This window comes from Ranitomeya imitator, chromosome 6, assembly GCF_032444005.1.
Source record: "Ranitomeya imitator isolate aRanImi1 chromosome 6, aRanImi1.pri, whole genome shotgun sequence".
NCBI lineage: Eukaryota > Metazoa > Chordata > Amphibia > Anura > Dendrobatidae > Ranitomeya > Ranitomeya imitator.
The window spans coordinates 56,319,842-56,391,930 of record NC_091287.1 but is presented as its reverse complement, the minus strand read 5'-3'; the positions used below and the strand labels follow the sequence as shown (position 1 = coordinate 56,391,930).

General features: G+C 43.5%; 1 long non-coding RNA gene across 3 annotated transcripts; it reads right to left on the bottom strand.

Annotated features, from left to right (window-relative positions):
* Nucleotides 1-45,642: 45,642 nt before the first annotated feature.
* Nucleotides 45,643-48,548, bottom strand: LOC138641894 (uncharacterized). 3 transcript variants are annotated; one of them, XR_011313958.1, is made up of 4 exons: nt 48,337-48,548; nt 48,052-48,170; nt 46,195-47,249; nt 45,643-45,987 (listed from the first exon to the last, which is right to left on the bottom strand). It is a non-coding gene; the product is annotated as an uncharacterized lncRNA (long non-coding RNA). The 3 variants fall into 3 exon arrangements; XR_011313957.1 differs by having other exon boundaries at nt 45,643-46,986; nt 47,126-47,249; XR_011313956.1 differs by having other exon boundaries at nt 45,643-47,249.
* Between the last annotated feature and the right edge of the window lie 23,541 nt (nt 48,549-72,089).

Sequence of the window (72,089 nt, the reverse complement as noted above, 5' to 3'; positions counted from 1 at the left end):
AAAATAGGCCAGCACTTAGACATTTCACATCGATGTGTGAATGTAGCCAAAAGTCTATGGCATAACTGTGAATTATGCTGGAAAGTTGCCGTATATTCATGGCCTATATGAATTATATAGGAACAATATGCTGTAAGTCACTTCAGAAAGCAGCATCTCTGCTCCTACATGTTCATTTGAAGTACGTAAACTAGCAGGGAATGTAAGGAGCTGGAGCCTTGAGCCAACAGATCTAAATCAATGTTACGTAACCACTGACATGCTTGACTGCTCATGATTTTCCTGCGAGGTTTCATTAACACTTTCTTAGAGGAATATGTTGTTCCAGAGCAAACTTCATATAATTCACAGCTGCCATTTTAGATTGAAGAAATATCATTTAGAAATGAGCTGTAATTATGTTCCGTTTTTGTTGTTGTTGTTTTTGTAAAAAAACAGATTGATGAAATATTTTTGTCTCATGTTCCCACAAATAAAAATGAATTTTAAGTGTTTGCATGTGGAGGTCTGTTCTCTTCCTACATCAATCACAGCGCACAATAACGGCCGATGCAGTGGCCCAGCGCTATGATGTAGCATGCAGTTAATATTTCAGAGTACTCTTCTCAACTTTCTCAATGTTGCAGGATGAAATATTTAAAAACTCTGATGTGATGATCATATGAAATTGAGGGATATAACTTTGCAACAGGAGACGGGTTGTGGTGGGCCTTAAGTTTTTAATCTATGGATTTTGCAGTGAATCTACAGCAAAAGATTCTGTTGCACATTTCTCTCTGCATTGTGAAGAACAGGGTTTGCAGGTCCACCAGGATTCCTCGGTATCCCGTGATGGACCACTATTTGCACACACAGAAGATTTTACCTTTGCCGAGCTTATTATATCCACAAATTGCTGATTTCATATCGGAGTGAATGTGACATGTTAATTTTAGTTATACAGTCATGGCCAAAAGTGTTGGCACCCTTGACATTATTCCAGAAAATGAAGTATTTCTCCCAGAAAATTATAGCAATTACACGGTTTATTTTACACGTGTGTATGTCACGCGTGTGTCATGCCAACCGGGGAGATCTGGGGAAACAAGATCACTGCGTATTGTGAATCGCAGATCTTCTATTTAGCCTGTGTATTTGGATCCCATATTAAGCCCTTAATGACTAAGCAAATTTTTTAAAATCTGACCATTGTCACTTTATGGACGAGGGGCATTCTTTAAAGATTTCCCCTTACCCACTTCTATTTAACACAGGAGGCTGAAACTGCACATATGTAATGATATAAGTCTCTACAGGTTACGTGCCAATTTGCAACTCAGAACCGATAATGGTCTTAACTTTGCAAGTGCTGAAGTGATGTGAGGTTTCATAATGCACCCAGTGGAATACAGAGCAGTCATCAAGTTCCTTTACTTGAAAGGAGACGTTGGATGAGATGCAAGAGGTTTATGGTGATGATTCCCCGTCATACAGTATAATGTAGTCAAGAACTGGCATTGTCTATTCAAATGTGGTTGGAGCTTTTTCCCTTTGACATCAACTCCTGAAATATTAGGATTCTGATGTATTTTATCCACCAATGGTTCGGTACACATGGCAAATATTTGAGAGGACATCCTTGCATTGTCCCATTTTATATCTAAAAGCTAGATGGGGTATGGTATGGAAATTTAATAGAGGCCAAAGGAGCTCTATAAAGAACTCTCTTAGCTGTAAGAAAGAGACCCGAGATTCCAAAAGCGCTGAGCGTCTCAAACATAAAGGACCAGTTAAGGAGGTCAAAGGTCTTCTCTGCATCTAGACTTAGGAGGAGAGCTTGCTTATTTTTTATATTAACTACGTCAATCAAATCGACTACCCTCCTGGTGTTCTCACCACCCTGACCGAACAAAACAAATCCTCCCTGATCTTTATTTATTAGCTGCAGGAGCCAAAGACTAAGTCTATTGGTCTGCGTTAAGGAGGGCAATTAGTCTGAAATTAGATCAAACCAAAGGATCTCTTCCTGGCTTAGGGATTAAAATCAAATAGGAATGAGACAAAGTGTCCGGTATAAGAGAGCTGTTTAAAAAGATGTTAAGCAGCTTAGTCATATGTAAAGATAGCTCACTGGAAAATGTTTTATTATACAGATATGTCAAACCGTGAGGCCCTGAGGACTTACCAAAAGGGAGGTCTTTGAAGATGTCTGTTATCTCCTTGTCAGTGATCGATTTATTAAGCAAGCTCAAGGCTTCTGGTGGAAGGACTGGTAGCCCAAGTCCAGAAAAGTATTTATTAAGTATTGACAATCGTGACAGATTTGACGGTGAAGAATCTTGAAGGTTATATAGTTTCCTATAGAAGTCTTCTTTGTCTCTAAGAGCCTGGGAAACTGAGGCAACAAATCCATTTTTAAGTTGGTGAGCAAGTATGGAATGAGCTTTATTGCCATTTTTGTAATATTTTTGCCTAGTGTAGAAAATAATTTTTTCGACTTTGCGCATGGCCAGGTATTTTAACTTGTCTCAGATTGCATTAACCTTCCCCAAGATGTTCAAAGATGGTGAAGAGGCCAATTTGGCCCCCAGTGCTTTAAGCAGATTAGCAAGTTTAGATTGCAATAAATTAGCATTTCCCTTTAAAGGTACCTTCACACTGAACAATTTAACAACGATATCGCTAGTGATCCGTGACGTTTCAGCATCCTGGATAGCGATATCGTTGTGTTTGACACGCAGCAGTGATCTGGATCCTGCTGTGACATCGTTGGTCAGAGAGCAGAAAGGCCAGAACTTTATTTCGTCGCTGGATCTCCCGCAGACATTGCTGAATCGGCGTGTGTGACGCCGATTCTGCGATGTCTTCACTGGTAACCAGGGTAAACATCGGGTTACTAAGCGCAGGGCCGCGCTTAGTAACCCGATGTTTACCCTGGTTACCAGTGTAAATGTAAAAAAACCAAACACTACATACTTACATTCCGGTGTCTGTCCCCCGCCGCTCTGCTTCCCTGCACTGTCAGCGCCGGCCGGCCGTAATGCACAGCGGTGACATCACCGCTTTGCTTTACGGCCGGCCGGTGCTCACAGTCAGTGCAGGAAAGCAGAGCGCCGGGGGACAGACACCGGAATGTAAGTATGTAGTGTTTCTTTTTTTTACATTTACACTGGTAACCAGGGTCAACATCGGGTTACTAAGCGCGGCCCTGCGCTTAGTAACCTAATGTTTACCCTGGTTACCAGGGGACTTTGCATAGTTGGTCGCTGGAGAGCTGTCTGTGTGACAGCTCTCCAGCAACCACACAGCAACGCTGCAGCGATCGGCATCGTTGTCTAGATTGCTGCAGAGTCGCTAAATGTGACGGGACCTTAAGCTAGTCTCCTCCACTATGCAAAACCACTTCATCTCCGCCTTGTGAGCCTCCCACAAAGCAGCTGGTGAAGAAACAGAGCCAGTACTGAACTCTTCTAGATGCTCAAGCAACAAGCTCCTAATTGTAGTGTCTTTAAGAAGGAATTCATGAAATTGCCAATGACAAGGCCGCGGTGAGGGGTATGTTGATTTTAAGTCTAATGTATGCATGGCCTAACAAGGTAATTGAACCCACCTCAGCCCCTTTATCATTCTGACAGCTACAATATTTGCAATAAATAAATAAATTCTAGTATGTGTATGATGGGGTATTAGGTGTCGAGTTCCTGCCGCTGCACAGGGGGAATCTCGAACCATGTCTGCTACAGTCTCCCATTCTCCTCCAGTCACAGTGGAACCTGCTCAGCTGAGACGTCGGTCCCAGCATCTGGCTCAGCCTGATACTGGGCGAATGGTTACTGCTGCCTTTCCAGGCTCTGCTCTTGTAGCCTGCACTGGTCAGCGGCGAGCAGGCTTTTCTGGGACTAAGTCCTGCTTTTCACGCACTGAGCATGCCCATGGGAGGACCTCTCATTGGAGGTCGGGGGTCACACGCTCAGGCCCTGTAACAGCTCCTACTGGTCCACCAGGAAGGTCCTGTAGAGCTGCAACTATAAAAGGTTTGCATGGCCGCTAGTATTAAATGTGTTTGGTTTATGCCAGTGGATACTATACCACTTTATACATATGTGGTGTGAGGCTGTAGCTTTGGGAATGTACACTCAGGCAGGCAGCTAGCGTCTGTGGGTTCAATAAGCCTTGGCTTAGCATCTGGTTCCTTCATGTGTGCAGTTAGCACAGAAGAGTTCCAGAGCAAGCACAACCCTTAGTTAGGTAATAGTTTTGTGTACAGTATGACTCTGTGAGGCAACAGAGATTGCTTCCAGTTCACACGGGGTGAAGCTTAACCCACATGTGAGCTCAGAGGTTATCCGCTGTTACTTAGCAACAGATATCTCTGCACGGTGGACCCCGGGCTGCAAACGCACCTTGTAGCTACCTATCTATACTCGGTGCATACCGCTAGCCCTAACATGGGGGGAATAAAAGGAGTTTGCCTTTTCCTTAGGGTGGTATATTCTCCACCTGTCGAAAAGAGAATTTGACCTAATTAATTTCCTAAACTCAGTTGACAATCTTTTTAAACCTATTGTTGGAGGGATCCCTTCCAGAAACAACCTATCAAAAGTTTCCAAACAAGGAACATTAAAGTCCCCTCCCACTAACAACTGCTATTGGAGGTAATCTCTGTAAAAGAGAGAATACTTTATCTATAAAGTGTATCTGACTTTTATTTGGCACATAAAGATTACATAGTTTAATAAGCTTGCCCCCAAGTAGGCTCTCCAATATAACATAACATAAACCTATCCTGGGATCTATATGAGATTAAATCAACTGTATTGGACAGTTTAAATAAATGAAAATGGCAACCCCACCTCTTTTTCTATTATCACTATATACATAGTATGTAACTTGAAAATGATTAGCAGCAAATTGAAAGGATCCCGCTTTATTAGAATGGGTCTCCTGTAGGAAGGCAACATCCGCCCTTTGGGTCCTCAATTCCCTTAAAACTAATCTTCTTTTTCCAGGGAAGTTCAGGTTCCTTACATTAAAAGACAGAACACACACCATAACAACAACCTAGTGATAGCATAATTCTCATGCTTATCATCATACTCACTGACCAGAGCTGGCAAATACCCGTAGTCTCGAGTCAAGACCACTTTTATAAGGTCACTGGTTAACTTTTTTCTTATCACACATCCCTTTTTCAATGGGGTCGATTGGTCTGTCAAAGTGGAAGGTAAGAGACATAAAAGAGCAAAAGGTAGACAAAGACAACAATAAGCATATAACGAAAACATAGAAAAGAAATAAATCATCTAAATTTAACAATATTCCCAGGTTATAACCTGGAAGGGGGTAGCTTCTGTGGCAATATGTGAACACACTGAGTAATATAAGAAAAATTTGGTAACTAATTAACTCTCAACCCAAGGACGGAGAGCGTTTCCAAAGAACCACCCCCCCAAAATTTTTTAGTTATGAGTGGAGCTCAGTAATGACAGGCTTCAAGTAGGATATTTAACCACGGTGCTATCCTAGCATTGCACCAAGCATTTATTAGTAACAAGAATAATAACAACTTATTAGAAAAAAGAATAAACTGCTGATTATTAACTGCACTCAATTACTCAATTGTTTTAACACTGGCAAGTACAAATTAAACAGCTTTTATGCAGGGAGAATTGAATTAGACACCAGGGAAACCCTTCCCTTGCTGCTACACAGTCAAGTTTTAAGCTTTCTGTCTTATGAGGTGCTTGGTCTTCAAGATGCTCCCCTCTCCTTTGGACAACTTTGTCTTCCCTTGCCAACTCGGCACCAATCTGGGGGTAGTGCATCCAGCAGCGACAAGAGATCCCAGTCCTGGAGTTTAGGCATAGGCAAGTTCAGTCTGTGTGGTGGTGTTAGAGCGAAAAGATATCCCTTACATGTAGAAAATCTTCTGGTCTTGCTTAGACTTTAGTAAAGGTCTAAGGTGTCTTCTCTTCTAAAGTGTTATCGGAGAGAGGTCTGGAAAAAACTGTACCTTGTTCTTTAGATATGTGAAGGACTTCAAAGATCTATCTCTCATCATTATTCTCTTCTTAGTTTCAAAGTCATGTGAACAACAAATTATCTTCCGAGGGTGACAGGTAGATCCTTTTAGTTTTAGAGCCTTGTGGGCCCTATAAAGCTTAATAGACAAAAAAGGAGGGTCCCCCAAAATGTAGTTAAATATCGTTTGTAGCAAGATCTTAGGGTCATCCTTTTTATCAGCTTCTAGGACCCCTGCTCCATTATATTGCACCTCTGTCCTCTATTTATGCAGATCTTCAATATGTGAGGGTAGGTCATTTACCACTTTCTTTTGAGATATTATTGATTGATGCAGATCTGACAAATGAGACCTAGTAACATCATGGCCCTCTTCAAGAGTGTCTAGTCTGCCTTATAGGTGCTGTAGGTACTGACGAGCACATGCAATTTTGGATCTACAGGTTTCCTTCATCTCTGCAATCAGGTGCTTATAGTCCTCTTTAGAAGGTAGATGCCTGCAATACTTTATCATTTCAGAGGAGGATAAGGGGAAGTCCTCCTGATCCTGCCATTCCCCATCATCAATACAGGATGTTCCCCAGGGACCCCAGCATCCGAGACTTTGCCTTCATGTTTAGTTTCCAGGGCCTCCAGGGTGTTCTGAGGGAAGGTCTCCCCCAATTTCAGACCCCCCTCCAGATGTTTCTGATGAGCTTCAGAGTCAGAGCCTGTAATTTCCTCCATGCCCTATCCATCTGAAGCCTGTGAGGCGTCAGCCTCTCCTATCCCTGCACCACCAGCTGCTGCTTCCCTTGCACCATGGGTGGAGAGCTTCTCTCTGCTGATGGCACCGAGTTTCCGCCAGCTCTATGATGAGAAAGGCATCCAGCGCCGTGGTGGGAACCGCCGCTGAGGGCCCCACAGCTGCAGAAGGTCTGGCTCTCCTGGGGAACATCTAGGAGGAGGTAACGGTCAGTGCATTGGCTTAGAATGCCATTGTTTTAGATAGGTCTGATGTCATGGGAGCTCTGCTTACATACGTCCTCTCAGGTCTGCATCCTGGTCACTCCCTCTACATTTGACCCCTTCTATTTTTGATAACAAGCCAATTTAAATCTGACAGCTGGGGGCTGTCAGCTTTAACTGTGATCGTTAGCAGAAATAAAGGGGTCTCCATGTCATTTTTTCTTTTATTTCTTTATTGCACCGAAGTTGGATGGTGAATACTCTCATCATTGTACTCCTGCTCTTGCTGCTCTCAGGGAGATCAGACGTATGTTGAAGGGAGTAGTACTATCTTCATCTGATGCCTATGACCAGCGGTAACCTTTTTACCACCTGTCAGAGCTGCTGGTTCACAAGCTGTCATATGTGTAACAGTGTGGGATCCGCAGTGCTCTGACTGGCAGTAATGAACTTACCACTGATTAGAGATGTTTTTTATCGCGCTGTCACACAGGTGGCAGAATAGGAAACAACTGATATTCAGGCACCCCCATTCATTTGAATGTGTTCTGGGTTTGAGTTCAAGTTCTAGTCCCGTTCTGTTACGGCCACCACTAATTAAAAAGTTTCCTTTGAAATATATATGCTAATAAAATAAAGGGCAATAAATGCAACTCTCCCATTAACTCAGAAATCCCAATTGGAGTAATGGAAAACGGATTTTCTAAATAATTTTGTAATGTTAAATGCTGGCTGCTAGAGATGAGCAATGCTGCTTGGTGGGGAATAGAGCTGGAGTGACAGAGGCTTCAGATCTTCAAATAGTTAATTTGCATACCAGTTCAAAAGCTGATTTCGCAATAATGGAGGACCATGCTGGTTATGTAAAGGTATTGCTGGACCTGTCTTTGAAAGAACTACATGCACATATGCATAGCTTGGGTGGCAAAGTGCTGTTGAATCCTTTTAAATAGAATCTGTCATTGACTTCATGCTGCCTGAACCATGTGCAGCATGAATCAGAGCATGAAACCACACATAAAAATGCACAGTAAAACCAAAAAATACTCTGTTGCAAAAAAATAACAGTAAACAGCAAGTGCTAACAAAAGGATGTAAAAACACAGGGTATTTGGTTAATACGTTTTTTGCAAAAAATGTATATTAAGCCGCTCTACCAAACCTCAAGGTATACCCGTATTAGAGCAGTCCTGACTAATGTATGTAATCCCTATCTGATAGTACTCAGAGTACTTTTTGGTTATACTGTGCCTTTTTTTGTGTGGTTTCAGTCTCCTGGTGGTGTGAACAATGTCCCTGCAGGCTTGTTCACTGTGTGCACGGCTCGTGTGTTTCTGTTTTAATGAATCAGAGCATGGCTGAAGTGTTTAGAAAAAATATACCGTGAAAAGTCAGCAAAGGTGGCCGGGGTAAGACATGACTAGCTTGACTCGTCCACAAGTAGTATTATTTGTGCCACTGCAGGTGATTGACATGTCTCCCATATTTTTTTTTATGAAACATCGCAACGTTCCACAGAAAGATATACTTGGCTGTAATCACTCAGACCAGCTCTGATTCTTGCCTCCTGTAGTTTGTTTAGCATAGCATGAATATAGTGGCAGGATCCCTATAGCATTTGTTTTTTATCTTGAAAAAGGCACCAGTCGGGTGCCAAAAAGTGTTGACGTAATGAAAGCCTTAATAATATACCATTGAGGATTCTTCATTTCTGCAAGCACAGCCTAGGTACTCTGATCCCTCCACTAAACTGAATTGCCATTTGGAGAAAAATTTCCTCCAGCCATGGGGCCACAGCCATAGATTCTAAGGTTCTTATTTCTCCTGCAGTATTGCCCTATGGTGCACTACTGTCCCAACCAGATCTCAGGAGGTTCCCTTTAAGGGAACATCAGCGTCAAAACTGCTTCTAAATAGAAGCTTTTCTTTACAATCTTCTCAGGGCAAAGCAACAAATTTTAAGAAAATGATCTGCTGGAAGTGTACAGATTGCAAGCTACAACATAATGAATGTTTAGCAGTGCAGAAAATTAAATGAAATCCATACAAGGGCATGAAAGACAATGAGTGGATATTTATTCTGTATACCGCGCTATAATTACTTAGGGATGTTGAAAGACATTTCATTATTTCAAACACATAATAAATCCTACGCAGACTTATAGCCTTTCATTTATGAATTACGCTGCGCTGGAATAATTAAAGATGATTGGTGTACAGTGACTTTTCCGATTTCATTTCAAGGCTTGCATTTATTGTTTTTTTTTTAAATCCATTTTTCCTTAAATTATATTTTGTTCTTTTTTTCATTAATAATGTTTACATAGGTTTTTGTAGGCAATTCACCAATTTATTTAGTCTAGTAAATATGTTTGTTTTCATTTTTTTTGCTTCTGTTTTAGATTCAGATTTTGCATTTATTTGTCTTTTGTTAATGCACGGGAGTAACCTGTAAAATGGTACACCAACTTCTGAGAGCATTTATAAGTCTTAATGACAAGTATCTACACGATCATGAGCTTCTTTCCCCAAGCGAAGGTGGACTCTTGAATAGGCGAGGCGTACATTACATATGATTGAACTTGTGGTTTTACAGGCTCATTGGAAACAAGATAGAACTACACAAGTTGTGCAAATGCCAAATAGACATTGGGTGTAACATGGGATCCAGTACAAACGATCAATTGCTACAAATTCTGTGCAACTATTTCTCTGTCCTTTATAGTAATTGTAAAGTTTCCTAGAAGTTCCCTTCTGCACAACCCAATAAGATTGGGTGTATGAAGTAGGCCAATCTATTACTACATGTCATTTGTAAAAAATATACTTCCAGATGGATTAAGTAATAACTGGTGATTATTAAGCCTGGAGAAGCAGCACTTTTCAAGAGTCAACACAACCAGCATCTCACCAATTCTGTACTGATTAGTTAAAAATGCTCCAAAACTATTTTATACTTAGGCTAGGTTCACATTGCGTTAGTGCAATCCGTTTAGCGGATACGCTAACGGATTACGCTAACGCAAAGTCCAAAAAGGGATTGCGTTTGGCAATCCCGCTAGCCCAGATGCCCGATCTGCACTAGCGAGGAACGGACCCTGAACGCTGCAAGCAGCGTTCGAGGTCCGTCCGAAACTAACGGCACATTGCAGACGCATGACAAAAATGGCATACGTTTGCGATGCGTTAGGGATCCGTTAGCACATTGCAGTCAACGGGTGTGCTAACGGATCCGCTACATAGCGTTAATTGCGACAATTGTGCCATGTAACGGAGTCCGTTAGCGGACACCCACTAACGCAATGTGAACCTAGCCTTAGAGGGATATTTTCACCCTAGTTTAAGACTCCAGGTGCATTTACTCTGGATAAATATAGTTAGCGAGCGTTCCTAGGAATGTTAGTTTTGGAAAAGCCGACCAGTGTAAACAGGCTGCCAATCACACGATAATGGAGCAAAACGCTCGTTCATCGGGTGAAATGATTATTAAGCTTGTTTAAAAATCATTCTTCTCAGCAATATATTATTCTGTGTAAATAAGACATGAGTTGTCGACAACAATCTACAATTTGCAACAGTTTATGCAGCCAGAATGATCCATTACTGATCGCTGTGTGCGAATAACCTTTCTAAATAAAGTATTAAATGACCTCCAGTTGGCAAACATTTAGTAAACTGGCCTCATTCACGACGGCAAGTGGAAATGTACCCTTATAGGATAGTCCCTTATAAATGGCACTGGAGAGATAGTTTCTGGAGGAAACTATTTTGCACATTTTTCCCAACCAGCTCCACAAGCAGAAGCAATATCTATCATGAGCATTATTAAAAATAATTAATTGGAAAAAACATATGAAAATACAATGGGAAAGCAATGAGGTACCAAAACTACAGTATATCAAGCTATATATATATATATCAAACCCGTGCACATGGACAGTTGCTATTTGCATTTTTCTAACATTCCACTGGATACGTACATTGCACGTTGCACCTTTCTTTAAGTTTCTATATTCTGCATTAATAGTTGTGACTACTACATAAGCACTGGCAACAGTCAAACTCTGCTGTCTTCAAGAAGTGGCCCAAAGTCCAAATTAATTTTCATCCTAATTTAGTGCCATAATCTAAACTATTTTATAACATACTTGCATTAAAAATTCTCTATCCTTCCATAACTACAATAACTGCTTTTTTTTACTTTCTTTTTGATGACACTTCACTTGTGAATCCCGCTGCATGCTGGGATACTCAAACAAAGTGTCATAAGGAGGCCAATGCTGCTGCTACTTCTACAGCCCTGCCTCCTCCTTGAAACAATGCGTCATCAGTGACACTCATTTCAAGGGCTGGGCTAGTCCCTGCACATGTACACTGTGCAATGCGCACAATAACAGTGCACTTTCTGTAGCCTACTCAGATCAGCATTAACAAGCAGGCAACAGAGTAAACTGTCACGGTGTGTTGTCAGAATACCAAGTGACATCACAAGTCTGTGCACGCTGGATATTCTTACAAAGCACTCTGTTGCTGGCTTGTTAATAGTGATCTGAGCTAGCAATAGAGAGCGCGCTGTCATTGTGCACATCGCACAGTTCACCGTGTGCATGGACTAGCCCAGCCCCTTAAGCAAGTGTCACTGATGATACTTTATTTCAGGGAGGGTTCAGGAGCTGCAGCAGTGACCCAGTGTGGCAAGCACTAGGATTCTTAAATAAAGCATCATCAAAAAGTTAAAAAAGGAAGATTAGTTAGATAGTGTAATGAGGGAAGGATAGGGAATTTTTCATTCAAGTATGGTAGAAAATAGTTTAGATTATGGCATTAAATAGATAGGGATTTACGAGGAAAATTACTTTAGACTTCAGACACCCCTTTAATGTCTTCTTGCTAACAAGTGGGCCTCCTTTTTAACTCAAATAATCATAGAGACACAGATGCATGTTATTGGTGTCAGTTGGTGACAGCTTGTAACTAAGTGGCATGTGATGTCCTCAAATCCAAAAACAAGCTGCCTAATAATTCTGCACACCTTGGTAAAGGCTGTTGTATCCTAAGGCACCACCCTCCCTCATTACACAAATACAGATCACCTGATCTGCTTCCTCCAATAAGCAATTAAAGGGAACCTGTCACCTGAATTTGGCGGGACTGGTTTTGGGTCATATGGGCGGAGTTTTCGGGTGTTTGATTCACCCTTTCCTTACCAGCTGGCTGCATGCTGGCCGAAATATTGGATTGATGTTTATTCTCTGTCCTCTATAGTAAACACCTGCGCAAGGCAATCAGGAATACCATTTGGAATGCAGACTTAGATGGAATGGTCTGCAGGCGTCACATTGCGTTTGCTGAGCCCCTAATATACCTAAACAGTAGAAACCCCCCACATATGACCCCATATTGGAAACTAGACCCCCAAGGAACTTATCTAGATGTGTTGTGAGAACTTTGAACCCCCATGTGTTTCACTACAGTTTATAACGCAGAGCCGTGAAAATAAAAAATCATTTTTTTTCACAAAAATGGTTTTTTAGCCTCCCAAATTTTTATTTTCCCAAGCGTAACAAGAGAAATTGGACCCCAAATGTTGTTGCCAAATTTGTCCTGAGTACGCTGATACCATATATGTTGGGGTAAACCCTTGTTTGGGCACACAGGAGAGCTCGGAAGGGAAGGAGCACTGTTTTACTTTTTCAACACAGAATTGGCTGGAATTGAGATCGGATGCCATGTCACGTTTGGAGAGCCCCTGATGTGCCTAAACAGTGGAAACCCCCAATTCTAACTGAAACCCTAAACCTAGCTCCAATCCTAACCCAAACCCTAACCCTAGCCCCAACCCTAGCCCTAAACCTAGCCCTAGCCCTAACCTTAGCCCTAACCCTAACCCTAGCCCCAACCCTAACCCTAGCCCCAACCCTAGCCCTAACCCTAACCCTAGCCCTAGTCCTAACCCTAGCCCTAACCTTAGCCCGAACCCTAGCCCTAACCCTAGCCCTAACCGTAGCCCTAGCCCTAACCCTAGCCCTAACCCTAATGGGAAAATGGAAATCATCCAGCTGCGGCAAAAAAAACTAAATCTCCGAGCACTAAAAAATACTCGGAGGACACCCGAGTGTGCTCGGGAAATCTCGAGTAATAAGTATATTCGCTCATCACTATTTATTAACCTTCATTTCAGCAGAGATATCCCCTTCTGTTTCCTCTCTTTGTCTACAAATTTTCCAAGACAAGAATGGCTGTAGCTTTAGCAGATAAAATAAGCCAGTCAGCTAGCTTTCTTCATCATGTCGCCAACATAGAGAATGTAGCTATTTGCTGCGTCAAACCAAGTTAGGAGGTGGAGGTAAATTTTGGAAAGTCTATAATAGGGTTTTATTAATATTCAAATGAGCAATAGTCAAAGTATTCTTTATTTCTGAAGGACAACCTCTTTATCACAAATAAATTACTTTATTTAATAACCTCACAAGGTGAATACTTCAATGCAAAAAAAAAAAGAGTGAAAAAAGTAAAAAAGTACCCATGTCAGTACTCTATCGACACTTGGATCATAGATTTATTCTGTATGTATAATGGAAACTACTGCATCTCATGAATTATTTTCTATCTCTGGACATCGAAGCAGATACCTTTTCCCATAGCACTGCTCATATGGATAATGTTGTTGTGCCTAATGGGACATGCTCTTGTACATATGACCAATCTCAGCTCCGAGTTTAGAGAAAATATCACATTTCCAACCCCATAACTGGCACTAAAGGAGGCTCATAAGAGGGAGCAATCAGTTTTTAGGCTGTAATGGAAATCAGGTGTTATTCATACCATTGTTGCTCAATGCTGTTAACATAAAGTATAAAATAGTAGCAAAAAAAAAATAGTTTTGTAATAATTATATATCCTTGGATGTTTATAGTCAAGGAAATAAACTCAAGCAGTGACAACAATGATGATGATCCTGTCATATATCCGGAGATCCTTTTTTAATACCAGGCTATAAAAATGTACAAGAAATAGAAAATGCTGGATATATCCTTGCAAGGGATAATATGTGATAGCCATCCTAAAATAAAGAATTACATAGTAATGCTCCGATTATATACTGCAGCTTAGGTTAAACCATTGCAGAGTATAAATGGCTTAGAGCAGGTTACATCTATGCGCTGCGGCTCCACATTATTTATGACTACTTTTCTCTAAATAAAAATATTAAATGTGTAAGGGATGAATCCATAATAATATTCATTTTGCACCCTGGATTATTAAATATTACGAATATTAAGATTTTTGTCCTTGTGTTTCAGAAAGATTTAGAAATATTAAATGAAGGATTTTACATTGGGGAACATAAAATCAGCTGTGAAAAGTAATTTTAGAAATTTGAGTTGATCATCACTAGTAAAATATTAGAAATTTGTGTAACAAGACCCCAACATGTTTACTTTTGTCCCCCACGTTTAGAAAGTGGGAATGATTTATTTTGAGGGGGCATAGCCAATGCATTTTATATTTACCTATTGGAACATGTGCACCTTTAAATACATGTGATACATTTATCTTTTTTATCCTTGTGCCGTGCCTATTAAATCTGGTAATGTCTAAAATTTACTATCATATCATTTTCAGATCCAAGATTCTGTGCTGAGTAATTTTTCTATCAGACGCATAGCTCTGGAGGGAGCAAAGGCACATGGACCATTTGCCACAGGAAGAGAACAAGCAAACTGAACTTTGCCTCAGTTAGGCAACGGTTAGCTGCTGTCATATGTGTTGACGTGACATCATTATTGAAGCCCGTTAAAGGAAGACTGCCAGGGAGCACTGAAGTTTTGGGGTAAAGTAAGTAAATATTGCTTGCTTTGCATATTTTATACTATTTTTCCACCCTAGCTCTGTTTTGTGTTATTTCTGGACAAGTCCTTTTATGTTTTTATAGACAATTTGGTGTTCAATGTCACAAAAGGAGCTCAACTGCCAAAAGTGTATTTTACAAATAATTAAAGAGATCAATTAGCATAAATTGTTAAGTCTAAATTCACAAGCTGAAGATGGAGAATAACTTAGGCAATAATAGAATTTTGAATGTTTTACAATTTTCTGAATATTTAAGATTTTAGTGTGGAATGAAAACTTCCATAAAAAATGTAGAGTTTCCTAAAATGGTATCAACTACTCGGACAACCCCTTCTTGACCTAAATGTTTGGATCCTATAAAATAAAAAAAGCCTATACTCACCTTGTGTGGTGGCGATGTTCGCGCGGTGTCAGCAGTCGAGGTCCCGGGGTCTCATGCGGTTGTTGTGACATATGAGCCCGATGCCCAATCAGCGTTGGCATCATTGTCCCCGATTCAGACATATTGAACATGAAGAGAAAGTCAGGGCTGCAGCTGATCTCTGACTTCCTCTTCATGTCAAATTTGTACGAAGGTGGGGACAGTGACGCCAGCACTGATTGGGCATGAATTTGTATGAAGGCGGGAAGAGTGACCCCAGCACTGATTGGGCACCAGGCTCATGTGTTACAACAACCGCACGAGAGCCCGGGAACCACGAGTGCCACTACTGGAATAATGTCAGCACAAGCAGTGAGTATAAGCTTTGTTATTTTATCAGGGCCAAACATTTAGCTCAAGAAGGGGCCGTACTAGTAGTGGACAACCCCTTCAAATTCACACACATGAAAGATATTGCAATATAGAAAGTTAATTCTTAACACTTTGAATAAAAAACCGTTGCTTATACTCTCTCGATCTCATCCGTTCCTTGAGCGTAGCCCACACATCGTGATAATCTCTGCCTTTCCAAAGTGCTATCTGGGCGATACTCCCCTCCAACCATGGAGCTGAAGCTATGACACATCAGGCTTCTACAGAGCTTGTGTCCTTACACAACCCTTACAGATCAGCACTACAATCGCCCTCACTCCTTTCATGGTCTTTATGGTACTGCCCTAGCTGTGCACATTTGTCCCATCCAGATCTTCCCAACTCTTAACACATAACAAAAGCCATTGGATTTGTATAGAGTGGATTTGTGTCGAGTTAGATGTTTCTTCATCAGTATTTCTTACACTAATATATGACATAAAACATATTTTTAATATAGTACTTAACACATTTATAAAAAGTATAATTTTCTTTGGTGAAATTTTATTACAAAAGTATTACTCAATGCTAAAACATAAGTTCTAAGTCAATTCCCCCAAGGCTGATCCTGACAGATTTATGATTTTTTTCCCTATATTCTAATGAATTTCGTTTTTCATTTTGAAGCCAAGAATTTACAGTACGTACAAACATTTCCAAAACTATGCTGATCTCAATATTTCTTTGATACTTGATTGATAGTTATAGTATTCATAGGCACAGAAAATTCCTAATTCTGATTGACTAAACCCAAGAACATGATGTTAAACCTTTTAATAATAATAATAATAATTTTTATTTATATAGCACCAACAATTTCCGCAGCACTTTACAATTAAGCGGGGACTTGTACAGACAATAAATTCAGTACAAACCTTTTGATTTTAATTTAGTGATTTGCTTAGTAGAAGGGTACAAGCTGGTCCAGATTATTAATAAATGAAAGTATATTAATTAGAATAAGCAACTTTTGTGCGCAAAACATTTTTGCTGTTAAAGGTTTAAAATCACTACCGATCCTGTTGCAAGAATGATGCAATTAAAAGGGTTTTCTACTTTTATGAAAATGGTTACTCTTTCCTGGTTCAGCACCACCTCCCAGCCTCTGGATGTTGATATTTTGGCTACAGCATTGACATCACAATGACAGCATGCATCGATTCTGTAGACAACCACTGAGCTCAACTATTACGGTATCTGCTATTGACATGATGTTACTCCTGCAGCCAAAATACAGAGACCCAGACCTGAGCAGTGCTTGACATGGGAAGGGCAAGTACACACTGATGTTATTTTAATGCACTGTATTTGGGAACCACTTTCCTGAAAGTGGAAAAATAAACTTTTTAAACGGCGCATCTCATCCTTGCTTTGCCTGATATATCCCACTTAATTATACTGCATCATTTTTATTATTCTGTGCTGATAAACTTTTAATCAAGGGCATTGCTGAGGAAAGAATCGGACAATGTATTCTATTGCAGAGCGTCAAGGAATGTCAACAAGTTATTCTGCCTTAGGGTTTGTACACATGACCGTATTTTCGATCTGAATGTTATCTGATAAAACTTTGGATCGAACTCGGACCAATGTTATTCTATGGGGCCGTGCACATGTCCAATGTTTTCCTCGGACGAAGCCGGTCTGAAGAAAAAGATATCAGCATGCCTGAGTTGGATTTGGTTATTGGATTGCACTTGGCTCATCTGAGAAAATCGGATCACACTATGAGCACACTCTGATCAAACTCCGATCAGAGTCTGATCCGAGTGTGATTAGCATAATTGACCCTATTCTCTCGGATGAGAGAAAATACGGTAGTGTGACCCTAGCATTATGCAAGGTAATTAGATACAGGGCTGGGGTAGGAAAGTTAATATTTGGCCTGGGGTGACCACTTAAGACAATGATTGGCTTCAACAGTCACAAGTGTAAATATGACGTAAAAAAGAAAAACAAGAACAAGCGGAGAGCAATTTTCTGGTTATTATTTTATGTCATGTCCAAATTTGTGACCGTTGAAGTCAATCACTGGCCTTGACTGCTTAGGGTCAAACATTACGTTTTCTACCCCAGCCCTGAATTTAGTTACCGTTATGCTTTTGGTATTACACAACTTATGCTTAAGGTGACCAACTTAACCTACTGACTCCCAATGGGATCAGTCAGGGGTTTTATTGTTGGTTTGACTGCACATATAGCACTAAATGCTCCAACTTTTAAAATCATCACAATTTTATTTCGAGATGACAATTTTGAAGCCAAATTTGTTGCACTCCCTCGCATTTATGGACACTGTACAAAGTAAGAAACACATTTTTGAGTGGCATCATTGCCTTGCCTTTCGGACCAAACATATTAAAGAGCTTCCCAAACTGATTCCTCTAGTGGACATTAGCTCTTGTGATCTGGATATGTTTGTAAAATACAAGCTAAGAGCTTTGGAAAAAACCTAGTACCCCGGTCTGCGTTGACTTAGAAAGGGCCGAGATACCTTTGAAAAAAGGCAAAATTCAAAAAGATTTTTAAAAAAACAACAAAAATGTACTAAAAATACATATTTTTAGCAGGATATTGATTAAATTTGACATCTGAACAGGATTCCACATTGCGTAAACTTGGCTGCTGTAAGAGATTGATAGGTAGAGGCAGAATTCATCTAATGACTCCATACATGTGTAAAAATGTTAGATCACAGAGGACTGAGATAATGAGCAGACATTTTAGGCATTCCTCCAATCTTCCAATCTTCAATAAAACTTCACATAGATATGTCTTTATGAAAAAATCCTGCCGTAATCTTTTGCTTAATTTCTGGGCCAGACCTCCCTGGACAGCAGATGCCGAGCCTGGAAATACCTAGTAGTTCACTCCTGATAAAAGGATAGTCACAGAGAAAACCCAGAAAACTGACGCTTCTTCAACGTAAAAGAAATTCCTTAAAGTAAACATTTTTATGAAGAACTTAAATGGTTTGCTATCTCACAAGGAATTCCTTAGAGGAGTTACTGGGCACAAGATATGTCTTTCATCACACCAAGTACACTTCAGCTTATCTAAGAGAATGTAAACTTCAGAGGCATTTTTTGAGCTAATACAAGATGATAACACTTATAAAATGCCAAATATTCCCAAGTATGACTATTGCATCGGGATATTATTTTAATTGGAATATTTCAAAATGTGCTGTCAATGTAGGGCTATTGTCAAAATGCCAGTCGAATCTAAGACTAAATAATAATTGTAGGGTTTCCTTTATTTAAAATTGTATGTCTACAGTTTATGTTGTGCCCTATTTATGACATTCAAGCAGACCGTGGCCATTCAATGCATATTATTGTCTCCATAAAAGTTTTTGAAAACCAATAGCAAGTGATCCAATACAACAAGGTGGGTTCAATATATCTGATGCAGTGATCCAGAAGTGTAAATTATTAAAGTATAAAGATTATCTCAGACAATTTTTTTTCTCATGGGGCTAAGAACTGAAAGTCAGTTAATTGCTGACTATCTGCCTGTTTTGCCCAGTGCCGCCTCAGATGGGTCACTGTCGGCAATTCCTGCTGCTTCATTTGACCGCACGTCAACAGTGCGGCTCTTCTTCTCCCTGGCTGCTCTGTTGACGGGGCTTCACTGCTGACATCATGCTGATTGACAACTGGCTTCCTGCAGTTAGGCCGCGTGGATCGGGCTGTCAATCAGCATGACATTAGTAATAACACAGAGCAAAAGCTGCTTCTCTGTCAACGTGACATCAGCAAAAGCCACAGAAGCACTGTTAGGAGCAGTTTGTGGCCACTCTAGGACAGTGCCGGGCAGAACAGGCAAGTAGTTATCAACTACTGATCTGTAAGCTTTTTGGACCAGATAACTTTTAAATTAGTGATTTCTATAGGACAACCTCTTTACAACTCACCATCCTGCGTTTTTTTAACCTGTGCTGATTTCTCAGATTACCAGATTTTCCACTATGAACAGTACATATTATTAGCTAGCTCCTTTAGACCTGATTAGGCTGGTGAACTTACTTTGAACATCCATATCACAATGACTGTATCACTATAATCCCAATATTAGAATGAGTATTTTATGGAGTCCAGCTAGAGAGAGGAAGAGGGACACTAAGGAGCTGTCAATCCGGCTAGGCACATCAGCCGCATCCTTCCTCATCCATGAGATCTATTTTTTATTGCATTTAGTTAGTATTTGAAATCTAGTGAAGGATTCACTTAGTTTCTTTATGAATTGAACAATGTACAGTATGTATGCTATGTAGTAGTTTAGCTACTAAAAGGTTTGCAAATGATGAAAAAGTGGTCAAAAGGGGTATAGGGTCATCAGAATCAGGTTATTTGATCACATTACATTATCTGAATATAAACTATATAATACTAAAACTTACCCCAACCATAATAACCAATTACTGGTGATTCTATGTTTGTTCAAAACTGTGCAACTTCCAAACCTTGTATACAGAACACATAATTGCTCTCACTTTTTTCATCATCTTGTGTTAGAGATGTCAGTAGTGTTTCATTTTGGAATTCAGTGCATTTGACACAGAAGAAAAAAAGTGTAAAAAAATATTATCAATATAGATTTAACATATATAATCTATCATATATTCTTGGCTCTGTTTCATCGGTGGGTTGCATTTGGGTTTGGAAACGTCCCAGCTGTCTTCTTTTTCAAGCTACTTCGCTGCCGATGGAGAAAGCCGTAACTCAGTAGGAGTTTATGCTCTACATTACAACATTAATCAGTTCACAGTTTTTGGTCTGTCAGTGATGAAGTCTTAGAGCCATATGTCCAGACAGCAGCTCCTTCCAGAGTTCTCGTGTTTTGCCGCTTGCTGCTCACTCGTTCCTGTGATCAGAAGTTCTACCACTGCTGTTCGGTAAAAGACACCTTGATTGACTTTTGTGATAAAATGTAATTACAATGCAGGCACCTGCTACACTGCGTCACACTGACTGCAAGAAGATGTTATATATTCATTAATACAAAGTCAATAAAAATGAAATACCATATGTGTACTACATAGAGAACATGAGAATAATAGGAAAACTGTAGAGTCGCAGCAACGATTGTGTATAATACAATGTACCGTTCCAATTCTGCATGGCTGATAAAAGTAGCCTAATTATCACATATACTCTGTTGGTGTTTTTTTTTTCAAATCAGAAATGTCTAATTTATTTATTACATTTATTTTAATGGGAATCTGTCAGCCGTTTTTACTGTGTAATCTGAGAACAGCATGTGGTAGGAGTTATAACAGATTTCGGCTATGTGTTTTTTGGTGGTATTCTGTTGATTACTTACAATGAAGGTTTTATCACCTGGTCATTATCATTGCCTGGACTACAGGTCATGTGCTTGATAGACTGAACACGCCCCCTCCTGTGATAAGCAGCTCATTGCCAACAGATAATGTGCATAGAGAGAGTGGGGTGGATCATCTTTGGATTCAAGGTCTCTTTTCCTACATTATGCTGCTCTCACATGAAGTAGCAAAAACCTGCTGTCAGATTCCCTTTAAATTTAATATCTATCAATCTGTGTGTCTGTCTATCTATTTATCTATCTATCTATCTATCCATCTCTATCTATCCATATCTATCTCATATCTGTCTATCTCCAACAAACAAAAGACTACTGCAGCGCACTATAAATCACTAACATAATCTTTAAAAATTTAAAATATGACATTTGAGCTGCATTACTGCTATTTAGAACATTCTTATAAAATGATGGTACTTAGCAAATAAATTAACTGATTCATGTGAGCCCATCAACCATGACAAGGTGACCTTTCTTTGATGGGACCCTAAACCTAATATTTATCATACATGCCTTTCCTGGGCTAAAAGCCTACACATTTAAATTACAGGTAGGATCCAGTCCTAATTAAAAGCAGCAATAGATTGAAGGGAGGAGCTCAGACAAATTTGGAGGCAGTCACACCTGTTGTGAATTCTGTGGTCAAGCTCCCTCCTGTGGTCATGAGTGGTACTTCGGCTGGTTCTGTCTATGAGCTTCCTCTGGTGGATGTGAGTGGGGCTGCGGCTTCTGAGTTTCCTTCCTCAGGTGACGAGGTTAAGTCGTTAGGTGCTGCTCTATTTAACTCCACCTAGTTCTTTGTTCCTGGCCTCCAGTCAATGTTCCAGTATTGGTCTTGCTCTCTCCTGGATCGTTCTTGTGGCCTGTCTTCACTGCATAAGCTAAGTTCTGCTGGTGTTACTTTTGTTTGCTATTTTTTCTATCCAGCTTGCTATATTGGTTTTTCTTGCTTGCTGGAAGCTCTGGGACGCAGAGGGAGCACCTCCGTACCGTTAGTCGGTGCGGAGGGTCTTTTTGCGCCCTCTGTGTTGTTGTTTGTAGGTTTTTTTGCTGACCGCAAAGTTATCTTTCCTATCCTCGGTCTATTCAGTAAGTCGGGCCTCACTTTGCTAAAATCTATTTCATCTCTGTGTTTGTATTTTCATCTTTACTCACAGTCATTATATGTGGGGGGCTGCCTTTTCCTTTGGGGAATTTCTCTGAGGCAAGGTAGGCTTATTTTTCTATCTTCAGGGCTAGCTAGTTTCTCAGGCTGTGCCCGAGGCGCCTAGGTCTGGTCAGGAGCGCTCCACGGCTACCTCTAGTGTGGTGTGATAGGATTAGGGATTGCGGTCAGCAGAGTTCCCACGTCTCAGAGCTCGTCCTATGTTATTAGTAGCTATCAGGTCACTTTGTGTGCTCTTAACCACCAGGTCCATTGTGGTTCTGAATCACCAGTTCATAACAGTACTGGAGGCCCAAAGTACTAATGCTTCTCAATAGAGGGAAAAGAGAAGTTCTGAGACCATTTTTTTTCTCTGTACTGTGTTTTGTCTTTCTTTTCCCCTAGACATTTGGGTGGTTCAGGACACAGGTGTGGTGATGGACATTAAAGGTCTGTCTTCTTGTGTGGATCATCTCACTGCAAGAGTACAAAATATTCAAGACTTTGTGGTTCAGAATTCTATGTTAGAACCAAGAATTCCTATTCCTGATTTGTTTTCTGGAGATAGAGCTAAGTTTCTGAGTTTTAAAAATAATTGTAAACTGTTTCTGGCTTTGAAACCCCGCTCCTCTGGTGACCCAGTTCAACAAGTTAAGATCATTATTTCTTTATTACGTGGCGACCCTCAAGACTGGGCATTTTCCCTTGCGCCAGGAGATCCTGCATTATGTAATATTGATGCGTTTTTTCTGGCGCTCGGATTGCTTTATGATGAACCTAATTCAGTGGATCAGGCAGAGAAAAATTTGCTGGCTCTGTGTCAGGGTCAGGATGAGGTAGAGATATATTGTCAGAAGTTTAGGAAGTGGTCTGTGCTCACTCAGTGGAATGAATGTGCGCTGGCAGCAATTTTCAGAAACAGTCTCTCTGAAGCCCTTAAGGATGTCATGGTGGGATTTCCTATGCCTGCTGGTCTGAATGAGTCTATGTCTTTGGCAATTCAGATCGGTCGACGCTTGCGTGAGCGTAAAACTGTGCACCATTTGGCGGTATTATCTGAGCATAAACCTGAGCCTGTGCAGTGCGATAGGACTTTGACCAGAGCTGAACGGCAAGAACACAGACATCAGAATGGGCTGTGTTTTTACTGTGGTGATTCCACTCATGCTATCTCCGATTGTCCTAAGCGCACTAAGCGGTTCGCTAGGTCTGCCACCATTGGTACGGTACAGTCGAAATTTCTTTTGTCCGTTACTTTGATCTGCTCTTTGTCATCCTATTCTGTCATGGCATTTGTGGATTCAGGCGCTGCCATGAATTTGATGGACTTGGAGTTTGCTAGGCACTGTGGGTATTTCTTGGAGCCCTTGCAGTATCCTATTCCATTGAAAGGAATTGATGCTACGCCTTTGGCCAAGAATAAGCCTCAGTACTGGAACCAGCTGACCATGTGCATGGCTCCTGCGCATCAGGAGGATATTCGCTTTTTGGTGTAGCATAATCTGCATGATGTGGTCGTGTTGGGGTTGCCATGGCTACAAGTCCATAACCCAGTATTGGATTGGAAATCAATGTCTGTGTCCAGCTGGGGTTGTCAGGGGGTACATGGTGATGTTCCATTTCTGTCTATTTCATCATCCACCCCTTCTGAGGTCCCAGAGTTCTTGTCGGATTACCGGGATGTATTTGATGAGCCCAAGTCCAGTGCCCTACCTCCGCTAGGGATTGTGATTGTGCTATCGATTTGATTCCTGGTAGTAAGTTTCCTAAAGGTCGACTGTTTAATTTGTCTGTGCCTGAGCACGCCGCTATGCGGAGTTACGTACAGGAATCCTTGGAGAAGGGTCATATTCGCCCGTTGTCGTCGCCATTGGGAGCAGGGTTCTTTTTTGTGGCCAAGAAGGATGGTTCGCTGAGACCTTGTATTGATTACCGCCTTCTAAATAAAATCACAGTCAAATTTCAGTACCCCTTGCCGCTGCTGTCTGATTTGTTTGCTCGGATTAAGGGGGCTAGTTGGTTCACCAAGATAGATCTTCGTGGTGCGTATAATCTTGTGCGTATTAAACAGGGCGATGAATGGAAAACAGCATTTAATACGCCCGAGGGCCATTTTGAGTACCTGGTTATGCCATTCGGGCTTTCTAATGCTCCATCAGTGTTTCATTCCTTTATGCATGACATCTTCCGAGAGTACCTGTCAGCCAGAAGCCTGACAAACAAGATGGAAGAACTAGAAGCAGAAATATCTACAGGTAACTTTGACATAGTGGGAATAACCGAGACATGGTTAGATGAAAGCTATGACTGGGCAGTTAACTTACAGGGTTACAGTCTGTTTAGAAAGGATCGTAAAAATCGGAGAGGAGGAGGGGTTTGTCTCTATGTAAAGTCTTGTCTAAAGTCCACTTTAAGGGAGGATATTAGCGAAGGGAATGAGGATGTCGAGTCCATATGGGTTGAAATTCATGGAGGGAAAAATGGTAACAAAATTCTCATTGGGGTCTGTTACAAACCCCCAAATATAACAGAAAGCATGGAAAGTCTACTTCTAAAGCAGATAGATGAAGCTGCAACCCATAATGAGGTCCTGGTTATGGGGGACTTTAACTACCCGGATATTAACTGGGAAATAGAAACCTGTGAAACCCATAAAGGCAACAGGTTTCTGCTAATAACCAAGAAAAATTATCTTTCACAATTGGTGCAGAATCCAACCAGAGGAGCAGCACTTTTAGACCTAATACTATCTAATAGACCTGACAGAATAACAAATCTGCAGGTGGTTGGGCATTTAGGAAATAGCGACCACAATATTGTGCAGTTTCACCTGTCTTTCACTAGGGGGACTTGTCAGGGAGTCACAAAAACATTGAACTTTAGGAAGGCAAAGTTTGAACAGCTTAGAGATGCCCTTAATCTGGTAGACTGGGACAATATCCTCAGAAATGAGAATACAGATAATAAATGGGAAATGTTTAAGAACATCCTAAATAGGCAGTGTAAGCGGTTTATACCTTGTGGGAATAAAAGGACTAGAAATAGGAAAAACCCAATGTGGCTAAACAAAGAAGTAAGACAGGCAATTAACAGTAAAAAGAAAGCATTTGCACTACTAAAGCAGGATGGCACCATTGAAGCTCTAAAAAACTATAGGGAGAAAAATACTTTATCTAAAAAACTAATTAAAGCTGCCAAAAAGGAAACAGAGAAGCACATTGCTAAGGAGAGTAAAACTAATCCCAAACTGTTCTTCAACTATATCAATAGTAAAAGAATAAAAACTGAAAATGTAGGCCCCTTAAAAAATAGTGAGGAAAGAATGGTTGTAGATGACGAGGAAAAAGCTAACATATTAAACACCTTCTTCTCCACGGTATTCACGGTGGAAAATGAAATGCTAGGTGAAATCCCAAGAAACAATGAAAACCCTATATTAAGGGTCACCAATCTAACCCAAGAAGAGGTGCGAAACCGGCTAAATAAGATTAAAATAGATAAATCTCCGGGTCCGGATGGCATACACCCACGAGTACTAAGAGAACTAAGTAATGTAATAGATAAACCATTATTTCTTATTTTTAGTGACTCTATAGCGACAGGGTCTGTTCCGCAGGACTGGCGCATAGCAAATGTGGTGCCAATATTCAAAAAGGGCTCTAAAAGTGAACCTGGAAATTATAGGCCAGTAAGTCTAACCTCTATTGTTGGTAAAATATTTGAAGGGTTTCTGAGGGATGTTATTCTGGATTATCTCAATGAGAATAACTGTTTAACTCCATATCAGCATGGGTTTATGAGAAATCGCTCCTGTCAAACCAATCTAATCAGTTTTTATGAAGAGGTAAGCTATAGGCTGGACCACGGTGAGTCATTGGACGTGGTATATCTCGATTTTTCCAAAGCGTTTGATACCGTGCCGCACAAGAGGTTGGTACACAAAATGAGAATGCTTGGTCTGGGTAAAAATGTGTGTAAATGGGTTAGTAACTGGCTTAGTGATAGAAAGCAGAGGGTGGTTATAAATGGTATAGTCTCTAACTGGGTCGCTGTGACCAGTGGGGTACCGCAGGGGTCAGTATTGGGACCTGTTCTCTTCAACATATTCATTAATGATCTGGTAGAAGGTTTACACAGTAAAATATCGATATTTGCAGATGATACAAAACTATGTAAAGCAGTTAATACAAGAGAAGATAGTATTCTGCTACAGATGGATCTGGATAAGTTGGAAACTTGGGCTGAAAGGTGGCAGATGAGGTTTAACAATGATAAATGTAAGGTTATACACATGGGAAGAGGGAATCAATATCACCATTACACACTGAACGGGAAACCACTGGGTAAATCTGACAGGGAGAAGGACTTGGGGATCCAAGTTAATGATAAACTTACCTGGAGCAGCCAGTGCCAGGCAGCAGCTGCCAAGGCAAACAGGATCATGGGGTGCATTAAAAGAGGTCTGGATACACATGATGAGAGCATTATACTGCCTCTGTACAAATCCCTAGTTAGACCGCACATGGAGTACTGTGTCCAGTTTTGGGCACCGGTGCTCAGGAAGGATATAATGGAACTAGAGAGAGTACAAAGGAGGGCAACAAAATTAATAAAGGGGATGGGAGAACTACAATACCCAGATAGATTAGCGAAATTAGGATTATTTAGTCTAGAAAAAAGACGACTGAGGGGCGATCTAATAACCATGTATAAGTATATAAGGGGACAATACAAATATCTAGCTGAGGATCTGTTTATACCAAGGAAGGTGACGGGCACAAGGGGGCATTCTTTGCGTCTGGAGGAGAGAAGGTTTTTCCACCAACATAGAAGAGGATTCTTTACTGTTAGGGCAGTGAGAATCTGGAATTGCTTGCCTGAGGAGGTGGTGATGGCGAACTCAGTCGAGGGGTTCAAGAGAGGCCTGGATGTCTTCCTGGAGCAGAACAATATTGTATCATACAATTATTAGGTTCTGTAGAAGGACGTAGATCTGGGTATTTATTATGATGGAATATAGGCTGAACTGGATGGACAAATGTCTTTTTTCGGCCTTACTAACTATGTTACTATGTTACTATGTTACCTGGATAAATTCCTGATTGTATACTTGGATGATATTTTGGTCTTCTCGGATGATTGGGAGTCTCACGTGAAGCAGGTCCTGCGTGCGAATTCTTTGTTTGTGAAGGGGTCAAAGTGACGGGCACAAGGGGGCATTCTTTGCGTCTGGAGGAGAGAAGGTTTTTCCACCAACATAGAAGAGGATTCTTTACTGTTAGGGCAGTGAGAATCTGGAATTGCTTGCCTGAGGAGGTGGTGATGGCGAACTCAGTCGAGGGGTTCAAGAGAGGCCTGGATGTCTTCCTGGAGCAGAACAATATTGTATCATACAATTATTAGGTTCTGTAGAAGGACGTAGATCTGGGTATTTATTATGATGGAATATAGGCTGAACTGGATGGACAAATGTCTTTTTTCGGCCTTACTAACTATGTTACTATGTTACTATGTAAAGTGTCTCTTTGGTGTTCAGAAGGTTTCATTTTTGGGTTTCATTTTTTCCACTTCTACTATCGAGATGAACCCTGTTAAAGTTCAGGCCATTTATGATTGGACTCAGCCGACATCTCTGAAGAGTCTGCAAAAGTTCCTGGGCTTTGCTAATTTTTATCGTCGCTTCATCAATAATTTTTCTAGTATTGCTAAACCGTTGACTGATTTAACCAAGAAGGGTGCTGATGTGGTCAATTGGTCTTCTGCTGCTGTGGAAGCTTTTCAAGAGTTGAAGCGTCGTTTTTCTTCTGCCCCTGTGTTGTGCCAACCAGATGTTTCGCTCCCGTTCCAGGTCGAGGTTCATGCTTCTGAGATTGAAGCAGGGGCTGTTTTGTCGCAAAGAAGTTCTGATGGCTCGGTGATGAAACCATGCGCCTTCTTTTCCAGGAAGTTTTCGCCTGCTGAGCGTAATTATGATGTTGGCAATCGAGAGTTGCTGGCCATGAAGTGGGCATTCGAGGAGTGGCGTCATTGGCTTGAAGAAGCTAAGCATCGCATGGTGGTCTTGACTGATCACAAGAACTTGACTTATCTCGAGTCTGCCAAACGGTTGAATCCTAGACAGGCTCGTTGGCCGCTGTTTTTCTCCCGTTTTGACTTTGTGGTTTCGTACCTTCCGGGCTCTAAAAATGTGAAGGCGGATGCCCTGTCTAGGAGTTTTGTGCCCGACTCTCCGGGTTTGCCTGAGCCGGCGGGTATTCTCAAAGAGGGGGTAATTTTGTCTGCCATCTCCTCTGATTTGCGGCGGGTGCTGCAAAAATTTCAGGCTAATAGACCTGACCGTTGCCCAGCGGAGAAACTGTTTGTCCCTGATAAATGGACGAGTAAAGTTATCTCTGAGGTTCATTGTTTGGTGTTGGCTGGTCATCCTGGAATCTTTGGTACCAGAGATTTGGTGGCTAGATCCTTTTGGTGGCCGTCTCTGTCGCGGGATGTGCGTTCGTTTGTGCAGTCCTGTGGGATTTGTGCTCGGGCTAAGCCCTGCTGTTCTCGTGCCAGTGGGTTGCTTTTGCCCTTGCCAGTCCCGAAGAGGCCCTGGACACATATCTCTATGGATTTTATTTCGAATCTCCCCGTCTCTCAAAAAATGTCGATCATTTGGGTGGTTTGTGATCGCTTCTCTAAGATGGTCCATTTGGTACCCTTGTCTAAATTGCCTTCCTCCTCTGATTTGGTGCCATTGTTCTTCCAGCATGTGGTTCGTTTACATGGCATTCCGGAGAACATCGTTTCTGACAGAGGTTCCCAGTTTGTTTCGAGGTTTTGGCGAGCCTTTTGTGCTAGGATGGGCATTGATTTGTCTTTTTCCTCGGCTTTCCATCCTCAGACAAATGGCCACACTGAACGAACCAATCACACCTTGGAAACATATCTGAGATGTTTTGTTTCTGCTGATCAGGATGATTGGGTGTCCTTTTTGCCTTTGGCTTAGTTCGCCCTTAATAATCGGGCCAGCTCGGCTACTTTGGTTTCGCCGTTTTTCTGCAATTCTGGTTTCCATCCTCGTTTCTCTTCAGGGCAGGTTGAGTCTTCAGACTGTCCTGGTGTGGATGCTGTGGTGGATAGGTTGCAGCAGATTTGGACTCATGTAGTGGACAATTTGACATTGTCCCAGGAGAAGGCTCAACGTTTCGCTAACCGCAGGCACTGTGTGGGTCTCCGACTTCGTGTTGGGGATTTGGTTTGGTTGTCATCTCGTTATATTCCTATGAAAGTTTCCTCTCCTAAGTTTAAGCCTCGTTTCATTGGTCCGTATAGGATTTCTGAGGTTCTTAATCCTGTGTCTTTTCGTTTGACCCTTCCAGCTTCTTTTTCCATCCATAACGTATTCCATAGGTCATTGTTGCGAAGATACGTGGCACCTGTGGTTCCATCCATTGATCCTCCTGCCCCGGTTTTGGTTGAGGGGGAGTTGGAGTATATAGTGGAGAAGATTTTGGATTCTCGTATTTCGAGACGGAAACTCCAGTACCTGGTTAAGTGGAAGGGTTATGGTCAGGAAGATAATTCCTGGGTCTTTGCCTCTGATGTTCATGCTGCCGATCTGGTTCGTGCCTTTCATTTGACTCATCCTGGTCAGCCTGGGGGCTCTGGTGAGGGTTCGGTGACCCCTCCTCAAGAGGGGGTACAAGGGGGGGTACTGTTGTGAATTCTGTGGTCAAGCTCCCTCCTGTGGTCATGAGTGGTTCTTCGGCTGGTTCTGTCTATGAGCCTCCTCTGGTGGATGTGAGTGGGGCTGCGGCTTCTGAGTTTCCTTCCTCAGGTGACGAGGTTAAGTCGTTAGGTGCTGCTCTATTTAACTCCACCTAGTTCTTTGTTCCTGGCCTCCAGTCAATGTTCCAGTATTGGTCTTGCTCTCTCCTGGATCGTTCTTGTGGCCTGTCTTCACTGCATAAGCTAAGTTCTGCTGGTGTTACTTTTGTTTGCTATTTTTTCTGTCCAGCTTGCTATATTGGTTTTTCTTGCTTGCTGGAAGCTCTGGGACGCAGAGGGAGCACCTCCGTACCGTTAGTCGGTGTGGAGGGACTTTTTGCGCCCTCTGCGTGGTTGTTTGTAGGTTTTTGTGCTGACCGCAAAGTTATCTTTCCTATCCTCGGTCTATTCAGTAAGTTGGGCCTCATTTTGCTAAAATCTATTTCATCTCTGTGTTTGTATTTTCATCTTTACTCACAGTCATTATATGTGGGGGGCTGCCTTTTCCTTTGGCGAATTTCTCTGAGGCAAGGTAGGCTTATTTTTCTATCTTCAGGGCTAGCTAGTTTCTCAGGCTGTGCCCGAGACGCCTAGGTCTGGTCAGGAGCGCTCCACGGCTACCTCTAGTGTGGTGTGATAGGATTAGGGATTGCGGTCAGCAGAGTTCCCACGTCTCAGAGCTCATCCTATGTTATTAGTAGCTATCAGGTCACTTTGTGTGCTCTTAACCACCAGGTCCATTGTGGTTCTGAATCACCAGTTCATAACACACACCCTCCAAGAGTAAACTACAAAAAGCTGATCAGCACTTCCAATCAGATTTCAGCAGAATACAACAGTTGCAAGCTGCTGTGACTTCATAATATAATTAAAAGAAAAGCCACAAAAAGAGGAATACAAAATTCCTCCCCAAATTTTTAAAGGTTGTTTTATTCCTCTTTTTGTGGCTTTGCTTTTAATTTTAGTGATAGGACTCCCAAATGTGAGGACCCTTAACCTGGGGTGCAAGGCTGTATCTTGGCCAAAATATCAACTAATACCTCATATATTATGACATTTTTTTCATGTAATTTTTCTGGGTGCAGCCAAACCCAGCATTTTTGGCCTTGTAAACTGTGTGTCTGTTCTCATGGGGTACACTTAGATAGTGCTTTTTATAGGAACATCAAAAATACATAATTATAGATAATAAAGTGCAAAAGTGCTTTACAGTAATGCATTTACGGTGTCCAAATCAATATGTTCATTACAAGATTAGTAAATACATTAAAAAAGGGCGATCCAGTGAATTAATCATGTTCATACGTCATGTAAAGTGCAAAAGATATTAATTAGCAATCATGTGACTGATGTATTTCGGCATCTAGCCACTCTAATTGCGCATGTCTATGATTTAATCCGGAAAAAACTCTATCACATTTTTAATAATTCTTTAAATGGAGTGCTGCGTTTTTTTTTTCTATCTATCTATCTATCTATCTATCTATCTATCTATCTATCTATCTATCTATCTATCTATCTATTCATCCATCCATCTATCTATCTCATATCTTTCTGTTATCACTAATATACCTTGTTGTAATTACATACACTCAGAAGAACCAACATTTTTAACATTTTTGTATCTCATATTAGAATTTTCTTGAAGTGGAAATCTAAATCTACATCTTCAGTGTAACAGGTCAGCAGGTATAACATGGTTCAATAGGTGAAGCTGTCTGTACTTTGTATGACTCAGCATTTGTTACACTGACAATTGTTCTAGTAAATTGAGAAACAATCCAGACATTATTATTCCATCACTGTAATCATTCTCTTATTTGGATTCTACCATCATTTCAGGTCATATATTTCCCTAAGCCATTTAATTTCCAGTTAGAAAAGTTACTCATCTTTTTTTTTAACCAAATTAAAGATTAAATTAAAGATTATCTTTATCAGTGAGGTGTGATCCTACGACTGATATGATCATATGGATATTTGAGTCTTTTCTTTTTTGGAATTTTTTTTTACATTTTCTCTTCATGAATCCCAAACCTAGAAAATCCCATTCAACCTTTTATCCGTACACTATTGTTCCTCTAGAATTGACAGTCATGGTGTAGAAATGATGGGTCTTTAAATTTAATGAACCAGACAATAGGGTCACAAGCAAAATACAATGAAGATGAAAGGATTTTTCTCAACTTTTTCAAGAGGGCAATGCTCTCCAGTCTTCTCGTTACCTGCTTGAACTCAAGCTTCATTAACAGTCTGGACCAGTGGCATTGTCTTGCTGTTGTGCTGCACTGAGCCCTCTCTGATGCTGCAATGAGCCCTTTCCAATGCTGCACTGAACCCTCTCAAATGCTGCACTGAACCCTCTCAAATGCTGCACTGAACCCTCTCCGATGCTGCAATGAGCCCTCTCTGATGCTGCACTGAACCCTCTCCAATGCTGCACTGAACCCCCTCCGATGCTGCACTGAGCCCCCTCCGATGCTGCACTGAGCCCCCTCCGATGCTGCACTGAGCCCCCTCCGATGCTGCACTGAGCCCTCTCTGATGCTGCACTGAGCCCTCTCCGATGCTGCACTGAGCCCTCTCTGATGCTGCAATGAGCCCTCTCAAATGCTGCACTGAACCCTCTCCGATGCTGCACTGAGCCCCCTCCGATGCTGCACTGAGCCCTCTCTGATGCTGCACTGAGCCCCCTCCGATGCTGCACTGAGCCCTCTCTGATGCTGCACTGAGCCCCCTCTGATGCTGCACTGAGCCCTCTCTGATGCTGCACTGAGCCCTCTCCGATGCTGCACTGAGCCCTCTCTGATGCTGCAATGAGCCCTCTCTGATGCTGCACTGAACCCTCTCCGATGCTGCACTGAGCCCCCTCCGATGCTGCACTGAGCCCTCTCTGATGCTGCACTGAGCCCTCTCTGATGCTGCACTGAACCCCCTCCGATGCTGCACTGAGCCCTCTCTGATGCTGCACTGAGCCCTCTCCGATGCTGCACTGAGCCCTCTCTGATGCTGCAATGAGCCCTCTCTGATGCTGCACTGAACCCTCTCCGATGCTGCACTGAGCCCCCTCCGATGCTGCACTGAGCCCCCTCCGATGCTGCACTGAGCCCTCTCTGATGCTGCACTGAGCCCTCTCTGATGCTGCACTGAGCCCTCTCTGATGCTGCACTGAGCCCTCTCTGATGCTGCACTGAGCCCTCTCTGATGCTGCACTGAGCCCTCTCTGATGCTGCACTGAGCCCTATCTGATGCTGCACTGAGCCCTCTCCGATGCTGCACTGAGCCCCCTCCGATGCTGCACTGAGCCCCCTCCGATGCTGCACTGAGCCCTCTCTGATGCTGCACTGAGCCCCCTCCGATGCTGCACTGAGCCCCCTCCGATGCTGCACTGAGCCCTCTCCGATGCTGCACTGAGCCCTCTCTGATGCTGCACTGAACCCTCTCCAATTCTGCACTGAGCCCTCTCTGATGCTGCAATGAGCCCTCTCTGATGCTGCACTGAACCCTCTCCGATGCTGCACTGAGCCCCCTCCGATGCTGCACTGAGCCCCCTCCGATGCTGCACTGAGCCCTCTCCGATGCTGCACTGAGCCCTCTCTGATGCTGCACTGAGCCCTCTCTGATGCTGCACTGAGCCCTCTCTGATGCTGCACTGAGCCCTCTCTGATGCTGCACTGAGCCCTCTCCGATGCTGCACTGAGCCCCCTCCGATGCTGCACTGAGCCCCCTCCGATGCTGCACTGAGCCCCCTCCGATGCTGCACTGAGCCCTCTCTGATGCTGCACTGAGCCCTCTCTGATGCTGCACTGAGCCCTCTCCGATGCTGCACTGAACCCTCTCCAATGCTGCACTGAGCCCTCTCAAATGCTGCAATGAGCCCTCTCAAATGCTGCAATGAGCCCTCTCAAATGCTGCACTGAACCCTCTCCGATGCTGCACTGAACCCTCTCAAATGCTGCACTGAACCCTCTCCAATTCTGCACTGAGCCCTCTCTGATGCTGCAATGAGCCCTCTCTGATGCTGCAATGAGCCCTCTCAAATGCTGCACTGAACCCTCTCCGATGCTGCACTGAGCCCCCTCCGATGCTGCACTGAGCCCTCTCTGATGCTGCACTGAGCCCTCTCACATGCTGCACTGAGCCCTCTCTGATGCTGCAATGAGCCCTCTCAAATGCTGCACTGAACCCTCTCCGATGCTGCACTGAACCCTCTCTGATGCTGCACTGAGCCCTCTCTGGTGCTGCACTGTTCCGTCTCAAATGCTGCACTGAGCCCTCTCCGATTCTGCATTGATCCCTCTACGATACTAGACTGAGCCCTCTCAAATGCTGCACTGAGCCCTCAGTCTTCTCGTTACCTGCTTGAACTCATGCTTCATTAACAGTCTGGACCAGTGACATTGTGTTGCTGTTGTGCTGCAATGAGCCCTCTCCGATGCTGCACTGAGCCCTCTCCAATGCTGCACTGAATCTTCTCCGATGCTGCACTGAGCCCTCTCTGATGCTGCACTGAGCCCTCTCTGATGCTGCACTGAGCCCTCTCTGATGCTGCACTGAGCACTCTCTGATTCTGCACTGAGCCCTCTCACATGCTGCACTGAGCCCTCTCACATGCTGCACTGAGCCCTCTCAAATGCTGGATTGAGCCCTCACTGATGCTGCACTGCCCCATCTCAGATTCTACACTGAGCCCTCTCACATGCTGCACTGTTCCCTCTCAAATGTTGCACTGAGCCCTCTCTGATGCTGCACTGCCCCCTCTCCAATGCTGCACTGCCCCCCTCTCCGATGTTGCACTGAGCCCTCTCTGATACTGCACTTCCCCCTCTTCGATACTGCACTTCCCCCTCTCCGATGCTGCACTTCCCCCTCTCCAATGCTGCACTGAGCCCTCTCCGATGCTGCACTGTTCCCTCTCAAATGTTGCACTGAGCCCTCACTGATGCTGCACTGCCCCATCTCAGATTCTACACTGAGCCCTCTCACATGCTGCACTGTTCCCTCTCAAATGTTGCACTGAGCCCTCTCTGATGCTGCACTGTCCCCTCTCCAATGCTGCACTGCCCCCCTGTCCGATGTTGCACTGAGCCCTCTCTGATACTGCACTTCCCCCTCTTCGATACTGCACTTCCCCCTCTCCGATGCTGCACTTCCCCCTCTCCAATGGTGCACTGAGCCCTCTCCGATGCTGCACTGTTCCCTCTCAAATGTTGCACTGAGCCCTCACTGATGCTGCACTGCCCCATCTCAGATTCTACACTGAGCCCTCTCACATGCTGCACTGTTCCCTCTCAAATGTTGCACTGAGCCCTCTCTGATGCTGCACTGCCCCCTCTCCAATGCTGCACTGCCCCCCTCTCCGATGTTGCACTGAGCCCTCTCTGATACTGCACTTCTCCCTCTTCGATACTGCACTTCCCCCTCTCCGATGCTGCACTTCCCCCTCTCCAATGCTGCACTGAGCCCTCTCCGATGCTGCACTGAACCCTCTTCGATACTGCACTGAGCCCTTTCTGATGCTGCACTGCCCCCCTCTCCAATGTTGCACTGAGCCCTCTCCGATACTGCACTGACCCCTCTCTGATACTGCACTACCCCCTCTCCGATGCTGCACTGAGCCCTCTCCGATGCTGCACTGTGCCCTCTCCGATGCTGCACTGAGCCCTCTCCGATGCTGCACTGAACCCTCTCCGATGCTGTACTGAGTCTTCTCTGATGCTGCACTGCCCCCTCTCCGATGTTGCACTGAGCTCTCTCTGATACTGCACTGACCCCTCTCCAATGCTGCACTGACCCCTCTCCGATGCTGCACTGAGCCCTCTCCGATGTTGCACTGAGCCTTCTCCGATGCTGCACTGACCCCTTTCAGATACTGCACTGACCCCTCTCCGATGCTGCACTGAGCCCTCTCTGATACTGCACTGACGCCTCTCCGATGTTGCACTGAGTCTTCTCTGATGCTGCACTGCCCCCTCTCTGTTGCTGCACTGAGACCTCTCCAAAACTGCACTGACCCTTTTCCGATACTGCACTGAGCCCTCTCTGATGCTGCACTGCCCCCTCTCCGATACTGCACTGAGCCCTCTCCAATGCTGCACTGAGCCCTCTCCGATAATACACTGACCCCTTTCCGATACTGCACTGCCCCCTCTCCGATACTGCACTGACCCCTCTCTGATACTGCACTGACCCTTTCTGATACTGCACTGACCCCTCTCTGATACTGCACTGACCCCTTTCTGATACTGCACTGACCCCTCTCCGATACTGCACTGAGCCCTTTCCAATACTGCACTGAGCCCTCTCCAATGCTGCACTGAGCCCTCTCCGATAATACACTGACCCCTTTCCGATACTGCACTGCCCCCTCTCCGATACTGCACTGACCCCTCTCTGATACTGCACTGACCCCTTTCTGATACTGCACTGACCCCTCTCCGATACTGCACTGAGCCCTCTCTGATGCATGAAGCAAAGTTTCTAAAGACCATAGTGGCATTGAAGATGGTGAGATCAGGAGCTAGCAGTGCTCTCCAGTGATCTGGCTAGTTTCAGAGCATTGCTTACAAGCTCAATAGAAAAGAACTTGTAAGCACTTCCCTGCTTACCTTGAAGACCGTCCTCCACTGCTATATTGCAGCGGTAGCCGGTAATTAGCCAATGAACAGTAAAGCATAAACTTAAAACACCTTCCATTATTAAGAACAAAGAAGCTTTTTAATAAAAATTGTGAAATTGCTTGTTTTTACAGTTTACAATTTTAACCATTTAAGATGATGAGAATAACACTTTCAGAAAATGAACATTTCCTGATTTCACTGTATAACGCTGCTTTTGTCATCCGCTAAAGACAAAGTCTTGAGTCTTCAGGCAATTAATAAGAAAGCAATGGAGATAATGAGAGTTTTTATAAATTAGAAATATAATACTAATGCAAAGGCAGTGAGCCTGGTATTTGTCCAAAAAAAGACGTAATGCTAATAGAATGTCAATGATGCTAAGAGACGGGCTGATCTATAATTTATCTATGTATGTAAGTGAACTCTAGAGACATATTAGAACTTTCATTTTGACATATGCATATTTTGGAAATAAGAAACTGATATAAATGTTTCTGATAGGAGCCGGTTTAAATACATTTATTATGACTTTAGTGATGGAAAGATTATTACCATGAGCTTTAGAAAAATTATATTTGACAAGCCACTAAGGTTAATGTAATTAGCTTTATCTCAAGACATACAATACTGAAGAAGTGAACAGATTGAAGCTGAGATAGGAGTTCCTTCAAATAATTTGATTAAAAATAATAGGTTTGATAGTTATTATATTTTTAAGAAGAAGTAATATATTTGTCAGCCTCTAGGCATGGATAATCTGTGTCATTACCTAAAAGTCTTCTCTGAATTGTGAGATTATCTCCCACTTGTAGGACAAAAATGTACTAGAATTTAAAAAAAAATTAAATGGCTTGTGCACCTTTGGGGACTTTATTTTTCCTTTTTTGCATGTGTTTGGGGCTAAAAATTATTTTAGAAGTTATACCGTATATACTCGAGTATAAGCCGAGATTTTCAGCCCAAAATTTTGGGCTGAAAGTGCCTCTCTCGGCTTATACTCGAGTCACGGTAGTGGTGGGGTCGGCGGGTGAGGGGGAGAGGACGCTGAGGCATACTTACCTAGTCCTGGCGATCCTGACGCTCCCCCTGCCGTCCCACGGTCTTCTGTGCTGCAGCTTCTTCCCCTCTTCAGCGGTCACGTGGGACCGCTCATTAGAAAAATGAATAGGCGGCTCCACCTCCCATAGGGGTGGAGCCGCCTATTCATTTCTCTAATCAGCGGTGTCGGTGACCGCTGATAGAGGAAGAGGCTGCGGCACCGAAGACCGTGTGACGGCAGGGGGAGCGTCAGGATCGCTGGGACTAGGTAAGTATGTAATATTCACCTGTCCACGTTCCAGCCGCCAGGCGCCGCTCCATCTTCCCGGCGCCGCTCCATCTTCCCGGCGCCGCTCCATCTTCCCGGCGTCGCTCCGCTCTGACTGTTCAGGTCAGAGGGCGCGATGACGCATATAGTGTGCGCGGCGCCCTCTGCCTGATCAGTCAGTGCGCAGAGACGCCGGGACCGGACGCTGGGAGCTGCAAGCAAGAAAGGCGAGTATGGCATTTTTTTTTTATTGCAGCAGCAGCAGCAATGGCAGAGCTTTCTATGGCACAGCTATGGGGCAGTACTGAACGGCACACAGCACTATATGACAGCTATGGGGCAGTACTGAACGGCACACAGCACTATATGGCAGCTATGGGGCAGTACTGAATGGCACACAGCAGTATATGGCAGCTATGGGGCAGTACTGAACGGCACACAGCACTATATGGCAGCTATGGGGCAGTACTGAATGGCACACAGCACTATATGGCAGCTATGGGGCAGTACTGAACGGCACACAGCACTATATGGCAGCTATGGGGCAGTACTGAACGGCACACAGCACTATATGGCAGCTATGGGGCAGTACTGAACGGCACACAGCACTATATGGCAGCTATGGGGCAGTACTGAACGGCACACAGCACTATATGGCAGCTATGGGGCAGTACTGAACGGCACACAGCACTATATGGCAGCTATGGGGCAGTACTGAACGGCACACAGCACTATATGGCAGCTATAGGGCAGTACTGAACGGCACACAGCACTATATGGCAGCTATGGGGCAGTACTGAACGGCACACAGCACTGTTGTGAATTCTGTGGCTGAATTCACTCCTGTGGTCACAAGTGGTACTGCAGCTTCTGAGCTTCCTCCCTCAGGTGTTCTGGTGAGCTCGTTAACTGCTTCATTACTTAACTCCGCCTGATGCTGCTATCCTTGCTCCTTGTCAATGTTTCAGTGTTGGATCTGAGCTTCTCCTGATTGTTCCTGTGACCTGCTGCTCTGTATAGCTAAGTGCTTTTGCTTTTTTGTTGCTTTTTTTCTGTCCAGCTTGTCTTTTGTTTTGCTGGAAGCTCTGAGACGCAAAGGGTGTACCGCCGTGCCGTTAGTTCGGCGCGGTGGGGTTTTTTTTGCCCCCTTTGCGTGGTTTTGCTTTAGGGTTTTTTGTAGACTGCAAAGTTCGCTTTACTGTCCTCGCTCTGTCCTAGAATATCGGACCCCACTTTGCTGAATCTATTTCATCCCTACGTTTTGTCTTTTCATCTTACTCACAGTCATTATATGTGGGGGGCTGCCTTTTCCTTTGGGGAATTTCTCTGGGGCAAGTCAGGCCTATTTTTCTATCTTCAGGCTAGCTAGTTTCTTAGGCTGTGCCGAGTTGCCTAGGTAGTTGTTAGGCGCAATCCACAGCCGCTTTTAGTTGTGTGTAGGATAGGATCAGGTGTGCAGTCTACAGAGTTTCCACGTCTCAGAGCTCGTTCTTGTATTTTTGGGTATTTGTCAGATCACTGTGTGCGCTCTGATCGCTAAGCACACTGTGTTTCTGGATTGCCTTCATAACACCTGTCATTAGCAAACATAACAGTACAAGGAGCCCAACTAATGATTCTCAATAGAGGGAAAGAAAAAGTTCTGACATCATTTTTTTTTTTTTTTCTGCTCTGTGTTCACTTTTTTTTTTTCCCCTAGACATTTGGGTGATTCTGGACACAGGTGTGGACATGGATATTCAGGGTCTGTGCTCTTCAATGGATAATCTCGTTATAAATGTACAAAAAATTCAAGATACTATTGATCAGAAATCTATGTTAGAACCAAGAATTCCTATTCCTGATTTGTTTTTTGGAGATAGAACTAAGTTTCTAAGTTTCAAAAATAATTGTAAGCTATTTCTGGCCTTGAAACCTCATTCTTCTGGTAATCCTATTCAACAGGTTTTGATTATTATTTCTTTTTTGCGCGGCGACCCTCAAGACTGGGCATTTTCTCTTGCGCCAGGAGACCCTGCATTGAGTAGTGTCGATGCGTTTTTCCTGGCGCTCGGATTGCTGTACGATGAGCCTAATTCAGTGGATCAGGCTGAGAAAAATTTGCTGGCTTTGTGCCAGGGTCAGGATGATATAGAAGTATATTGTCAGAAATTTAGGAAATGGTCAGTACTCACTCAGTGGAATGAATCTGCGCTGGCAGCTTTGTTCAGAAAGGGTCTCTCTGAGGCTCTTAAGGATGTCATGGTGGGATTTCCTATGCCTGCTGGTTTGAATGAGTCTTTGTCTTTGGCCATTCAGATCGGTTGACGCTTGCGCGAGCGTAAATCTGTGCACCATTTGGCGGTACTGCCTGAGGTTAAACCTGAGCCTATGCAGTGCGATAGGACTATGACTAGAGTTGAACGGCAGGAATACAGACGTCTGAATGGTCTGTGTTTCTACTGTGGTGATTCTACTCATGCTATTTCTGATTGTCCTAAGTGCACTAAGCGGTCCGCTAGGTCTGCCGTCATTGGTACTGTACAGTCCAAATTCCTTCTGTCCATTACCTTGATATGCTCTTTGTCGTCGTTTTCTGTCATGGCGTTTGTGGATTCGGGCGCTGCCCTGAATCTGATGGATTTGGATTATGCTAAACGTTGTGGGTTTTTCTTGGAGCCTTTGCGGTGTCCTATTCCATTGAGAGGAATTGATGCTACACCTTTGGCCAAGAATAAACCTCAATACTGGGCCCAGCTGACCATGTGCATGGCTCCTGCACATCAGGAAGTTATTCGCTTTCTGGTGTTGCATAATCTGCATGATGTGGTCGTGTTGGGGTTGCCATGGCTACAAACCCATAATCCAGTATTGGATTGGAATTTCATGTCGGTATCCAGCTGGGGTTGTCAGGGGGTACATGGTGATGTTCCATTTTTGTCGATTTCGTCATCCACCCCTTCTGAGGTCCCAGAGTTCTTGTCTGATTATCAGGATGTATTTGAAGAGCCCAAGTCCGATGCTCTACCTCCGCATAGGGATTGTGATTGTGCTATCAATTTGATTCCTGGTAGTAAATTCCCTAAAGGTCGATTATTTAATTTATCCGTGACCGAACACGCCGCTATGCGCAGTTATGTGAAGGAATCCCTGGAGAAGGGACATATTCGCCCATCGTCATCACCACTGGGAGCAGGGTTCTTCTTTGTAGCCAAGAAGGATGGTTCGCTGAGACCGTGTATTGATTACCGCCTTCTTAATAAGATCACTGTTAAATTTCAGTATCCCTTGCCATTGTTATCTGACTTGTTTGCTCGGATTAAGGGGGTTAGTTGGTTCACTAAGATAGATCTTCGTGGTGCGTATAATCTGGTGAGAATCAGGCAAGGAGATGAATGGAAAACTGCATTCAATACGCCCGAGGGTCATTTTGAGTATCTAGTGATGCCGTTCGGACTTGCCAATGCTCCATCTGTGTTTCAGTCTTTTATGCATGACATCTTCCGTGAGTATCTGGATAAATTCCTGATTGTTTACTTGGATGACATTTTGATCTTCTCAGATGATTGGGAGTCTCATGTGAAGCAGGTCAGAATGGTTTTTCAGGTCCTGCGTGCTAACTCTTTGTTTGTGAAGGGATCAAAGTGTCTCTTCGGTGTGCAGAAAGTTTCATTTTTGGGGTTCATCTTTACCCCTTCTACTATCGAGATGGATCCAGTTAAGGTCCAAGCCATCCAGGATTGGATTCAGCCGACATCTCTGAAAAGTCTGCAAAAGTTCCTGGGCTTTGCTAATTTTTATCGTCGCTTCATCTGTAGTTTTTCTAGCATTGCCAAACCATTGACCGATTTGACCAAGAAGGGTGCTGATTTGGTTAATTGGTCTTCTGCTGCTGTGGAAGCTTTTCAGGAGTTGAAGCGTCGTTTTTGTTCTGCCCCTGTGTTGTGTCAGCCAGATGTTTCTCTTCCGTTCTAGGTCGAGATTGATGCTTCTGAGATTGGAGCAGGGGCGGTTTTGTCACAGAGAGGTTCTGATTGCTCAGTGATGAAACCATGTGCTTTCTTTTCCAGGAAGTTTTTGCCCGCTGAGCGTAATTATGATGTGGGCAATCGAGAGTTGCTGGCCATGAAGTGGGCATTCGAGGAGTGGCGTCATTGGCTTGAAGGAGCTAAGCATCGCGTGGTGGTATTGACTGATCATAAGAACTTGACTTATCTCGAGTCTGCCAAGCGCTTGAATCCTAGACAGGCCCGTTGGTCGTTATTTTTTGCCCGCTTCGACTTTGTGATTTCGTACCTTCCGGGCTCTAAAAATGTGAAGGCGGATGCTCTGTCTAGGAGTTTTGTGCCCGACTCTCCGGGTTTATCTGAGCCAGTGGGTATCCTCAAGGAAGGAGTCATTGTGTCTGCCATCTCCCCTGATTTGCGGCGGGTGCTGCAAAAATTTCAGGCGAATAAACCTGATCGTTGTCCAGCAGAGAAACTGTTCGTCCCTAATAGGTGGACTAATAAACTTATCTCTGAACTTCATTGTTCGGTGTTGGCTGGTCATCCTGGAATCTTTGGTACCAGAGAGTTAGTGGCTAGATCCTTCTGGTGGCCATCTCTGTCACGGGATGTACGTACTTTTGTGCAGTCCTGTGGGATTTGTGCTAGGGCTAAGCCCTGCTGTTCTCGTGCCAGTGGGTTGCTTTTGCCCTTGCCGGTCCCAAAGAGGCCTTGGACACATATTTCGATGGATTTCATTTCTGACCTTCCCGTTTCTCAAAAGATGTCAGTCATTTCGGTGGTCTGTGATCGCTTTTCTAAAATGGTCCATCTGGTGCCCTTGGCTAAATTGCCTTCCTCCTCTGATTTGGTACCTTTGTTCTTTCAGCATGTGGTTCGGTTGCATGGCATTCCTGAGAATACTGTTTCTGACAGAGGTTCCCAGTTTGTTTCAAGGTTTTGGCGAGCCTTTTGTGGTAGGATGGGCATTGACCTATCCTTTTCCTCGGCTTTCCATCCTCAGACTAATGGCCAGACCGAACGAACCAATCAGACCTTGGAAACATATCTGAGATGTTTTGTTTCTGCAGACCAGGATGATTGGGTGTCCTTTTTGCCGTTGGCTGAGTTCGCCCTTAATAATCGGGCCAGCTCGGCTACCTTGGTTTCTCCATTTTTTTGCAATTCTGGGTTCCATCCTCGTTTCTCTTCAGGACAGGTTGAGTCTTCGGACTGTCCTGGTGTGGATTCTGTGGTGGATAGGTTGCAGCAGATCTGGACTCAGGTAGTGGACAATTTGATCTTGTCCCAGGAGAAAGCTCAACTTTTCGCTAATCGCAGACGCCGTGTGGGTCCCCGACTTCGTGTTGGGGATCTGGTTTGGTTATCTTCTCGTCATATTCCTATGAAGGTTTCCTCTCCTAAATTTAAACCTCGTTTTATTTCTGAGGTTCTCAATCCTGTGTCTTTTCGTTTGACCCTCCCAGACTCCTTTTCCATACATAATGTATTCCATAGGTCGTTGTTGCGGAGATACGTGGCACCTATGGTTCCATCTGTTGAGCCTCCTGCCCCGGTTTTGGTGGAGGGGGAATTGGAGTATATTGTGGAGAAGATTTTGGATTCTCGTGTTTCTAGACGGAAACTCCAGTATCTGGTTAAATGGAAGGGTTATGCTCAGGAAGATAATTCCTGGGTTTTTGCCTCTGATGTTCATGCTTCCGATCTTGTTCGTGCTTTTCATGCGGCTCATCCTGGTCGGCCTGGGGGCTCTGGTGAGGGTTCGGTGACCCCTCCTCAAGGGGGGGTACTGTTGTGAATTCTGTGGCTGAATTCACTCCTGTGGTCACAAGTGGTACTGCAGCTTCTGAGCTTCCTCCCTCAGGTGTTCTGGTGAGCTCGTTAACTGCTTCATTACTTAACTCCGCCTGATGCTGCTATCCTTGCTCCTTGTCAATGTTTCAGTGTTGGATCTGAGCTTCTCCTGATTGTTCCTGTGACCTGATGCTCTGTATAGCTAAGTGCTTTTTGCTTTTTTGTTGCTTTTTTTCTGTCCAGCTTGTCTTTTGTTTTGCTGGAAGCTCTGAGACGCAAAGGGTGTACCGCCGTGCCGTTAGTTCGGCGTGGTGGGTTTTTTTTTGCCCCCTTTGCGTGGTTTTGCTTTAGGGTTTTTTGTAGACTGCAAAGTTCGCTTTACTGTCCTCGCTCTGTCCTAGAATATCGGGCCCCACTTTGCTGAATCTATTTCATCCCTACGTTTTGTCTTTTCATCTTACTCACAGTCATTATATGTGGGGGGCTGCCTTTTCCTTTGGGGAATTTCTCTGGGGCAAGTCAGGCCTATTTTTCTATCTTCAGGCTAGCTAGTTTCTTAGGCTGTGCCGAGTTGCCTAGGTAGTTGTTAGGCGCAATCCACAGCCGCTTTTAGTTGTGTTTAGGATAGGATCAGGTGTGCAGTCTACAGAGTTTCCACGTCTCAGAGCTCGTTCTTGTATTTTTGGGTATTTGTCAGATCACTGTGTGCGCTCTGATCGCTAAGCACACTGTGTTTCTGGATTGCCTTCATAACACCTGTCATTAGCAAACATAACACAGCACTATGACAAAAGCACAAGAAACAAGAGCCATCAAAATATCTGCACACCACCAAAGTTATGATAAAAATAATATAAGCTTTATTGGGAACATAATTAAAAACATCTAAAATCACACATAACCTCCGTGCAGATGCCCCTGTGAACACTGTATGCCAAAATATACATAGATATATAAACGTATGAAATCTTACAGACGTGTCCCTGCCCTCTGCACTTAATATTATTAATGTAACTATATATAGTCAAAATTTGGAATGAACACGCTGTATACAACCATATAACAACAATTATGCACACAGTCAAGTATAATACAAGCCACACAGCATGCAAATAGCATGCAACACCCCACCACAATATGCAGCTTCCAGCAAAAAAACCTATGGACCCAGAGGAGCAGATAAAATAAACTGCCCTAGATATCCAAAGAAAGGGACAGGGGAAGATGTCCAAAGATATACCCTGAAATACCCTGCATAGTCTGATCCTAGGAGTGGTCAAAAGGTGAAAATAGTGCTGGAGAAAGCACCATAGGATAAATCCTGCTGCAGGAGGCTGTGAGGCTGAATAGTCACAGGGCAAATGCGACCGGAGGAGAAGCCCAACGCGTGTCGCTGTTCTAGGACAGCTTCGTCAGGGGAAGTAGTGCAAATACCCCCAATAGCGCTTAAATACCTTATAATCAATTGTGTGGTCAGGTCAGGTGTGGCTGGCAGAGCATGGGGGCCGGAAAACCGGAAGTGACTCACCAGGAAGAAGGGAAAATGAAAGTGTCCTGAATAACACACTGAGCATGTGCAAATGGAAGGTCAAAACAGCAGAATGGATACAGGCAAAAAGCCTGAAGAAACGTAAGTGTTTATGACAGCGCAGCTCCCGGGAGCAGATGTGGTGACAGTCCTGCAATGCATGACTGTCAGCACATCTATGGGCACAAGAGAGGAAGCATACTTGTACAGTCCATAGAGAGAGGCAGCAAGTACACAGCAAGGAAGAAAAAGCAGAACCAATCCTATAAGATTAATATAGAACCAGAAGATTAAATCCTGAAAAATTTTTTTTTTTTTTTTTTTTTTTTTTATGATTATGTACATATATATACCAATAAATAAGCTCATATATGAGTCATAGTGTTATAACATGAAACATATACATATATATATATATATATATATACATACATACACACACACATATACATACATACATACATACACGCATTCCGGTGTGCAGACTTCACTAGAACATACAGTACATAGAAGACAGAATTAAATACCATCAAACTATGCTGAATCAGATTAATTCATCAATATATGTACAGCACCCTCACAATACATATGGATAAAACTTCCATGATATGATATTACACAGGATTACAGGCGGATACTTCAATTGTCCTGTTATGTAGTATATGGTCCAATGGGGAAGGAGAAGAATTAGATCCCTCTCCCCTCCCCCCATATAATGTTCCATTTAGGTCCAGAGTCTTTTCCTCTTCTCCGAAGTTTTGTAAATGAAAAAACATAAATTCTTCTCCAGACCTCCATATCACAACCAGAGGGAGTCGATGCCACTCAATATGCTGTTCGGGAAATGCATAACTCTATTCCAAACGTCCACCACGTTCACCACGAAATCCTGAAGAAGAATAGCCGAGTTATCCCAAAAAACCTGTAAAAAGGAGGTCCTCGTTAATTCCATGGGGCGCCATAGAGTGGAGCTGGTAGATCCAACGGGATTCTACCTGTAGCAATTTCTTATGCAATGTGCCACCCCTATCGGAGGTCCTCAGATGTTCCAAACCAATGACTCTAGTATTGGTATAACTCCCAGCATGATGAGTCAAGTAATGAGCCGCCACCGTAGTAAGGGTCTTACCTTTGCGTCTATCAGCCACCGCTGTATTGATCGTGGAAAAATGTCCCTGAATCCTCCGGCGCAGCTCCTGTGTGGTCTGGCCTACATAGACACGAGGGCAAGTACATATGATGGCATAGATAACATTAGATGTTTTGCAATTAATGTAGGACTTTAATCTATGTGGCGTCTGATCTGTTGGGTTAATAAAGGAATCTCGCGTGGGGTGCATATATGTACATACCGTGCAATTCCCGCACGGAAAAGAACCTTTCAGGACAATACCACGATTCAATTTATGAGTGGGCCTAGAATAATGGCTCCTCGTAAGTATGTCCCTAAAATTGGGAGCCCTTTTTGCGGTCACTAAGGGTCGTGGGCTGATCACCTGCGCTGTTTGCGTGTCAGCAGTCAGGATTCTCCAGTGATTGTTCAGGATGTCCCTTACCTGGTTCCACTGAGTATGGTATCCGGTAATGAAGCGCACAAATTTGTCCGTTTCCTTCTTTGTAGGGACCAGTAAGGTGTCCTGTGTCTGTATTTTTGCTCTCTGATAGGCCCGAGAGATACATTTCTTGGGGTAATTCCTCCTCCTAAATCTCTCCGTAAGATCATGGGCTTCCCTACGAAAATCCTCGTCATCGGTACAATTTCGTCGTGCCCTGAGGAATTGTCCCCTCGGAATGCCATCCCTCGTATGTTTTGGATGGAAGCTAAGATACTCCAACAGACTATTAACCGCTGTGGGCTTGCGATAGAGACAAGTAGATAATTTGCCATTCTGACATTTAACCTCAAGATCCAGAAATTGCACTGCAACAGAAGAAAACTGGTGAGTCAAAAAAATATTAAAAGGATTATGGTTGAGGACGTCCAGAAATTCCAGACATTCCTCAATAGAGCCTGACCAAATAAAGAAAATGTCGTCTATGAATCGCGACCAATGCCGTACCTTATTGATGAAGAAATTAGAGACATAGACGACAGTGTGCTCCCACCACCCTAAAAAAAGGTTTGCAAAAGCTGGGGCGCAGCGCGCTCCCATTGCCACGCCTGATGTTTGAATATAGAAGGTTCTGTCAAATAAGAAAAAATTGTGTCTCAAAACAAAATCTAATAAATCAATAATGAAGGAGTCATGCATTCTGTCAGAATTGGTTTGTTGATCGAGGAAAAACATGATTGCCTGTAGGCCATCATCGTGACTGATATTCGAATAAAGGGATTCCACGTCACAGGTAACCATAATCTCCCCTGATGATAAATCCAACCCTTTGTATATGCTGATAAAGTGTGAGGAGTCCCTAATGTGAGAAGGCAATTTAAGCACAAATGGCTGTAGAAAAAAATCAATGTAAATACATGCCTTCTCACACAGACTCCCAATACTAGACACGATAGGTCGGCCTGGGGGTTTATTCAAATCTTTGTGAACCTTGGGTAGCATATAGAACGTAGATGTAGTTGGTTCCTCTACCCAAATAAAGTCCCGTTCCTGAACACTGATAACCCCCAGTTCAAAAGCCCTATCCAAGAGAGCTCTCAATTTCGTAGAGAAAACCCCCGTAGGATTGGAGGGGAGTCTTCGATAAAAATGCTGGTTACCAAGTTGTCTACTTGCTTCCTCGAGATACAAGCTATGGGGCCACAGGACAACATTACCCCCCTTGTCCGCCTCCCTGATCAAGAATTCTTTATTTGACCGTAGGTCAGATAGAGCCCGTCGTTCCTGAGTAGTCAAATTAGGCATGAGGCCTACCCTAGGGGGGAGTGCTTCAATATCTTGTTTGACCATCTCGAAGAAGATTTTGACAGCTGGTATAGTGGACAGGGGTGGACACACAGTGGATTTGTTCTTGTGGGGAAAATTACGCCTACCTGTGTTAGATTCACCCTCTTGTAGGAGCTCCATCAGATCTTGAAAAACTCCATGTTCAGTCTGATCAAGAGAGGAAATCGCCTGTGGTTGTATGTGCAAAACCTGGAGGACGATTTTCCTACAGAATAAGAAAAGATCCTTGATCAAAGTGAAATTATCAGCCCGTTGTGCCGGCGAGAAAGTCAGACCCCTGCTTAATACTGCAGTTTCAATAGGTGTTAGTTGGTGTTGAGACAAGTTGACAATCTGCAATGAATCATGTTTAACCCGAACATCAGACTCACCATCACTGTTGGTTGATGACGGGATCACTTGCGTTGTTTCATCCGTTTGTTGTGATATGGAGGTCTGTATCCCCTGTTCCTGGTGATCCGAGTGGTTAGGTCTATGTCTCCTATGCCCACGCCTAGTCCTGGTCCTGGTTCTGTGTCGCTTTCCGCCGAGGACAAAAAATCACTCGAAGACGGACCCTCAGTGGTTGTGATGTTACGGGAGGAATTTGTTTGACCTTGTCTGGTTTTAATACCTCGACGTTGATTGCCTTGATGTCCCCACTTATAGGCCATATGTTGATCGAAGTCCAATTTATCCCTCAAAAATTTTTTGCTCTTTTTTTATCCATAATCTCCTTGTCATACTTGTCCAATCCCTCTTTAAGTTTGATTTTAAAGGGCTGGATTTGTGAGACCTCATCAAATTTACTGAGGCCATTTTCCAAATCCCTGATTTCTGTCTTTACCTGCACCAAGAGTTCCCTATCATGTGCAATAAGCATGTTGATTAGAATTTGTGAACAGCGGAGTAACCCCTCCTCCCATGTAGTGCGAAAAGTCACCGAGGGTTCCCATGCTGGAAAAATAGGTATCCTCAAACCTCTAGGTACTAAATTCAATTTCAAGTATTCCTCCAAACACCGAATGTTCCATAATAATCTAATTCCATGTTTTTGTGCTGCCATAAGATCCACAGATAAACGCGCAAAATGAGAATCTGGACAGTTACCAATAGTGTCCACAAATGCCGCAGAGGCTGAGGCCTTCCACGCCGCTTCCCTCGCCTCCCAATCCATACCACCCACAAGGGACCAAATAACCACACAATATATATTTTATATCAATAGATCCTCACAAATATGAGGAAATAGGCTACAGTAAGCCGTGTGCTGCCAAGCAAAAGAAAAAACACCACTGGGTGTTTAAAAAACCTGTAACATATGGGATAGCTGACGCACCACTGCAATATGCAGATATATAGAGGGGGTGCAAGACTGATGGCTAATAATGCAAACTGACAAAAGCACAAGAAACAAGAGCCATCAAAATATCTGCACACCACCAAAGTTATGATAAAAATAATATAAGCTTTATTGGGAACATAATTAAAAACATCTAAAATCACACATAACCTCCGTGCAGATGCCCCTGTGAACACTGTATGCCAAAATATACATAGATATATAAACGTATGAAATCTTACAGACGTGTCCCTGCCCTCTGCACTTAATATTATTAATGTAACTATATATAGTCAAAATTTGGAATGAACACGCTGTATACAACCATATAACAACAATTATGCACACAGTCAAGTATAATACAAGCCACACAGCATGCAAATAGCATGCAACACCCCACCACAATATGCAGCTTCCAGCAAAAAAACCTATGGACCCAGAGGAGCAGATAAAATAAACTGCCCTAGATATCCAAAGAAAGGGACAGGGGAAGATGTCCAAAGATATACCCTGAAATACCCTGCATAGTCTGATCCTAGGAGTGGTCAAAAGGTGAAAATAGTGCTGGAGAAAGCACCATAGGATAAATCCTGCTGCAGGAGGCTGTGAGGCTGAATAGTCACAGGGCAAATGCGACCGGAGGAGAAGCCCAACGCGTGTCGCTGTTCTAGGACAGCTTCGTCAGGGGAAGTAGTGCAAATACCCCCAATAGCGCTTAAATACCTTATAATCAATTGTGTGGTCAGGTCAGGTGTGGCTGGCAGAGCATGGGGGCCGGAAAACCGGAAGTGACTCACCAGGAAGAAGGGAAAATGAAAGTGTCCTGAATAACACACTGAGCATGTGCAAATGGAAGGTCAAAACAGCAGAATGGATACAGGCAAAAAGCCTGAAGAAACGTAAGTGTTTATGACAGCGCAGCTCCCGGGAGCAGATGTGGTGACAGTCCTGCAATGCATGACTGTCAGCACATCTATGGGCACAAGAGAGGAAGCATACTTGTACAGTCCATAGAGAGAGGCAGCAAGTACACAGCAAGGAAGAAAAAGCAGAACCAATCCTATAAGATTAATATAGAACCAGAAGATTAAATCCTGAAAAATTTTTTTTTTTTTTTTTTTTTATGATTATGTACATATATATACCAATAAATAAGCTCATATATGAGTCATAGTGTTATAACATGAAACATATACATATATATATATATATATATATACATACATACACACACACATATACATACATACATACATACACGCATTCCGGTGTGCAGACTTCACTAGAACATACAGTACATAGAAGACAGAATTAAATACCATCAAACTATGCTGAATCAGATTAATTCATCAATATATATACAGCACCCTCACAATACATATGGATAAAACTTCCATGATATGATATTACACAGGATTACAGGCGGATACTTCAATTGTCCTGTTATGTAGTATATGGTCCAATGGGGAAGGAGAAGAATTAGATCCCTCTCCCCTCCCCCCATATAATGTTCCATTTAGGTCCAGAGTCTTTTCCTCTTCTCCGAAGTTTTGTAAATGAAAAAACATAAATTCTTCTCCAGACCTCCATATCACAACCAGAGGGAGTCGATGCCACTCAATATGCTGTTCGGGAAATGCATAACTCTATTCCAAACGTCCACCACGTTCACCACGAAATCCTGAAGAAGAATAGCCGAGTTATCCCAAAAAACCTGTAAAAAGGAGGTCCTCGTTAATTCCATGGGGCGCCATAGAGTGGAGCTGGTAGATCCAACGGGATTCTACCTGTAGCAATTTCTTATGCAATGTGCCACCCCTATCGGAGGTCCTCAGATGTTCCAAACCAATGACTCTAGTATTGGTATAACTCCCAGCATGATGAGTCAAGTAATGAGCCGCCACCGTAGTAAGGGTCTTACCTTTGCGTCTATCAGCCACCGCTGTATTGATCGTGGAAAAATGTCCCTGAATCCTCCGGCGCAGCTCCTGTGTGGTCTGGCCTACATAGACACGAGGGCAAGTACATATGATGGCATAGATAACATTAGATGTTTTGCAATTAATGTAGGACTTTAATCTATGTGGCGTCTGATCTGTTGGGTTAATAAAGGAATCTCGCGTGGGGTGCATATATGTACATACCGTGCAATTCCCGCACGGAAAAGAACCTTTCAGGACAATACCACGATTCAATTTATGAGTGGGCCTAGAATAATGGCTCCTCGTAAGTATGTCCCTAAAATTGGGAGCCCTTTTTGCGGTCACTAAGGGTCGTGGGCTGATCACCTGCGCTGTTTGCGTGTCAGCAGTCAGGATTCTCCAGTGATTGTTCAGGATGTCCCTTACCTGGTTCCACTGAGTATGGTATCCGGTAATGAAGCGCACAAATTTGTCCGTTTCCTTCTTTGTAGGGACCAGTAAGGTGTCCTGTGTCTGTATTTTTGCTCTCTGATAGGCCCGAGAGATACATTTCTTGGGGTAATTCCTCCTCCTAAATCTCTCCGTAAGATCATGGGCTTCCCTACGAAAATCCTCGTCATCGGTACAATTTCGTCGTGCCCTGAGGAATTGTCCCCTCGGAATGCCATCCCTCGTATGTTTTGGATGGAAGCTAAGATACTCCAACAGACTATTAACCGCTGTGGGCTTGCGATAGAGACAAGTAGATAATTTGCCATTCTGACATTTAACCTCAAGATCCAGAAATTGCACTGCAACAGAAGAAAACTGGTGAGTCAAAAAAATATTAAAAGGATTATGGTTGAGGACGTCCAGAAATTCCAGACATTCCTCAATAGAGCCTGACCAAATAAAGAAAATGTCGTCTATGAATCGCGACCAATGCCGTACCTTATTGATGAAGAAATTAGAGACATAGACGACAGTGTGCTCCCACCACCCTAAAAAAAGGTTTGCAAAAGCTGGGGCGCAGCGCGCTCCCATTGCCACGCCTGATGTTTGAATATAGAAGGTTCTGTCAAATAAGAAAAAATTGTGTCTCAAAACAAAATCTAATAAATCAATAATGAAGGAGTCATGCATTCTGTCAGAATTGGTTTGTTGATCGAGGAAAAACATGATTGCCTGTAGGCCATCATCGTGACTGATATTCGAATAAAGGGATTCCACGTCACAGGTAACCATAATCTCCCCTGATGATAAATCCAACCCTTTGTATATGCTGATAAAGTGTGAGGAGTCCCTAATGTGAGAAGGCAATTTAAGCACAAATGGCTGTAGAAAAAAATCAATGTAAATACATGCCTTCTCACACAGACTCCCAATACTAGACACGATAGGTCGGCCTGGGGGTTTATTCAAATCTTTGTGAACCTTGGGTAGCATATAGAACGTAGATGTAGTTGGTTCCTCTACCCAAATAAAGTCCCGTTCCTGAACACTGATAACCCCCAGTTCAAAAGCCCTATCCAAGAGAGCTCTCAATTTCGTAGAGAAAACCCCCGTAGGATTGGAGGGGAGTCTTCGATAAAAATGCTGGTTACCAAGTTGTCTACTTGCTTCCTCGAGATACAAGCTATGGGGCCACAGGACAACATTACCCCCCTTGTCCGCCTCCCTGATCAAGAATTCTTTATTTGACCGTAGGTCAGATAGAGCCCGTCGTTCCTGAGTAGTCAAATTAGGCATGAGGCCTACCCTAGGGGGGAGTGCTTCAATATCTTGTTTGACCATCTCACAGCACTATATGGCAGCTATGGGGCAGTACTGAACGGCACACAGCACTATATGGCAGCTATGGGGCAGTACTGAACGGCACACAGCACTATATGGCAGCTATGGGGCAGTACTGAACGGCACACAGCAGTATATGGCAGCTATGGGGCAGTACTGAACGGCACACAGCACTATATGGCAGCTATGGGGCAGTACTGAACGGCACACAGCACTATATGGCAGCTATGAGGCAGTACTGAACGGCACACAGCAGTATATGGCAGCTATGGGGCAGTACTGAACGGCACACAGCACTATATGGCAGCTATGGGGCAGTACTGAATGGCACACAGCACTATATGGCAGTTATGGGGCAGTACTGAACGGCACACAGCAATATATGGCAGCTATGGGGCAGTACTGAACGGCACACAGCACTATATGGCAGCTATGGGGCAGTATTGAATGGCACACAGCACTATATGGCAGCTATGGGGCAGTACTGAACGGCACACAGCACTATATGGCAGCTATGGGGCAATAATGAACGGTGCAGAGCACTATAAGGCAGAGCTTTCTATGGCACATCTATGGGGCAATAATGAACAGTATGGAGCATTATATATGGCACAGCTTTATATGGAGCATCTTATGGGGCAATAATGAACGGTATAGAGCATCTATTTTTATTTTTGAAATTTACCAGTAGCTGCTGCATTTCCTACCCTAGGCTTATACTTGAGTCAATAAGTTTTCCCAGTTTTTTGTGGCAAAATTAGGGGGGTCGGCTTATACTCGGGTCGGCTTATACTCGAGTATATACGGTAAGTTTAATTCAAAATGTCACCATTTATTGGCTTTTTGTGTCCCTAAACATATAACTTTGATGTGGTCTGTGGGCATAAATCAGTTCAGAAAGAGCTCAGAAAAAGAGTTAAAAATTCAGCATCAGACCTCTATAGCGAGTTCGCTGACAGATTCTCAATTAATTCATTCTGCAGCCGGCAATAGGCAGCACAACACAGAGGCTATAGAAAGTGATTTTTAAGTAAACCGAATTGCAAGAATAAATGATTTTTGACCCCAATTATATTTATATAAGTAGCAAAAAAAGTTTTTAAGTCTCCCCTTTATCGTGCCCAAATTATTTTCATTTCTCAATAGGCACATTTAACTCCTTTCTGTCCTCAGATGGAATAGTACGTCCGAGGACAGAACTCCCGCTTTGATGAGGGCTCAAAATCAAAGTGGAAAATCAAATTACAGGCTGATCCAACTTCAGTGGAAATGCCTCATGGTACATTGCCTGGGCATGCTCCTGATGAGGCGGCGGATGGTCACCTGAGGGATCTCCTCCCAGACCTGGACTAAAGCATCCACCAACTCCTGGACAGTCTGTGGTGCAATGTGATGTTGGTGGATGGTGCGAGACATGATGCCCCAGATGTGTTCAATCGTATTCAGGTCTGGGGAACGGGCGGGCCAGTCCATAGCTTCAATGCCTTCATCATGCAGGAACTGCTGACACACTCCAGCCACATGAGGTCTGGCATTGTCCTGCATTAGGAGGAACCCAGGGCCAAGCGCACCAGCATATGGTCTCACAAGGGGTCCGAGGATCTCATCTCAGTACCTAAAGCAGTCAGGCTGCCTCTGGCAAGCACATAGAGGGCTGTGCGACCCTCCAAAGAAATGCCACCCCACACCATTACTGACCCATTGAAAAACTGGTCATGCTGATGGATATTGCAGGCAGAAGATCGCTCTCACCGGCATCTCCAGACTCTGTCATGTCTGTCACATGTGCTCAGTGTGAACCTGCTTTCATCTGTGAAACGCACAAGGCGCCAGTGACGAATTTGCCAAACCTGGTGTTCTGTGGCAAATGCTAAGCGTCATGCATGGTGTTGGGCTGTGAGCACAACCCCCATCTGTGGACGTCAGGCACTCAGACCATCCTCATGGAGTCAGTTTCTAACCGTTTGTGCAGACACATGCACATTTGTGGCCAGCTGGATGTCATTTTGCAGGGCTCTGGCAGTGCTCCTCCTGTTCCTCCTTGCACAAAGGCGGAGGTAGCAGTCCTGCTGCTGGGTTGTTGCCCTCCTACGACCCCCTCCACATCTCCTGGTGTACTGGCCTGTCTTCTGGTAGTGCCTCCAGCCTTTGGACACTACGCTGACAGACACAGCAAACCTTCTTGCCACAGCTCGCATTGATGTGCCATCCTGGTTGAGCTGCATTACCTGAGCCACTTGTGTGGGTTGTAGAGTCCGTCTCATGCTACCACAAGTGTGAAAGCACAACCAACATTCAAAAGTGACCAAAACGTCAGCCAGAAAGCATTGGTACTGAGATGTGGTCTGTGGTCCCCACCTGGAGAACCACTCCATTGTTGAGGGTGTCTTGATAATTGCCAATAATTTCCATCTGTTGTCTATTCCATTTGCACAACAGCATGTGAAATTGATTGTCAATCAGTGTTGCTTCCTAAGTGGACAGTTTGATTTCACAGAAGTTTTATTTACTTGGAGTTATATTCTGTTGTTTAAGTGTTCCCTTTATTTTTTTGAGAACTGTATAATTTTGTTAATTTCATACTCTCTCTCTCTCTTTTGCCAATATTGGGCAATGTCAATGGAAAATAAAGTGAGTACTCGTATGTGTCTGTTTTCATTTTTTTTTCTAATCACAAAGGACCATTGAAATACACATTAAATTTTGTTCCCCTTTCTGTAGCAATTATTTTTATGTATCTCACGTTATTTTTTTTAATGCGGCAGGCCAGTCACAATGATTTGGTATGGCAGGGATTTTTTTTCCAACTTTTTACATTTATTTCTGTATTATTTGTTTTTTATTCATTTCACATATTATGGGGCATTTCAAAATTATAATTTTTTTTACCTGATTTCCCTTTTAATTGGGGCTGGTATGTTAGACCCAGTTACAGGATACCGTAAATTCAGCTTCCTGGCTGCAGGATGCAGCACTTGTTTTTAGATCAAGGAATGGTGAGTAGCAATAATCCTGATCCTTCAATAAGCATTAAATAAATGCATTTAAAGAATGAACAAACCGATGAGTCAAAATTTATTCAGTGTCCACCCACCCAATCTGACTGACAGCTGCAGTTTGAGAAGAGTATGAGATCTCAGCAGCAGCAGGGAGGAGGAGCACTGAGGAGTCGTTAAGCAAACTAGGTTGGTAGAGATTGAATTTCAACTCTCATAAAGGATTATACAGCTTTTCTGACATTAAAGTTTACACCATTAAGTTTAAGGGATCAATTTACTTAGTTCTGAAGTATGCACTGTGAAATTTGGCGACAGATCTGCTCTAAACATAACATATCATGTCAGCTATTTCTTACTCTCTTTTTCTCTCTCTCTCTAAATATTTGTATATATATATTATATATGTAATAAATTTATATATTTGTATAGTATATATACTGTACATATATAAGGCTCAGATTTCTCCTTGATTACGTATAGTATTGTATAAATCACCTAAACCTGCATAATGTGTTCGGGATATTCAAGCAGTGTTTTTCCTCACTATATAACAGAGGAATTGTGATGTATAAATATGTGTTGGTTTTATCTACATTATATTATCATTTTTACAGCATTGCACAATATTGCGGTTGTTTAAGGGGTGTTATCGATGTGTAGTCACTGTGAAAACAAGGATAAACTCAGGTTATTGACAAATGTTTTTCTTTCCATGGTTTGAAATTCTGCTGTGTTTCATTTGGCAATTTGTTGTATATGATAAAACACTGAAGAGGGAAATTGGCAGTTATAGCAAAACTAGTGGATTTTTTTTTCAGATTGCAATTGTCATTTTTGGGTTGACTAGAAAGAAATGTTGTGGCTAACTAGACATGCCAAATAGACAATGAAAGGTCACCAATTTTAGGATTTGCTTATACAGAGATAATATTGCCTGCAGAGTCATTATGGATAAAGGACCTTGAGATTAAGAAGATCACTTAAGTTTAATCATATCTTTTGTAAGACTAGTGAAGCTGTGAATTATTTATAGCATAATATTCCTGCTTTCACTTTATAATGAGGGCTACATGACCGCGTATGGCCAAATTGGGCTCTTTTTCCTATCTCCACTCCTCCAACCCCGCCAACTGTGGCCAACCAAAATCCCGCCACCCCCACCTAGCGCTAATTATGCAATAAAAACATAACACGTTAAATTCTTTGGATAATTTTGGCCACAGCGGCCAGTTTTATTAACAAGCAAAACATAATAATTATATAACAAAAACATCTGAAAAGACTTGAGGGGGAGGGTTCTTGGAGCTAAAAGATCTGGCATCATATATAGGCAAAAAACGCCCCCAAAATTTTAACCAACACTTTTTTACCCGCAGCCATGACCACCAGCTTGAGGGCACCATGTAATCCTTTTCAGGGCAGACCAACAAACCCCAAGCTCCCGGGGACAATCCCCGTCCAGAGACCGTAACCACGAGCTTGATCATCACCCATCCAATTGACCTTCCTCCAATAAAACGTCGCAAACTCCAAGAACCCCGGCCCACATGCCACTGTGACAATATAAAGAACATGAAAATGCAAAAACAAACCAACATATCCCTTCCCAAGGAATGCTAAGATTCGAAAAAAATGACCATAGAACTACAACTAACTGTCGCAGAAAAAAGAGGGAGGGTGGGTGGGCTTTTCTCGCTGGGTTTTTCTCAGGCAAGTGGCATTTTCCAACACTTTCCCTACACTGTAACCTGTTCCTAACCCCCAACTCCTCCCACATCCCCCTCCAGCCAATCCCAAACCCAGCTTTTTAAAATTCAACAGGAAAAACCCTCCCATGGCACTGCAGTCATGGGGGGCCTACATCATACTGCGCTCATTCCAGCCCCCATCTGGAGCAATGCCAATTCTAACAAAATGAGTCCCACTATAAAACTAGTAACAATATTCCAAACCTTATATCATTTTACGTAAACAAGTATCTAGTTATCAAGGCACCACAATATTGTTTTTGCTGTATTTCACATATAAACAGTTGTAACATGTATCTCTACCGCTAGATATCTTTTCAGGATAATTTGCTGTGTGTCTACTGTGGTGCAGTGACCCACATTACAGACAGGGGGCACTGAGTGTGCGCTTCAAGATGCGCTTGGAGGCATAAATGTGATGATACAAAGTCCGGCAGGGGTGTAAATGGCCGGTGTGTGTGTTGCAGAGGAAGACACTCTGCGCTGTCAGTCTGAAGTTAGGTTGGTGTTCTGGGACCTGTAGTCCCACAAGTAATGGTGTAGTTCTAATGAGAGTTGGCAGGGCTAGTTATGAGAGATGGGCGGGTCAAACTAGATACACACACACCGACACTCCCACCCAGGGGAGTGGTTACACCTTGATAATGTGACCAGGGTGTGGCTCACAGGGGTTCAGAGCGTATGGATCTGTTTGGTCCATGTGCAAGGTCCTGGATGGTCGGTGTTGGAAGCTCCTGTGAGTGGAGTCTTCCTGGAATCACTTGAGACTGTGGACCTAGTGGATGGTCACTGTTGGAGTCTCCTGGCATTGGAGAAGTCCTGGAAGCACTGAAGAGTCAGTCCTGCAATAGCCTGGGTGTTGCATTGTCCTGAAGTGGGCTGGAGTCCTAGAAGCACTGCTGAGGCTATGGACTGAATGCTCGAGGTGTTGGATTGTCCTGGTATGGACTGGAGTTCAGCAAGCACCTGGTAAGAGTGTGAGTCCTGGAATGGTCAGGGTGTTGGATTGTCCTGGGATGGACTGGAGTCCTGCAAGCACCTGGTAAGATCATGGACTGTGTGTTAGAAGTGCCTGTGATTGGACTTCCTGGAAGCGCATGGAAAGGCTGCATCTGCAGAGCCTGGGACAGTTTCTGTGTTGGGGAAGCTACAGTTCCTACTGTGGGTCTGAACTCTCCAAGGTGCCTTGATCCCAAGGACAATGATCCCAGTGAGACAGTTTCCCTGTGAACTAGCACATGCAGGAGTCAGTGCGTGGAGCCGGAGCTCCTGAGAGGTAACCCCTGGTATGGGAAAAAACCTGTAATATACAGCAGAGACGTACCTGCCATTGGAACAGACTGCCGGTGGTTAATATGTTCCGTTGATACATACAATAAACTGTAATAAACTGTGCGCTAACATATGACAGTTGCTGAACTGTGCAGTCACCTGGTGACTGGAGAGATAAGGCGTGACTATTGAATGCTTTCTAAAGCCACACGTGTTAAAGTAATAGACTATGTGTAAGCTGGTGATGTGTAACCTGGCTCACAGTGCAGTTTATGATGCTTTAATAAACCGGAATGGACTTAATTTGTGTGAGTTATCGTGCCTGTATGCGTTATTCCCCTGCAAAGCGAGTGTCCCCCAAGACCCGAAGTAAGGGAAACGCTACACTACATAAAGAACAACACTATTTCTGGCCATTTAATGGCTTGCAGTCTGTATTTTTATTAGTTCTAAAATGAACCTGTCAGTAGGATCAACCCTTCTAAACCATCTATAGTATATGGGCATGCAGACCCTGGAAAATTGAATGAAATGAAATACTTTGATATCTTTGATCTGCTGTCTTATTCCCAATCAATCCACATTTTTCTTAAAATAAACATTAGCTTTTAGGATCTACAGGCCGGGCATAGATCTCCCTGAAAATCTGCCTCCAGAGCTTATTTTAAATGAAATGGAGCATTACCAGTGTGAGACATGTAATAAGTGACAGTCTACTTTACTGATCACACTGGTATTATTCTATTTAACTTTAAATTACCTCTAGAGGCAGATTTTCAGGTAGATTTGTGTCTGGCCCATAGAGCTTAACAACTCCTTTACACCGGATTGCAGATATCAAGGTGTGATTTTATTCAAATTTCTATGATATGCCCATGTAGACGGCTTAGAAGGGTTGATCATAATGACAGATTTTGTTCAACTTTTCCCTCTAATCTAGAACGCTCATCAATTTCTCCTTTTCTACTTTTTTTTCAAACCTCTCCTCTTTCCCTTCCCTTCACATTAAATATATGATCTAACATACTGTATTTGAAAACAATTACAGACAGATTTGTAGACAGATTTGAGCAATTGTTGAGAATGTATGATTAGTCCAGAAGAAAAAGTGGGAGATGAATCATTTTTCGCTAATGTAGATAAATAGTAAATTAGGTTTCTCACAAAATAATAATCCAAGATTCCAAGGTGGCTGTATAAAGACCACGGGACCTCCAGGATTTGAAGAGTGTTTGTGTGGATGAATTGGATAAAATCACTACTGAGCAATACATGCAACTAGTTTCTCCATACAGGAGGCATCTTGAATCTGTCACCATCACCAACAAAGGCTTTTGTACGAAGTGTTAAATAAATTTCATCAAGCTTACTCAATACTTTTTCCCTGTGTCATTTCTCCTTAATATTACACATAACTTAATTTATGGAAATCCATGGTTTTATGTATTTGCATGTGTGGATTTGATAGATTGTGAGAATTTCATGTCAACAGCATCTTTAGAAATATATTTACCTAGAAAATGTATGACTTGTTTAATACTTATTTCACCCGCTGTACATGCGCCCATCCTGGTATACATGTCCCCATCCTGGTATATATGTCTTCCATTCTACCACTATTCTTTATAGTATAAAAAAAAATGGATAAGCAATTCAACTCACCTTCTTACACTCCCACGCCATGCAGCATATTTTTCTGTAGCCGACACAGAAGCCATCAGTTGACTTGAGCATGCAAATGATGGGCAACACAAAATGTCACTAGTACCATGCGCTGCCAGTGACTTGTATGCCTGTGTCAGCTGCCGGCCGCTGATTTGCCACAGCTTGTAGCAACCAGCGGGTCTCTGAGTCACAATGCATTTCAGTTGTATGTTCATCCTCGGACACACATTCAGCTGAAATATGCACTGGTGTTGGCAGGCCATCCTTCTGCACGGGCCCGGTTTTGGTCACACCCTACCACGATCGTTATGCCCCTGCTAATACATACATGATCTATGATCAGCATGTTTTTCTTAAAATTTGTCAAGATATTATTACAGAATATAAATATACAGTTCTGTACAAACATTTTAGGAAGGTGTGGAAAAGTGAGATGCAAAGTGAGAATGCTTTAACCCCTTCATGACCCTAGCTTTTTTCGGTTTTGCATTCTCGTTTTTCGCTCCCCTCCTTCCCAGAGCCATAACTTTTTTTTATTTTCCATCAATGTGGCCATGTGAGGGCTTATTTTTTGCGGGACTAGTTTTAGTTTTGAACGACATTATTGGTTTTAGCATGTCGTGTACTAGAAAATGAGAAACAAATTCCAAGTGCAGTGAAATTGCAAAAAAAGTGCAATCCCACACTTGTTTTTTTGTTTGGCTTTTTTGCTACATTCACTAAACGCTAAACCATTACAAGTTTATAGACACCAAACATGTCTAGGTTCTTTTTTATCTAAGTGGTGAAAAAAAAAATTCCAAACTTTGCTAATAAAAAATTTAAAAAAATTGCGCAATTTTCCGATGCCAGTAGTGTCTCCATTTTTTGTGATCTCGGGTCGGGTGAGGGCTTATTTTTTGTGTGATGAACTGACGTTTTTAATGATACCATTTTGGTGCAGATTTGTTCTTTTGATCGCCCGTTATTGCATTTTAATGCAATGTTGCGGCGACAAAAAAAACGTGATTCTGGCATTTCTAATTTTTTTTCTCGCTGCCTCATTTAGGGATCAGGTTAATCCTTTCTCTTTATTGATAGAGTGGGCAATTCTGAACTCGGTGATACCAAATATGTGTAGGTTTGATTTTTTTTTTTATTGTTTTATTTTGAATTGTGCAAAAGGAGGGGGTGATTTAAACTTTTATATATATATATATATATATATATATTTTTTTTTTTTTACTTTTGCCATTTTTTAATAGCCTCCATGGGAGGCTAGAAGCTGGCATAGCCTGATCGGCTCTGCTACATAGGAGCGAAGCATAGATCGCCCCTATGTAGCAGAATTACAGGCTTGCTATGAGTGCCAACCACAGGGTGGCGCTCACAGCACGCCGACATCAACAGCCATAGAGGTCTTCAATAGACCTCTGGTTGTCATGACGATGCATCGCTGACCCACGATCACGTGACGGTGGTCAGCAATGCGCTCATTTCCAGCCTTATGGCCGGAGGCGCCAGTTGAGGGCACATGTCAGCTGTTCAAAACAGCTGACATGTCCAATCTTTGACACGGGCTCACCGCCGGAGCCCGCATCAAAGCGGGGGTTCTGATCTCGGATGTACTCTCCTGTCCGAAGTCAGAAAGGGGTTAAAAAATAGTTTGTTTTTTTCTCCTATCAATGAAAAAAATAGAAATCTAAATCAAATCAATATTTGATGTGAAAACTCTTTGCCTTCGAAATGTCATGAAAGCATTTATTCTTCTATGTACACAGTTTTTGAACAAATTCTATAGGTAGATTGTTCAAAACACCTTGGAGAAATAACCACTGATGTTCTCTAGGTGGAGGCTTTTTCTGCCTCTTCACGTAATCCCAGACAGACAGACAGACTCTAAGATTTTCAGATCAGGGTTTGTGGGGGCCGTATTATCACTTGTAAGATACGTTATTGATCCTTGCGATTAAGATAGTTCTTAATGACATTGGCTCTATGTTTGGGGCCGTTGTCCTGCTGCAGAATAAATTTGGAGCCTAACAGACTCCTCCCTATGTTATAGCATGATTGATGAGTATCTGTATGTAGTTCACAGCTTTAAGAACCAAGGAATGGATGAAAAACACATTATGCTTATTTCCCTTCAAAATAAGAAGTTCAGCAGTACCATCAGCTCAGAACTGGCAGCAACCAGTGAGGCCCAGCTACACCCATCTACTGTTTGAAGCTGTCTGTCTAAAAGTTATCATACAATATCATCACGATATATGGGAGTGGGGCACATCATCATTAGGGGATGAATCCTAGGTGCTCAAGATTTCATTTAAATCATGCAAATCAGTGCCACATACGGACAACAATATGTAGTTGTCTAAGTGACAGGGCTGGCGTTAGGGGCAGGCAGACTAGTCAGCTGCCTAGGGGCCCCCAGCCAGGGGCTGATATACCGCCCATGCCACTTCTCTGGGGCTGAGAGGTGGAGGGTGGTCCCTGCAAGCAGGCCCAGTATCATATAGCATCTGGCCCCTCTCACTCCCTCCTGTAATCATGCCAACTCCAGCTGGGGAGAGAAAGGCATGGAGTGCAAAAGTTCAAAAGGGGGGCGTGTCATGCAGGGAGAGACGCTGGCCAATGAAGGCTTTCCTCAGACTGCGATCGCTCATTGGCAGCTGTCTCTGTTCTCCAGCATAGCGCGTCCCAATGTTGACTGGTGAGTACTCACCTACAGTCAGGGGCCCTACCGCACAGCAGTCAGGAACAGCAGGACTTACAGTGTGTCTTCTGCTCCCTCCACTGTTCTGTTCTCGGCCGGCTGCAGCATCTCCTCACAGAGAAGAGATGGGGGAGGAGTTCCCAGCATAGGACAACAGGGCAGCACTAGGGGGCTGATATCAGTGCTGTCTGCTCTGTGCCCCATCCCCCGCAGTGGGTTCTGCAGCCCGCTCCAACTGAACTGACCTCTAGGGCTCATCTGATCACCCGATATACAAGATTAGTATGTGTGTGTGTATGTGCTTGTTTATGTATGTATGTGCATCTGTGTATGTACAGTATGTGTGTATCTATGTGTATGCTTCTGTGTGTGTATATGTGTATGTCTGTGTGTATAGTATATGTGTGTATCTGTGTATGTGCAATATAATTGTATGTATATGCAGTGCCCCAGAGTCATGGTCATTGCAGTAATGTTGTTCTTCCACCAGGGGGAATGATGTTACATCTGAAGGTAATGAAGGAGATCTTCTGTCCAGGTATCACAACCACAAAACACACTTCACACTCCAGGCCGCCAGGGGGAGCCATGCTTCTATCTACCGGGGCACTCCTCACACTTGGGTAAAACTGGTGGGTTGGTTAGGAAGTTAGGCGGTCATCCCCGACCGACTTTGGAAGAGCATGGTTGGAGTGGGTTCCAGCCAGCTCCAGACTGCGGCCTGTGGAAGGCGAGGGTACACGGAGCTGCGCCTACATCCCATGCGGCAGCATCCCAAGAAAGAGACATTGAAAGGAATTGTGTTCCAGTGAGTGAGAAACGAAGTCATAGCAAAAGGAGAGGAATATCAGAGGGAGACCAGCTAGAAGCAGGCTGCCTCCTTCTGAAGCGCAGTACTGGTAGCCAGAACACCGAGGGAGTAAGGATCTCTATGCTTTACTTCAGAGACTGGCAGGACAGTTGATTCCACATTGGCTGCGCAACCATATATCCAGGTGGCACGGTGGCAACTTGTGAGGGCCGGGGCGTCTCTAGGGTCCCTATAAAAAGCCTCAGGCCACCAGTCATACGGGTTTGTCCTATCCATCAGGGGGACAGAGAGAAAGAGACTTAACACCTACAATAGTTGTGAGGACCTCACCGAGTTGCTCAGCAGGGAGGAACTACAATGCTCTGGCGCTAGAGGAAGGCTATTGAATTCCACCTGGATAAGGGGACTCTGGATTTGCCTTCAGACTGGCCGGACTCTGCCGACCCTGTGGTCCCTACCCTGGACTGTGGATGCTGAAGCCTTCAGTAAAGGTAAAGAAACTGCAACCTTCTGTCCTCGTTATTCACTGCGCCTTACATCATTCACCATCCACCATCTACACTCTGTGAAGCCCTGGGGATACACTTCACCTGTGGGAAGGTATACCATCTAGCTGCCATAACATCACCCCAGCGGACCCCTAAGCAACGTTGGTGACCCTGACCGAATACCACAGGTGGTGTCATGAACATTATCCCTTTAAAGACCTTTCCCTCATTTTCAACGGATGTTCCCCTAGGGCCACGGACCGGGTCAGCCACCGTGAAATCCCCACTGAGAACCGAAGGACCTGGTACCAAGTACCCCATTGCCCTACATGGGGGGGGGGGCGCTCCATATATATGTATGTTCATGTGCATGTATGTACAGTATATGTGTATGTATACGTGTGTACGGTATGGGAATACTTTATCTAGATAACTACGTGTGTATGTATATATGGTATATGTGTGTGTATATACGGTATGTGTATGTATGACAGTATATGTATCTGTGTGTATGTACGGTATATGTGTGTTTGCATATACGGTATATGTATGTGTATCTGTGTGTATGTACGGTATATGTATGTACGGTATGTGTGTATGTACTATATATGCGTGTGTGTATGTATCACGGTATATGTATGTGTATCTGTGTGTATGTACGGTATATATGTGTACTGTATGTGTGTATGTACGGTATATGCGTGTGTATGTATAGTACGTGTATGTATGACGATTAGTGTTGAGCGATACCGTCCGATACTTGAAAGTATCGGTATCGGATAGTATCGGCCGATACCCGAAAAATATCGGATATCGCCGATACCTATATCCGATACCAATACAAGTCAATGGGACACCAAGTATTGGAAGGTATCCTGATGGTTCCCAGGGTCTGAAGGAGAGGAAACTCTCCTTCAGGCCCTGGGATCCATATTAATGTGTAAAATAAAGAATTAAAATAAAAAATATTGATATATTCACCTCTCCGGCGGCCCCTGGACATCACGCTGGTAACCGGCAGGCTTCTTTGTTTAAAATGAGCGCGTTTAGGACCTGCGAATGACGTCGCGGCTTCTGATTGGTCGCGTGCCGCTCATGTGACCGCCACGCGACCAATCAGAAGCCGCGACGTCATTCTCATTCACTAAACTCCGTATTCTAGGAATTTAGGACCTGCGAATGACGTCACAGCTTCTGATTGGTCGCGTGGCGGTCACATGAGCGGCACACGACCAATTAGAAGCCGCGACGTCATTCGCAGGTCCTAAACGCGCTCATTTTAAACAAAGAAGCCTGCCGGTTACCAGCGTGATGTCCAGGGGCCGCCGGAGAGGTGAATATATCAATATTTTTTATTTTAATTCTTTATATTACACATCCCTATGGATCCGATACCGATACCCGATACCACAAAAGTATCGGATCTCGGTATCGGAATTCCGATACCGCAAGTATCGGCCGATACCCGATACTTGCGGTATCGGAATGCTCAACACTAATGACGATATATGTATGTGTATCTGTGTGTATGTATGGTATAAGTGTGTGTTTGCATATACAGTATATGTATGCATATCTGTATGTATGTATGGTATATGTACTGTATGTGTATCTGTGTGAATGTATGTACAGTATGTGTGTGTTTGCATATAAGGTATATGAATTTGTATCTGTGTATGTTCGGTGTAACGGATATATATATATTTATTACAAACACAGACAGTATATATATATATATAGAGATATATATATATATATATATATATTCCATCTCAGTGAAAAAATATAAATATTTTTTGGAGGGGGCCCAAATAGAACTTTTGCTATGGGGGCCCTGTGATTGCCATGTATGCCCCTGCTTGCAGGGCAGTAATAATGAGGGCAATCTGAATTGTTTCTCGGAGCCCAAGGCTCCAGGGTGCCATTGCCAGATTGACATCATCATAAGCAGTGTACCGGGCAGGAAGGAGGGCCCAGACACATTTCTTGAACAGGGGGCTCGCCCGGTGCCAGTGAAGAAGGAGCAGTGGGTGACAGGAGGCAGGAGTCGGCTGCTGTGGCTAAAGCCTGTGCCTGCTGCTAAAGAGAAATTCATAGTCACTGCTCTCCACGCCCATAGTCACTCCCATCACTATGCACTGAAGCTGGTGCCGAGAGATGGGAGGGACAATAGGTGTGGAGAGCAGAGAATATTCATTTCACTTTAATAGGGGTCACAGTATCCGCAGCTGCAGGTTTCCTGCTGCTAGGCGATCACATGTGCCCGCTACTAAAGGGAATGAATATTGATATGCTGCTAAGATGATTCTGTATGGGGACAGATTGATCTACTAGTGACCATTCTGTCCCCATCATTATTCCTCAGCCGGTGTAAAGAGGCCAGGAAACAAGCGACGAAACTTGTTTAGTGGCCTGAACTCAGCGCATGTAACTACAACTGAAATGTTTCTGTGTGATGGTGCAATTTGGTTGCATTTGGGGCCCCATTTTAAACTTTTGCCTAGGGCCCAACTTTGACTGAAACCAGCCCTGCTAAGTGAACAAGACTTAATAAATCTAAAAAAGGATGTATAGCAATGGTGTAGGATCATCAGATGCTGTGACAAAAAATGTCAGTAGAGGGTAAGAACATAGGGATGAATATAAATAGACATGAGCGAATTTGTTTGGGTTCCCTCTTATTTGGCAAGCTATAGCGCTTGCCGAATAAGCTGTAGAGGAAACCCGGCTTCCTGGATCGTGCCAGCTGATCGGTGCCTCACCTGCATGTGTCGCGGCTGTGTCACAGTCACAGCACATGCATAGAGAGCCTGTTCGTTGAATAACCCGAGGGAACCCAAGAAAATTCGCTCAATTCTAAAAATAAGCCCATGCCAAAGTAGGCAGAATATACTGAAACAGTGAAAGCATGTAAAGGCCAAGATAAGGGTTCTGAGATTTTAGCATATCACATGTGATCTAATAATGGATTCATGTACCTACAAAGTAATGCGAAGGCATGGTTAAATGGTGGTAGACTTGTACACTTGTGCCACCATTGCACCAATTGTCCCAGTAAAGGTGTTTTATTCTTATTTTCTTCTTATCTTTCTTTGACCTATATTTGTTTTTTTCTACGTTGGTTCCATATTACCTTTATTATACTGTAGAAACTACTTATTTAACCCTCTACTGCTGAATTGTCTTGTTTTGGTTAGATAGATATCTGCTGAATGAAAGCATTATTGTTTTCCATATGTGCGTTTAGGCCCCAGTGCTCATAAGGTACATGGAATATCTCAGATGCACCTAGCACTTTATTTGTTTTGGAAACATGATTATGATAACAATTTTGGTCTGACAACCTGCTTCCTGACTCCATTACGTAGGGCCTAAGAGGGCTAGAATGATCAGCCATCGGTGAGTGGGGGCACCACTTGCACAAGTGTAGGGTGCCAACCTTTGCTTAAGGAAGGGATAGTATAGTAGCTGAGCAGTCTGAGGCACCACCATTTGCATTTTCTTTGTGTTGTTTGTATTATAAAAGTTCTTCTTTTGTTATGGTGGTTTTATTTTATTCACATACTGAATGTTATAATCTTAGATTAATAAAAGTTACATTTTATTTTTATCCTACAAAGTATAGAGCCTTTACGGTGAAAAAAATGTGTCAAATAGTACTAGATTATCCTGTGAATACCATCAGGAAAGTGTCTGATTGGTTCCAAAATTATTCTTCAGCAAGGAAATGACCCCAAATATACAGCCAATGTCATTAACCCCTTCATGATCCAGCCTATTTTGACCTTAAAGACCTTGCCATTTTTTGCAATTCTGACCAGTGTCCCTTTATGAGGTAATAACTCAGGAACGCTTCAACGGATCCTAGCGGTTCTGAGACTGTTTTTTCGTGACATATTGGGCTTCATGTTAGTGGTAAATTTAGGTCAATAAATTCTGCGTTTATTTGTGATAAAAACGGAAATTTGGCGAAAATTTTGAAAATTTCGCAATTTTCACATTTTGAATTTTTATTGTTAAACCAGAGAGTTATGTGACACAAAATAGTTAATAAATAACATTTTCCACATGTATACTTTACATCAGCACAATTTTGGAAACAAAAATTTTTTTTGCTAGGAAGTTATAAGGGTTAAAATTTGACCAGTGATTTCTCATTTTTACAACGAAATTTACAAAACCATTTTTTTTAGGGACCACCTCACATTTGAAGTCAGTTTGAGGGGTCTATATGGCTGAAAATACCCAAATGTGACACCATTCTAAAAACTGCACCCCTCAAGGTACTCAAAACCACATTCAAGAAGTTTATTAACCCTTCAGGTACTTCACAGCAGCAGAAGCAACATGGAAGGAAAAAATGAACATTTAACTTTTTAGTCACAAAAATTAACTTTTAGCAACAATTTTTTTATTTGCCCAATGGTAAAAGGAGAAACTGAACCACGAAAATTGTTGTACAATTTGTCCTGAGTACTCTGATACCTCATATGTGGGGGTAAACCACTGTTTGGGCGCACGGCAGGGCTTGGAAGGGAAGGAGCGCCATTTGACTTTTTGAATGAAAAATTGGCTCCACTCTTTAGCGGACACCATGTCACGTTTGGAGAGCCCCCGTGTGCCTAAAAATTGGAGCTCCCCCACAAGTGACCCCATTTTGGAAACTAGACGCCCCAAGGAACTTATCTAGATGCATGGTGAGCACTTTGAACCCCCAAGTGCTTCACAGACATTTACAACGCAGAGCCGTGAAAATAAAAAATCATTTTTCTTCCTCAAAAATGATGTTTTAGCAAGTATTTTTTTTATTTTCACAAGGGTAACAGGAGAAATTGGACCCCAGTAATTGTTGCGCAGTTTCTCCTGAATACGCTGATACCCCATGTGTGGGGGTAAACCACTGTTTGGGCACACGTCGGGGCTCGGAATTGAGGGAGCACCATTTGACTTTTTGAATACAAGATTGGCTGGAATCAATGGTGGCGCCATGTTGCGTTTGGAGACCCCTGATGTGCCTAAACAGTGGAAACCCCTCAATTCTACCTCCAACACTAACCCCAACACACCCCTAACCCTAATCCCAACTGTAGCCATAACCCTAATCACAACCCTAACCCCAACACACCCCTAACCCTAATCCCAACTGTAGCCATAACCCTAATCACAACCCTAACCACAACCCTAATTCCAACCCTAACCCTAAGGCTATGTGCCCACGTTGCGGATTCGTGTGAGATTTTTCAGCATCATTTTTGAAAAATCCGCGGGTAAAAGGCACTGCGTTTTACCTGCGGATTTTGCGCGGATTTCCAGTGTTTTTTGTGCGGATTTCACCTGCGGATTCCTATTGAGGAACAGGTGTAAAACGCTGCAGAATCCGCACAAAGAATTGACATGCTGCGGAAAATACAACGCAGCGTTTCCGCGCGGTATTTTCCGCACCATGGGCACAGCGGATTTTCCATAGGTTTACATGGTACTGTAAACCTGATGGAACACTGCTGCGAATCCGCAGCGGCCAATCCGCTGCGGATCCGCAGCCAAATCCGCACTGTGTGCACGTAGCCTAATTCTAAAGGTATGTGCACACGCTGTGGAAAACGCTGCGGTTCCGCAGCAGCTTCCCATGAGTTTACAGTTCAATGTACACCTATGGGAAACAAAAATCGCAGTACACACGCTGCCGAAAAACTGCACGGAAATGCAGCGGTTTACATTCCGCAGCATGTCACTTCTTTGTGCGGATTCCGCAGCGGTTTTACAACTGCTCCAATAGAAAATCGCAGTTGTAAAACCGCAGTGAAATGCGCAGAAAAAACACGGTAAATCCGCCATAAATCCGCAGCGGTTTAGCACTGCGGATTTATCAAATCCGCAGCGGAAAAATCCGCAGAGGACCAGAATACGTGTGCACATACCGAAACCCTAACCCTAACCCTACCCCTAACCCTAACCCTAGCCCTAACCCTATCCCTACCCCTAACCCTACCCCTAACCCTAACCCTAACCCTAGCCCTATTCTAACATTAGTGGAAAAAAAATCTTTATTTTTTTTATTGTCCCTACCTATGGGGGTGACAAAGGGGGGGTGTCATTTATTATTTTTTTATTTTGATCACTGTGATAGATTATATCTCAGTGATCAAAATGCACTTTGAACGAATCTGCCGGTCGGCAGATTCGGCGGGCGCACTGCGCATGCGCCCGCCATTTTGGAAGATGGCGGCGCCCAGGGAGAAGACGGACGGTCCCCGGCAGGATTGGTAAGTATGATGGGGAGGGGAGGCATGGGGGGGGATCGGAGCATGGGGGGGTGGATCGGAGCACGGGGGGGTGGAACGGAGCACATGGGGGTGGAACGGAGCACGGGGGGTGATTGGAGCATGGGGGGGTGATTGGAGCACGGGGGGAGCGGACACGAGCACAGGGGGGCGCGGACAGGAGGACGGAGGGGAGCCGGAGCAGTGTACCGGACAGATCGGGGGGCTGGGGGGGCGATCGGTGGGGTGGGGGCACATTAGTGTTTCCAGCCATGGCCGATGCTGTTGCAGCATCGGCCATGGCTGGATTGTAATATTTCACCCGTTATAATAGGTGAAATATTACAAATCGCTCTGATTGGCTGTTGAAAGTGAAACTGCCAATCAGAGCGATCGTAGCCACGGGGGGGGGGGGGGTGAAGCCACCCCCCGTGGGCTAAACTACCACTCCCCCTGTCCCTGCAGATCGGGTGAAATGGGAGTTAACCCTTTCACCCGATCTACAGGGATGCGATCTTTCCATGACGCCACATAGGCGTCATGGGTCAGATTGGCACCGACTTTCATGAGGCCTACGTGGCGTCATGGGTCGGGAAGGGGTTAGGAAATATATTTAAAGTATATATTTAAAGTAAAGAGGAGTCCTAGAAGTTATGATATGACCTCCACAAACCCTTAAACTCAACATCCTCGAGCCTGTGTGAGATTGACTTAAGAGACAGATGAATTTACAAAAGCCTAAGTTTACAGAAGATCTGTGGTTAATTCTCCAAAATGTTTGGCGTGACTTCTTATTTGGATGAGGTTAGCAACAACTGTGTACCAGTAAAAAAAACAAACACTACATACTTACCTTCCGCTGTCTGTCCTCCGGCGCTCTGCTTTCCTCTGCACTGTCAGTGCCGGTCAGCCGGAAAGCAGAGCAGTGACGTCACCGCTGTGCTTTCCGGCTGGCCGGCGCTGACACAGGATGCAGGAGGAGTGCAGAGAAGCAGAGCGTCGGGGACAGACAGCTGAAGGTAAGTATGTAGTGTTTGTTTTTTTAACGTTTACGCTGGTAACCATGGTAAACATTGGGTTACTAAGCGCGGCCCTGCGCTTAGTAACCCGATGTTTACCCTGGTTACCAGTGAAGACATCGCTGGATCGGTGTCACACACGCCGATCCAG